The following is a 72,089-nucleotide window of genomic DNA, read 5'->3' as shown; positions in this document are numbered from 1 at the left end:
TTCAACAATTGGCTGAGCTTCTGGTGTTCATTCAAAGGGGATCCTGTCGCTGTCTGCCTGTGATGACATGATAGACAAGCCTTGTTGCTTCGCTACAGATGGTTTGCACCTGTTGCCCCTATGCTTCTGAATACTGGCCAAGGTTCTTGCTGTCCCCATATTACCATTTTTAGGCAAGGTTCAAAGGTTCATAGGTAGGTACTAGGCTATCTGCCCAAGGGCATTTATAAGCCTAGCCATAATGTGTTGGCTTTTGCCTCCCTTTTAAATTAGTTTCCTGGGCCTCTGTCTAGCAGGGCCACTGAAGTGATCCCAGGGGTAAATTTACAATTTCCCATCCACTCATCAAGATTCCTCTTGAAGAGAGTCAGCGAGTGGCTCTGCTTAACATCAACTGAGATTCTATTCCAGAGCGAGGGAAGTCTCTGGGACAGGAATCTATCCCTCCAGTACGTCCTGTTTATTGCTGTGCTGAAGTTTAATTCACTGGAGCATGTGGCTCTAAGAGATTTGGTTTTCTTGAGGTGGAGCATGTCCATTAATTCCAGGTTGGACATGGCCTTATACGTCAGGCATAGATCACCTCTGAGCAGCCCGTAAGCAACCGAGTAGAGCTGGAGTTTCTTTAGTCGAGCTGCATAGGGCATTTCTTTGAGGCCCATGATCCTCTTGGTGAGGTACTTCTGTGGTCTTACCAGCTGTTGCATGTGCCAATTAAGGTACATACCAAATGGGGCATTGTACTCTATTATGGGCCTAATGAGTGATGAGTAGAAGGGCACAACAACCTCTCTTGTTCTAGAGGGGAACCCTTTCATGATTAGGTGGGCTGCATAGAAGAAATTTCTAAACACTTTGGCAATGTGATTATCAAAGGAGAGTCTACTGTCCACCTGTGTCCAAAGGTCTCTTATCACACTTTCAGTGTTAAGTATACTACCACCTATGTTGTAGTTCATGGGTACAGAGTTTTTACCAAAGGGGATGACAATGCACTTTTTGGCATTGAGCTTGAGGCCATGGCTTTGACACCAGGCATCTGTCTCAGTGAGGCCCTTTTGCAGGATGTCCACATTGTTAGTAGTTTTGATTATGGCTCCCAGTTTGCAGTCATCTGGGAACTTCATTAGCCAAAGACCTTCTGTGTTAGCCTGTACTTCAGGGAAGTAGATACCAAACAGGACAGGACACAGGACTGAGCCCTGTGGTACTCCACTTGTCACTGGTCTGAAGTCAGACTTGGAGTCTGCTACTTTCAAAGTGTGGGTTCTGTCAGTGAGCCAGTTGTCAACCCATCTTGTGACATTGGGATTTATACCTAGTTTAGTGAGTTTATCTATAATTCCAGAGTGGGGGATGGTGTCGAAAGCCTTGGCAAGATCTAGATAGGCTGTGTGAACCACCTTACCCTTGTCTACGGCTATGGTGACTGCTTCAAAGAAGTCTATCAGGTTTAGGAGACATGATCTGCCTTTTACAAACCCAAAATGGTTGTGGTCCTGAGTTTGGAGATTACCAATGTCTTTTTGTTTATAAGTTCCATGATGATACATTCCATGGCCTTGCAGATCAGGCTTATCAGGCTAATGGGGACCTAGTCCCCGGGGTCCATGGTGTCTCCCCCTTGTGTAATGGGATAACTGTCACCGTGCACCATTCAGCAGGCACAAAGCCTGAGGTGAGGCTATGATTGAACATGGTACATAGGTGTGGTGCCAGTTCATTCTGTAGTTCATGTAGAATGCAGCCTGGGATGTTATCTGGTCCCATGGATGCTGTGTTCCTGGCTTTGCAGAGTGGTTATTACCTGTGCAGCCATGATGACAGCAACTTTGCATTCTTCCGGTATAGAGATGGGCTCTTTCATGGGTGAGGGGGGGGGGGTAAAGTTAGCACTGATCTTATCTGCCAGGATGTTGGCAATATCATTTGGGTCTGTATATTTAGTGCCATTGTGCTGTAACTCAGAGCAAATCTGAGTGTTGCTATTGAGATTCTTGACATAGCTATAGAATGCTTTGTGGTTGTCTTTAGAATCAGTGGTGATTTTGTTTTTGTAACTAGCTTTGGAGGATTTTATCAGGGATCACAGCTTCTTACTGAGGCTGACCAGGGAGCTCTTCCACTCATGAGATTTTACCCTCTTTTGCAACAGTTTCTTCCTTCTGTTGTGCAGTTTGTTTATGGCAGGGGACCACCAGATTGGCTTCCTTTTCTTGGAGGATAGCGTCTTGGTTCTGTTTGCGATAGCACGATGCATGCACTCATGTAAGTACTTATAAAGTGCAATTGTGAAGGATTCAGTAGTCGTAACTGTATTGTCCATCTGCATGGGTGTTCTGAAGTTCACCACTTCTGTCTTAAGAAGCATGAAGTTGGCTTTGGAGAAATATTTTAACATAGTTTCCTTAATAGGGGGTAGGGCCAGAATGTGGATATGTAGGGTAATTAGCTTATGGTCAGATGGGACCAATGAGGAGTTGACTTCAGGTGTGGAACACCGGTCACTCAGGACAAATCAAACCCCTTAACCAACACAAATAACCACAAAGTGAGCTAAATGATACTCATTTCCAAAAGTCTCAGCCTCCAGAGGCACTTCTCAGTATGGAGAATGTTGATATCTGAGCAGTAACAGAAACCTAGTTCAAGGCTCCAGAGAGCACACCAGCACTACCAGGATACTACTCATTCCATACCTTCCAGCATCAGAACCTGGATCATAGCACATATGGTGGGGATGTATCCATATTCATCAAGGATACCTACACCTTTCTCTACATCCTCTCTACAGAATATGTACCCATAGAATGTTGCACAGCAACATTCTTCCCACTCCACAGGGGTGGGGCCACAAAAGACCCTTGACATTCACGCTCTATGAGCCTGATGAGTCTGATCTGCAAGGCAGTGGAGCCAATCATAATGGAAGTCAACAATAAAGACATTGGGAACATTCACACAATTGAGCACACCCAGTTTGGCTTCGTCAAATGCAGATCACGCCTTCTAAACTGGGTGGATTTCTTTGAGACAGTTACCCAGGCTACAGATGATTGAAATGAGCTCCGCATAGCCTACCTATACCTCGCTAAGGCCTTTGACACCATTCCCCAGTCAGGTATCCTAGATGAACTCACCAACCTGGGCATGAATTCATACATCACAAGATGGATTGCAAACTGGCTCACAGATAGATCCCACAAATTAAGAGTTGCTGGCTACATGTCAGACTCTACACTGGTAACAACTGGTGTCCCCCAGGGTTCAGTCCTGGGGTCCCTCCTGTTTGGTATAGACTTCTCAAAAGTACATGCCAACACAGGACGGTTGTGGTTGACTAAGTTTGCTGGGAACTGTAAAGTGTTTGCCATAACAGATTCCCCGGATGACACAAATATTCTCCAGAAGGGACACTATGAGACAGATGTGTGGTGTCAGAATCATGGCCTCAAGCTCAATGTGAAAGAATGCATAGTAATCCCCTTTGGTGAAAACAAAGTACCCACAAACTACCACATAGGTGTTACCCCCTAAAATCTGAGAAGGTAATAAGGGATCTGGGGACACAAGTAGATAGTCATCTTTCCTTTGACAACCATGTTGCCAAAGTGATTAGGAAATCCTATGTGGCCCAACAAATCAACAAAGGGTTTGCATCAGGATCAAAAGAGGTAGTGGTGTCCCTCTATTCTTAAGTCATCAGACCCATCATTGAGTACAATGCACCATTTTGGATGTACTCGACTAAGCATATCCAGCAGCTGTAGAGACCATAGAGTTACCTCACCAAGAGGATTACTGGCCTCAAACAGTTGTGTTATGCAACACAACTGGTAAAACTAAATCTGTTACCTGTTGCGTACCGCCTACTCCGAGGCACACTCTGCCTAACATACAGAGCCATGTCCAACACATAACTGTTGAACATGCTCCATCTACGGATAACAAAATTGAGTCGCACTACACACTCCAGGGATATGAACCTCATCACAACAATGAATACAACATGCTGGTGGGATAGAGTACCAACCCAGACACTTGCCTTACTGTGGAACAGAGTCCCAATGTACATCAGAGAGAGCCCCTCGCTGACACTCTTCAGTAGGAACCTTGATGAGTGGATGGGAAACAGACAATTCACACCAGGCATCACATGAGCAGCCCCACTAGAAAGGGGCTTAGAGTACTAACTATTAGAACTAGGGCTTAGGAAACGACCTAATGAGGTGGTGAAAGCTGCACAACCTGCCTAGGCTAATATATGCCTTCGTGAAGATAGTCTACTACATACCTATGAACCTATGTGACAGGTACATGTCTACATATAGTAGATGTGTACTTCATTGTACAGTCATGTTGTACAGCAGGCATGTGGACCACATGCACTGTAATGCTTACAGATACTAGTGGCTGTTATGTACAGTGGGTGAGATGTGCACCTAATGTCTTTTGTGCCATTGGGATGTGTGCTGGGTGGGACAGTCCTGGATGGCTCCCTGTCATGGTCACCCTCTTACACACATCTCTGCCCATCCATCTTTGGCTTATTATACTGTGTTCCCCCTACATATATATAGGTACATAGGTGGGTAATAGGCTATCTGCCTCAAGGCATATATTAGTATGGCCAGAGTTTACAGCTATCACCACACATGGGGTTACTTCCCTAGGCCTCTGTGTAGTAGAGCTGATGAAGTGATCCATGGTGTGACAGTTCAGTTTCACATACACTCATCAAGGCTCCTCTGGGAGAGTGTCAGTGAGGGACTCAGCTTAATGTAGGTTGGGAGCCTGTTCCAAAGTAAGGGAAGTCTGTGAGTTAGTAATGTATCCCGCAAACATGTTCTATTTATTGTTGTGATGATGATATCCCTAGAGCATGTGGCACAGTGAGCTTGGGTTTACTTCAGATAGAGCATGTACATCAGTTCTGCATTGGACATGGATCTGTCTGTTGGGCAGAAATCACCTGAGTAGACAGTATGCAACAGAGTACAGATTGAATTAACTTCAGTCTTGTTGCATGGGGCAACTGTTTGAGGCTAGTAATCCTCTTGTTGAGGTACTTCAGTGGTCTTTCCAGCTGCTGAAGGTGCCTAGTCAGATTCATTGCAAGTGCGCCATGATACTCCTTGATGGGTCTGATGACTGATGAGTAGAGGGAACCTCCTTTGACCTACATGCAAAGACCTTGGCAATTTGTGGGAACACATAGCATGATTTTCTAACCACTTTGTGAATGTGTTTCTGGAAGTAGAAATGACTATCCACATGTGTCCATAGATCCCTTATTATTACCTCCATATTTAGGGTGTTGGCACATATGTGGTATTTGCATGACTGTAGCTCGAGGCCATAATTTTGACACCACATCTGTTTGACTGAGACCCTTTTTAAGGATGTCTCTGTTGTCCCAAACATCAGTTATGACAACCTTTTTGCAGTCATCCACAAACTTTGCTAACCATAGCCCTTGTGTGTTTGACTGTATTTCTGAAAAGTATACACCAGACAGGAGGGGTCTCAAGACTGAGCCATGGGGGACAGCAGTTGTTACCAGCTTACAGTCCAACAGGGAGACCAGAATTCTTACCTTGTGGGATCTATCTGTGCTCCAGTTGGTAATCCTTCAGATGACATATTTCTTTATGCACAGGTTGTTGATTTTGTGGATACGACATGTGTGTGGGATGTTGGAAAATGGCTTTTCAAGGTCTATGTAGGCCATGTGTAGCTCATTTCATTGATGTATATCCTGGGTAACTGTCTTGAAAACTGTCTAGCAGGTTTAGGAACCATGATCTGCCCCTGACCAAACCAAAATGGGTAGGGTTGGGTGTTTGTAGGCTCCCAATAGCTCTGTTTATGAGTTCCATAATGATGGACTCCATGGCCTTGCACATCAGGCTTATTATGCTTATAAGACAATAGTTCCCATGGTCTGTTGTGCAGCAACATTCGTGGATTGTGCCAAACAGTGCTGTAACCCATTCAACAGTTTCATATCCTGTACAGATGGTGAGTCTCAACAGACTGTTCAGGTACAGGGTCTATTTGTTTTGGAGTTCACATATGACACAGCCAGGGAAACCATGTCATCCCATAGATGCCGTGTTTTTAGGTTTAGATAAAGCTGTTTAACCATTGTATATGTGATTTCTGGGTTTTCACAATCTCCAGGTATGGTAATGGGCCCTTTTGTCAGTGAGAGGGGGGTAAATATGTATGAACCTGTCTGACAAGATGTTGGCAATGTCAGTCATGTACATGTATTCATTTACACTTTGCACTGACTCAGAACATATATGAGTTTACATTGATATTTATGACATAGCGAACGAATGCTTCATGGTTCTCTATGGACTCTTTGGCAATATTTTTGCCAGAACATGGCTTGGATAATGTTAGAAGTGCTCATTGTTTCTTGATGATACTGATCGGAGATTTATTGATCTTCTTTGTATTTTCACTTTCTTTGAACAACTTAAGTACTTGTAATACATAGTTTGATTATGACAGGGGTCCAATATATTATATGGGTCTGTTTTCATATCACTGTGTGCGCAAGGCAGGATTGGTGAATAGTGACAAGTGTCTGGAGTAAGAACTGCAACTGCCAGATATGTGTGGCCCAGTGCTGTACTGAGACATGGCCTAAGTGTGTGAGTATGCCCAGTATGACCTTTCAGTATGCTGTTGACTGACATTTGCTTCATCTGTTTGTGTGTGAGCATGCCCAGTATGACCTTTCAGTATGTTGCTGACTGAAATTTGCTAAATTTGTTTAAGTGTGTGAGCATGCCCACTATGGGCATAAATACTATATGTGTGTGAAAAATCAAGTTGGTTTTTACTTCAGGGCTCACCTTTGTGTTGTACATTGACAGGAAGCATGCTGTGCCTGCAGGGCTTCTATGAGTCAATTTGCATAGACTTATTAACATTTCTACATACAGGGGGGACAGCTATTATTTGTACATTTCTACCCGGGGGGCAAACCTGATTGTTACTGTGGGTGTACATAGGATGAGGGGTACACCTGACACTTATACATATTTGCTAGGCCTGCATTGCTATGTCAGGTACTCCATTTCAGTCTGTACTGTTGCCTATCATACTGACTTGAGGCATATCACTGTACTACAAACCTTAGCTTCCAGTTACACGCATATTAGTTTGTGACTTCATAGCCTACCCAACCCACATCACACTGCCTGGCCTGCTGTTATCTGTCTTAATAGGCCTGGGGGGAGGTTACTCATATGCCTCTTCAGAGGGCATGATACAGCATTTGTTTGTGTTTGTCTACAACTGTCCTGCTGGCTGTTACTGTTAGGTATGTGACCCCCCCAACTGGCATGTGTGAGTGACTTAAGTTGTGTCTGTGCCAGTGAAATGCTGTCATGGTTTAGTGGTTCAGTACTGTGACTATAGTGCACAGTATCCTGAGTTTGAGCCCTGCCACTTTTTTATTTTCCTGCTGGGCAGACCTGACTGGTTAAGGAACAGTAAAGCAGGTGTGAGCGTGTTTACCCGACTTCGCCTGACTTTGCCCAACATTGCCCAACATTGCCCGACGTTGCGCTGGTTAGCGCGGTGTGCAGCTATGCACAGTTGTATTTAAATATGCTCAGGACTGGTAAAATGTGCTTAGCAGTGCTTTATATTGCTTAAAATAGGGCACTCATGCCTCAGGTGGTGCTGCAGGGCTGCCTATGTCGGATGCACATATTACACTCCCTATACATGTTTGAAAACAGGTAGTGTCAAGTTAGGTATCCCTTTTACTGTATGTGCAAGTCAGAGAGAGGTGTAATTTCCAGGGTTCCTACTGAGTCAGAGTATGTGCTATGCTTTGCCTCTTTGCAAAGGCCAGGGCATACTGGGTATGCCTCCTTCTGCCTACTGGGGCAGGCTCAGGTTGTTCCTCCTCCAAGTCACGCTGTGCCTGTGCAGGCCTTGGCAATGGTGGGGAGGGGGCTGTTTGGCCCTGCCTCATGTTGTTCCTGCTGCAACTGTTTCTGCAGTATCATATTGTGTAGCATGGCACATACCATGAAAATTTGGGTACATGTAGTTGGTGAGTACTGCAAGGCTCCACCAGATGTGTCCAGGTACCGGAACCATGACTTGAGCATCCCAGACACATGCTCAATTATGTTTCTTGTTTGTTCGTGTGCCTCATTATGGAGTTCTTGTTCGGGGGTGTGTGCATTTCTGATGGGTGTCATCAGCCACGGCTCCAGTGCGTATCCAGCATCCCCCACAAGGTGACCATCAGGGATGTCCCCACTGGCAAATCTCTGGTACAGCTGCTTCAGATGCCAGATGTGGGAATCGTGATAACTTCCAGGGCAACCAGCACAAGCATTCATTATTATGTCCTGGGCATCACACTCAACCTGGCAGTTTATGGAGGGGAAGCCCTTGTGGTTGATGTAGACCCTACCCCGCTCACCGGGTGGTGCTTTGATGGGTATGTGCGTATAGTCTATTGCACCCACTACCTCAGGGTATTCTGCTATATGGTGGAAAAGACGCATATTGCTGGCCAATGCCTCATGGGAATTGGGGAAATATACGTGCTCACTGACATATGCTGACATGGCATCCGGGAAATGGTGCAGTACCCCGGATGCTGATGCTTGTGAAATCCCCATCATATCACCAGTTGGTCTCTGGAAGGTACCTGTAGCTAATATTCGTAGGCCAACACATACCTTGGTATCCACTGGGATGGGTTCCCCTCTGTTAGTTCTGTGTGTGAGGCGTGGCCGGCACAGCTCAACAATTTGCTGCAGGAGGTCTCTGTCTACCCTATAGCGCTCCACTATCTCCATCTCATGTAGCCCCTGGTAGGTTACCCTGGGTCTGTACACTCTTCTCCGTCTCCTCACTGTGGGTTGCTCAGCAGCATTCACAACATCACCACCCTCAGCACCTTGCACATGTTGGTTTATGATAGCAAGAGCAGCCCCTAACATTTTGCCTGACTTTAAAGTTTTTAAGCTTTCCCTCTTTGTATACTGCATTGTTGCAGAGTTCTTGGGAAAAAACAGGGGGAATGCTGTTTGCAGAGTTTAAAGTGCTAGGTTGGGCTGGGCTAGTCTGCTGCCTGTGTAATTGGCTGATTCTGATATATTTCAATTGGCAGCTCTGCTAGTTCTCCTTGGTTAACTTCCTACTACTTTTCCTTCCTTTTCCCTTTCTGTTTCCACCCAGGGCAGTGCCGCGCAAACATGCTCACACGCTGTGTGCACGTTTGCAGGAAATTTCAGATATTTTCACAGTGTGCACCTTTGGTTTCTGGTTTTCAAAAAGAACAACTGTAGACATGCCTCTTGCAATCCTGAGCAACTCAGAGCAAACACAAGACACTGTGCTCCAATTAGCTTACAGCCTTTCTGACACACCCCCTCATGATGTTACCTATATTCTACTCTACTACTCACCTACTCCTGCACTTACGCTCTTGGGACATGGCTCACATGCTGGGGAAAATTGGGATTCACTATCCTTATCCTCATTTGCATAGGATTGCGTACTAATGCATGGTTACATCTCTCACATTGAGCTCCCCCCCCCTTAGCAACCAGTACTCAGTGGCCATGTTGTCTTCAGCCTGCCATTCACCTGCATGGCAGGATAAGCTATTTTTGGCTATTTTTAAATTATTTTCTTGTTTTTAAAGCACCGCACGTTTGCTCGGTGCTGCGCTACGCTTAAACATCAGAGATCGGGGAAATAAAAAAGTTAATTTTAATAACTTTAAACATTTATAAATGCCAATGGCCTTATATTTGGCCATCGGCATGCTTCCTCAACTGTATGCATCCTTTATTTGTAGCTGTCATAGCTCCGTTTCTCTATTTGCAGAACGGTACTCCGTTATCAACGGAGTATATTTCTGCAGATAACACTAATCTTCCACGGACAGGTTAATGTTTCCTGGATTGCAAATTTACCTCATTTGCATAGCTTTCAGCAGCAAATTGGGTAATTTGCATACCATGACGCTCTCCATGCAAGAGTAGCTTTAGCAGCTCGCGTGCATGTCCCTGCCAGCTGTTCCTGGATCGCACGTCAGACATATTGCCTGTTTGACGTCTTACTCTACTCTACAACTCCATGCAAGCTTTCATAAATCTGGCCCTTAGTGTTTCTGTGGACAAAGGAGTCTGCTGCAGTTGTGGGAGGCTCTTGTGCTCACAGATTTGTGCCCACCATTTATGTTGTGTGTTAAGGTTTTTCTCTCTTGTGTAGCAGTAGCATGCTCTGTGATGCTTGGAATATCACAAGTAGTAGTTTTTTTTAATTTTTAATAAAATGTATGTAAATGAGTGTAGTCAATGGAAAGATTGGCACTCTATTTTTTTTTGGGGGGGGGGCTTACAGTTTCATTACTTAGCACATTAGCATGTTATACTTTTGACTTTTTAACTAGATCTTTGTGTGGTGTGTATCTGTTTTTTTGTGGGGGGGGGGGGACTGCATTGCTTTTCAACCTTTGTTCTAGAATGTGGAATCATTATGATAAAATGTGGAATCATTATAATCTGGGAAGCTCATAGCATGATTAATTGTTTCTGTAGACTTTACAAAATGATATTTTATGAACTACTATATCATGGATATTTATTACATTTTCTTAACAATGACTTTGTGACTAGACCCTTTTGGTGTGGAATGTGGAATTTAAGATTCAGATTAGGGAGCATACCTTATAATGAACTGCATTTGAGTGGTATAAATATGGATAATTAAAGCATTGACTAACATCAGTTGTTAAGTTCAAGTCACAAGTAAGTGCCTTTGAGTTTTTATTAGCCCTGTGAATGCCACTGACAGTGATGCAGCACAGTACAGGATCAGAAATGGCAGGGCAAAATGTTTGCAGTACTTTGTAACTATGAACTTTTTGTGATTCTTAATACCATTATTTCATCTTATAGCCTTCAATAAACCATAGGGTTTTCTTTCTTTGTGTCCCGGACTAAGATACCACTCTTCCAGTATGCATTCTTCCCCAAAATAAAAAGTTTCAAGCATAACTATTACCCTTTTAATGTCCTGTAGCTAGCACTAGAGAGCGGCAATTAACCTCCTCAAATTATTGAAGCATTTATTAGTATGTTAACTGGGGAGGTGGACTGGTTCCATGACCCTTTTCAGACATGACTCTGGCCCAAAAGCAGAATGGCCATTTCTGTACTGACTTACAATATTTAGCATAAGTTTCTGTTTTTGTGAGCAGTCCTGAGATACTGACAGATCTCAGCCTTCCATTTTGTTTGTCAGAAATGTAGTAACTATGCTGTAGTGGTGTAGCAAACTTGCTGAAATGTTAGAATACTATGAAAACACTGCAGCAGTTATTGTATGGTAACTTTATTACTGTTTTCCTGTTTAATATTTCTAAAGAAACGTTAGTGCTTCTTAATCCTGAAAATGTCTGTGTGTTGAAGGGTTAGTTGCCCACCTTTCCAAAGCATAACAACAATTAGTGTGAGTGGATGTTGAACAGATCGTGACAGTGATGAGCCCACCATATTTTATTAAGCAACTTGTGCCAGATATCTGAGGTCTTTAATTACTTCCATTTTCTGTTTGCACTTTCTTAGCTCTTTTCTGCCTTTACTTTTTCTGTAGTCCAGCTTTTTCTTTTCTTAATAGTGCTTTTGCAAGAGGGTCGTGAGACCAGCTATGTTATATGGGTTGGAGACAGTGGCATTGACAAAAAGGCAGGAGTCAGAGCTGGATGTAGCAGAGTTAAAGATGTTAAGATTTGCAATGGGTTTGACAATGGTGGTCAGGATTAGAGGGTCAGCCCAGGTTGGAAGGTTTGGAGACAAAGCCAGAGAGGCAAGATTACATTGGATTGGACATGTACTGAGGAGGGATGCAGAGTATATTGATAAAAAAATGCTAAGGATGAAGGTGCCAGGTAACAGGAAAAGATGAAGGCCTAAGATAAGGTTTATGGATTTGGTTAGAGAGGGCATGCAGGTGGCTGGTGTGACAGAGCAAGATGCAGGGGACAGGAAGAAATGGAAACAGATGATCCGCTGTGGTGACCCCTAATGGGAGCAGCTGAAAGAAGAAGAAGAAGAAGAAGAAGAAGCTTTTACATAATTTTGTAAAGTTTTGATGATGATGTATAGCTGGGGCTAATGGGCTCTCTTTTGTAGATGGATAAAATTATACAGGTATTTTGCAGTTTCCATCACTTCTGGACTGTTGTAATAAAGCCACAATTATCCCCCTTCCTGAACCATTTTGACTTGTGTTGTTGTATTCTATCTTGATCTTACTGCTATTGTCAGCTACTTTGGTGAGACTAGTTTTACCCTTGCAGTCATATAAAAAGCGTAACATTAAAAACTGTACTTTTTGTGGATCAGAGAATAGAATGTGAAAATGTTTTTTCTACCTGGAGGGAAATGTTTTTTTCTTAACAAAATACATTTGCTGCAGGTAATATGCGAAGTGGCATTGGATAATAAATTATTAGTCTGAGAAAACTGGGAGAATTGGTCTCAAAATGTGTTTTTGGCATAATGGTTAAGAGCTTCACATTATACCTGTAACATACAGAGTTTGATTCTGACTTGAGTTATTAGCTAGGCTTAAAATGGCCTTCACCTATCAACATTATGGCTTTACTGGAAAAGCTTACCCAGACTCTGCCATAACTTGATTTGTTTTTGCTTTTTTGTATTTTATATTACTTTATTGCTTTCTTCTATTTTGTTTATTGTGATTTGTTTTCTTAACACTTTGTTATACTTAACATTTTGCTTTTAATTGCATATTTAATCTAGGAAACAGATCAGAGCCCCCAGAGTTGCAAATCAGATACTCTTTGACATTTCATGTGCAACTGGATGTATATTGCTGTCTTTCCATGCATGATGTCAGAGCTTCTTAAGGTGATCTTTCCACAACCACCAAACTCAGTATCTGACTTTCACACTACCACCTCGGTAGTCAACTAACCAGATTGCACACACACCCTTTTGCAAATTCCTGGATCCGCCACTGCACAGGGCTTTTGATTTAACAGGAAGCCCTAACATTGGGAGACATACAGTTTGCCAAACAGTATGTTTCTACTTACTAAGGAGCATGGATTAGAATTTCAGAACAGGAGGAAGGCAATGGTGCAGCAAAAAATAACTGTTGCTCTGTCAATAAGTAAAGGTTAGAACAAGGAAACAGTAGTTGACTCATGTGGCCTGCTGTGACCTGTCAATCTCAGCAGCTAACACCTCAAATTACCTTTAGAACTCTCAGAGCTGGGGAGGTGAAGTGTAAAGGGGGAGGGTGGATGAGCTACAGAATTACATTTCAGGCACCACTAAAGACTGCAAATCAGCCATTTAAAAAAGAAGAAACAGTATAAAGCAGTTTGAAAGTCTGTTCTGTGGCATTATCACTGTTTGTGCTTTAAGTAGTCATTCAACAGCATGAAATAATACTTCAGTTATACTAACTGAAAGAAAACAGTGCATGCCTGTAAAATCAATGCAGTGACAGCAGCTTTGGAGCAAAGCCACCTGCTTGATGTAAACTTTTAAAGATGAACACTGCATTGTGGGATACATACAGGAAGAGGAGACAATCAAAATCACTTCAGATTGCTACACTCCATGTGCTCAGACACTGAAAATTACATACAAAATGTTTAAAAAGCTGTACATAGTTCCAGAATCATGGTAAACTGCAGAAAACTTCAAAACATGATGAAAAAAAAATTTTTTTTAGTCTGTGGGTGCAGCTATTCTTTAATACTAAAGTCTTGAGACTACACTATCAATCCATGTGCTAATACAACAACAGTAGAGACATTACTACAAACCACAACAGTTGTAGCCAAAGGGATGGTCACAGTAGCTAAGTCAATGGCTACTGCAAAAACAATGTCACCCTTAAAACAACTTACCAAGGAAGAGGACATAGAGCCATCTTTTAGTACCTCTGAGTAGTATGTCTACCTGCAAGGATGGATTGAGCTGCCCGGGCCAAGATCTTATCATCTTATTTAATTGAGGAACCACTGAGAGCCTCCTGAGACATGGAGAGAACTGATAATCAGGACTGTGTTAAAGGTAAAAGTGCTTTACTTGTCAAAATTGAAGTTACTCCAAGGGCACAAGTAGAAAAGTTTTATATCTAGTCATTTTCTCAAAACAATGCTATAAAATTACAATTATGTAAATGAAAGCATATTATTAATATATGGTTAGATCTAGAGGATCAACATAATAAGAATAAAATGATATAAATGATGGCAGCTGACAAATTCATAAAGTCTTTGCATACTGTGTTAATGCAAATGAGCATGTCAAATTGAACCTAAAGACACTGAATTTGTTGTTGTGCTAGTTGAAAGTGTTATGCCATGAACCATACCTTTAACATAGGGTATGCGCTATTACGTTTGGACAGGATAACAGAGCTCCCTGTAACAGATTGTCTCAAACTCACCAGGGACACAAAAATTCATGATCTTGCTATCACTAACAGGTTTCCCTGCCCATTCCGTACGCCTGGTTTGACCTTCACCGTGTAAGTCAAACAACCAACTTGCGACCTTTACTCTTAGAAATTCTTTCCACCCATCAATCTATACCACCCTCTTTAGAAACTTCAAAAAGGAGAACTTAATGCAAATGTATGACAAAATCTTTAAATTTCTCACAACATTGCCACCATTGATGCTGAGTATGCTGTCAGCTGCTCTAAGTATTTTTATACCCATACGGATAAGTGAACTGATCTAGAGGTCCCTAGTAGCGCCTTATACATTAGGGAAATTCAATAATAATAAACCACTCTGCTTGTCAATCATCAAAATAAACAAACTTTACACCAAAATGAAGAAAGTCCTTATAACACGTAGTAAGGCTAGAGCTTTTCATTTTGAGAATACTATAAATTTCCTTACTAAGAAACTAACCACCATTATTAGTATAAGCAAAGTATTCCATGAAATGAGAAGGATAACTTCTATGTTAGGCAACTTAGAAATGATTTGCAATATTGTTCTGAGCTTTTCTACAATGGCGTGTTCCACACTGACCCAGATGACATCGCAAATATACTGACACACAAGTTTTATCCCAGAAACTCCCATCCCAATTCCAATCATCTGAAAGTCACTCTCACCACTACCATTACAAAAGAACATGTCCTAAATGTATTAATTGAGAGCAAAAATGCTTCCCATTTGGACCTTATAGCATTCTGGATTGTCTAATAAGCAGTGTTAAACATGCAGTAGCAGAACCCCTCCTTACACTATTTAACCTAAGACCTGCTACAGGCTATGTTCTCTTATTCAAATATTTTAATTAATGTTTAAATTAAAGAACAATGCATAACAGGTAAAAGTAAAGAATGACAATTATTTACATGAAAAAACTTCATAACAAACTGAAACAACAATATAACTATTTACATAGATGTCTATTTATACAAAAATATCTTAATATATTAATCATTTAAATTATAATTCTGCTTCATGTCTTATTATTGTCAAATTTTTCAAGTATTTTTGTGACTTTTATCCAGGAATTATGGTATGAAGTGATCCTATTGTTTCTCATCTTGCTTGTAGATATTTCCAGTTGAGAAACATTGGGCAGGATTCACGATGGCTTGCACGGAGTCTAAGAGTTGTGTAAGACTCCATGCAGCCATCGCGATCCAGGAACAGCCCGAAATCCCGTGTAAGAGACAGCTAAAATGACTCTTACATGGGCAGGGCGGGGATATGCTAATCACCCCACTTGCAGCCGAAAGGCATGCAAATGAGGTAGAGTAGCGATCCACAAAGCTGAAACCAGCCCGTGTAAGAGTCGTGTTAGGTGCAGAAATATACTCAGTTGACAACTGAGTACGTTACTGCAAATAACACAACGGAGCCATGACAGCTCAAAATAAAGTGTGCAATTGTTACAGTCGCATGCCAATGGCCAAATATGTGGCCATTGGCAACAAAACCCGATGCAAACATGAAATAAAATACATTTTTTTTTTCGTGGATTGGTGAGGTTTAAACACAGCGCAGCCCCGCGCAAACGGGCTGCACTATATAAAACAGAAAAATAAAGGTTTGAAACCCACAAATGTGGGTTTTATGTAATACATGGATTTGCAATGCAGGGACTAGCAGACCAAAAACAACATGGCCACCGTCTAGTGGTTGCTAAGGGGGGAAGCTGAGAGTAAGACATGTAACTAAGCATTAGTAGGCAATCCTATGTAAATGAGTGGTAGGATAGTGAATCACACTGTCATATAGCAAATGAGCACATTCCGTGTAGTGTAAGAGTTAGATAAGGGGGAGTAACAGAGTAGGAGATAGGTGACATCACAGGGGGGAATGTCATGAAGAAATCAAGCTCATTGGACCAAAGTGGTATGTGAAAGATGTCAATCACACAGCAGAAAAAGAGGAGTGTCAACAGATAAGCATGGGAAAGTCAAGAAATGGAAGGTGTACACTGTGGCCAACACCAACGTTTCTTGCTGTACGTTCATGCGCGCGTGTGCGCACTGGGAGCCGCGAGTAAGACAGAGTGTGCACGTGTAAGGCAGAGTAAGCATGTAGGAGCTTGTGTAAAGATCTATTAACCTGTTTGCACTGGTGTGCGTGCATTTTATCCCGAATAAGCAGATTCTAGTCCATGTAAGCATGTGTGCACGCTTGGTAGCCACTGTGAGCGTGTTTTCACTGGTATGCGTGCTGCTCCCCCCTGAGGAAACAGAGAGGAAAAGGAAGCAGAAGAAATAGTAGGAAACTAGCAGGGAATACTTGTAGAGGTAGCAGGTGAAAACAATTAGAAGCAGGCAATTACACAGGCAGAATACAAACCCAGCCCAGTGCTTAAAACATTGCAAACAGCATTGCATTATGTTTCTCTCAAGAGACACTGCAAGACAGGAGTAAGCTAGTAGAAGTGAAAACTGAAAAAGATGCACTCAGACCAAACATGCTAGGGGCTGCCATAGCTGTCATAAGGAGACATAGGAGACTTGCGGAGGGTGGTGACAATGGAAATGCTGCCAGACAACCCACAGTGAGGAGACGGAGAAGAGTGTACAGGCCCAGGGTCACCTACCAGGGGTTACATGAGCTGGAGATAGTGGAGCGCTAAAGAGTGGACAGAGACCTCCTGCAGAAAATTGTTGAGCTGTGCAGGCCACGCCTCACACACAGAACCAACAGAGGGGAACCCATCCCAGTGGAAACCAAGGTATGTGTTGGCCTAAGAATACTAGCAACAGGTACCTTCCAGAGACCAACTAGTGATATGATGGGGATATCACAGGCATCAGCCTCCAGGGTACTGCACCAGTTCCTGGATGCCATGTCAGCACATGATGGTGAGCATGTATATTTCCCCAATGTCCGTGAGGTATTGGCCAGCAATATGCGTCTCTTCCAGCAAATAGCAGAATACCCTGAGGTAGTGGGTGCAATAGACTGCACGCACATACGCATCAAAGCACCAGCCGGTGAGCGGGGTAGGGCCTACATTAACCGCAAGGGCTTCCCCTCCATCAACTGCCAGGTCATGTGTGATGCCCAGGGCATAATAATGAATGTGTGTGCTGGCTGCCCTGGGAGCTACCATGATTCCCATATCTGGCATTTGACGTAGCTGTACCAGACATTGGGGACATCCCACATGGTCACCTAGTGGGGGATGCAGGTTATGCACTGGAGCCGTGGCTGATGACACCCATCAGAAACGCACACACCCCCGAACAGGAACGCCATAATGAGGCACACGCACAAACACGTAATGTAATAGAGCATGTGTTTGGGCTGCTCAAGTCACGGTTCCGGTGCCTGGACACATCTGGTGGAGCCTTGCAGTACTCACCAACTACATGTACCCAAATTGTCATGGTATGTGCTATGCTACATAATATGATTCTGTGAAAACAGCTGCAGCAGGACCAGCATAGGGCCGGGACAAACAGCCCCCCACCATTGCCAAGGCCATCACAGGCAAAGCGTGACTCGGAGGAAGAACAACCTGAGCCTGCCCCAGTAGGTAGAAGGAGGCATGCCCAGTATGCCCTGGCCTTGGCAAAGAGGCAATGCATAGCACATACACTGGCTCAGTAGGAACCCTGGGAATGATACCCCTCTCTGACTCACTCATATAGTAACAGGGATGCCTAACATGACACAACCTGCTCTCAAACATGTACAGGGAGTGTAGTATGTGCATCCGACAGAGGCAGCCCTGCAGCACCACCTGAGGCATGATTGCCATGTGTTAAGCAATGTAACACCATCTAGTATATGCAAACATGAAGACCCAACCTAACATCTCACCCTCACCAAGCATGATGCCACACTATGACGACAACAAGATCAAGTACAATAATTGGCTGAGGTATTGCTGTTAGCAAGGGGGAACACATGGCTGACAGCCTGGGCTGACATGCCGAGCAAGACATGATGCCCCACCTGCTAGGGATGGTACGCACCCAGCACACCTGGCTGTGTAGATACTGGCAAAGGCTGTTGTCACCCCCACTGTGCCTGGAGTAGGTAAGTCTGGAAACACAAACCCACCACCATAGGTAGCACAAGGGATAATAACCTGGACGTAATGCTACCCAGCGCCAGAAGTCTAACCTGCAAAGGTGCATGCAGACCAAACCCACCACAGCATGGAGAATGGTAATATGTGTTCTGTAACAGAAACCTGGGCAAGGCCCAGAAGAGCACCCTAATACTACCAGGTTATGCCTCATACCATGCTCTACAGCTCCAAAACATGGAACACATGACAATAAAAGTGTGGCTACCAGTAATTATCAAGGATAATACACCCCCAGGTTGGTACCACAGCAAGAAGCAGCATGGACTATCCATGGGCAAGTAACACTGTCTCAAACTGTGTACCTGTTTGAAGCCTGCTACAGACCATACACACAAACCCAGGTACCCCAGCCAGCCGTCCTGAAGACACTTCAGAGTATGAATGTCTCAGCCAGCCTAACTATAAACCCCTATGCAAGTAGATGGGCTGCAAACCAGCTCAAGGACAGAACTGACCTGGCAGACATGCTGCAGCCATGGCAGACTGCAAACCAGGTACAACTTGCATCCCACAAAGCATGGTCCTGGGACCTCTCTTGTATGCTATATATGTCACATAGGTACTGGCCAACATGGAAGGACTCTGTCTGAACAGGTTCGCAGAGGACTACAAACTGGCCACCATATCGGACCCCCCAGCTGACACAAGCAACCTACAAAAGGCACACATAGAAACACACAAGTGGTGCCACAGCCATGTCAACAAGCTAAATGCAGAATAGTGTATAGTCAACCCCAGTGGAAACACAGTACATGGCTAGAAATTACCACATAGGTGTTAACCCAGTAAGTACATCAGGAGCAATAAGAGACCTGGGGACACAAGGTGATAGATAGATAGATATAGAAGTCTAAATCTCAAGATGCAGGCACTCGATGCACTCGTCAGTATGGAGAACATCGACATCTGTGCAGTAACTGAAACCTGGTTCAAGGCTCCTGAGAGCACCCCAGTGCTATGAGGCTATACCTCGTATCATGCTTTTCGGCACCAAAACCCGGGCTGAACCACAAAGGGAGGGGGAGTGTCCATATTCATCAAGGACACCCACACCTCCAGGTTAGTAGCAACACATGAAGCATCGGAGACCATACAGGTGCAAGTAACCATAGGTAAAACTGCTATACAACTGGTAGCATGTTACAGACCACCCTCCCAATCTCAGGAAACCCACTCAGCCTTCCTGAAGACATTGGAGGATATGAATGTATCACAAAATACCATCATACTGGGAGACTTCAACTACCCTAACATAGATTGGGTACATTATTCTAGCCCTAACACCCTAGCCCAAAGGTTCCTGGAATTCATAAATTCAAATGCACTGGAACAACTAGTCACCTCTCCCACTAGGGGAGATAATATACTAGACCTGATCATCACAAACATGGGGACAAAATGCTCCACACCGGAGGTATACCCCTCACTAGTGAGATCTGACCACAAACTAATCACCCTGGATATACATATCCCACCTCCACCCCCAGCACAAAAGACCACAGTGAAGAACTTCTCAAAATCAGACTTCACTCTTCTTATGACTGAGATGGTATCCTTTAAGCCCACTGGGCCAGTGGATACCACATCCCACAATGCTGAATCCTTCACAAATGCTTTCTATGGACATCTCCAAGAATGCATGGATCAAGCAATCCCAAATAAATCCAAGTCCCTCTCCACCAAAGGCAAACGTCCTGTCTGGTGGACCTCAGCCATAAACAAATTGTATAACAAAAGAAGGAAGCTACTGCACGACAGAGCAAAATCCCATAAAGGGAAGACATCTCTGATCAACACTAGCAGAAAACTACGTTCTCCAATAAAAACATCCAAGGCCAACTTTGAGAGAAAAATCGCTAAGGACACTAAAGATAACCACAAAGCCTTCTTCAGCTATGTTAGAAACCTGGTCGGAAACCCTCAGATATGCTCAGAGTTAGTTCACAACAACAAAAAATACACTGAACCCACAGATATTGCCAACATTCTGGCTGACAGGTTCAGTGCAAATTTCTCCCCTCCCTCACCCCCAAAAGAAGAAATACTTATCCCAGCTGAATGTAATCTCCCTGTCATCTCAGATTTCCAGGTGAGAGCCACCCTCAGCAAAGCTAAAAACACAGCATCAATGGGACCTGACGGTATCCCGGGTTGCGTGCTACGTGAACTCCAAGAGGAGCTAAACCCGCATAAAAATGCTATTTAACCTTAGCCTTACTACAGGATATGTACCTGAACACTGCCGTACAGCAACAGTGGTCCCACTCCACAAAGGGGGTACCTCTACAGACTCTGGGAACTACCGCCCCATAAGCTTAACCAGCCTGGTCTGCAAAGCTATGGAAAGAATCATTATGGAACTCATAAACAGAGACATTGGGGACCTACAGACACTTGACCCCACCCAGTTCAGCTTTGTAAAGGGCAGATCCTGCCTTTTGAACCTGGTTGATTTTTTCGAAACAGTCACTAGAGCCATTGATGAGGGCAAAGCAGTCCATACAGCCTACCTGGACTTGGCTAAGGCCTTCGAAACAATACCCCACTCAGGCATCATAGATAAGCTCAACAGCTTAAATGTAAACCCTTATGTCACTAGATGGGTTGCAAACTGGCTAAAGGACAGAACCCATAAAGTTAAAATCGCTGGAGCAATATCAGACTCAAAGCCAGTCACAAGTGGTGTCCCACAGGGATCTGTCCTGGGACCCCTCTTGTTCGGCATTTATTTCTCAGATGTTAAAGCAAACATGGGAGGGTTGTGGCTGACAAAGTTTGCAGATGACTGCAAACTAGGCGCCATAGTCGATACATCAGCGGACACATACATCCTACAAAAAGGCCTCACAGAAACGGACAACTGGTGCCAGAGTCATGGCCTTAAACTAAATGCCAAAAAATGTATAGTCATCCCCTTTGGGAAAAACAAAGTACCCACAAATTATCACCTAGACAGCAACCCACTGAGTACAGAAAAAGTAATCAGAGACCTAGGGACACAAGTCGACAGTGACCTCTCATTTGACACCCACGTTGCCAAAGTGGTTAGAAAAACATTCTACCTTGCACACCTTATCATGAAGGATTCACATCCAGATCCAAGGATGTCATTGTACCCCTATACTCCTCCCTCATCAGGCCCATGATTGAGTACAATGCCCCATTTGGTATGTACCTCACCCGGCATTTGCAACAGCTGGAGAGACCACAAAAGTACCTCACCAAGAGGATCAAGGGTCTCCAACATATGTCTTATTCTGCCAGACTAAAGAAACTCCAGCTCTATTCAGTAGCATACCGCCTACTCAGAGGTGATGTACAAGGCCATGTCCAATCAGGAACTGATGGACATGCTCCACCTCAAAAAATCCAAATCCTTCAGAACCATGAGAGCTAAAGACTTAAACCTCGGCTCAAGTATAAATAGAACATGCTGGAGGGATAGATTCATAACCCAGAGGCTTCCCATGCTCTGGAACAAGATCCCAGTTCATGTTGGGCAGAGCCCCTCATTGACTCTCTTCAAGAGAAATCTTGATGAGTGGATGGGAGATCGTAAGTTTACCCCGGGGGTCACATCTGTGTCACTACTAGACAGGGGCACAGTAAACTAATTCTATTATATAAGGGGACCTTCACTGTGTCACTACTAGACAGAGGCACAGTATTCTAAATCTATTCTGTGCATTTTGTGCCATTTTATGGGGTGGCAAAAGCCACATCACTATGGCTAGGCTTACAAATGCCCCAGGGCAGATAGCCTAGTACTAAACTATGAAACTATGAAACTATGTCACATAGGTACAGGCCAACATGGAAGGACTCTGTCTGAACAGGTGTGCAGAGGACTACAAACTGGCCACCATATCGGACCCTCCAGCTGACACAAGCAACCTACAAAAGGCACACATAGAAACACACAAGTGGTGCCACAGCCATGTCAACAAGCTAAATGCAGAATAGTGTATAGTCAACCCCTGTGGAAACACAATACATGGCCAGAAATTACCACATAGGTGTTAACCCAGTAAGTACATCAGGAGCAATAAGAGACCTGGGGACACAAGGTGATAGATATCCTGCATGTGAAAACTATGTGTCTGTAGTGGTTACAGAAACATACCATATACCCACCTAATCATGAAGGTAAGCACAGCTTGGTTAGGGTAGGTCAATGTGCCTCTCCAGTCATCCATCAGCAGCCTCACAATTGTGTAGAATGGCCCTTCAGGGATGTACCATAGCAGACACCTGCAGCAACTGGAAAGACCACACAAATACCCCACCAGGAGGATCGCAGAGCTGTAACAGATGCCATGTGTCGCCTGAGTAAAGAAACTGCAGCTCCACACAGTGCCATACTGCCTGGCTGGAGGTGAACTGTGCCTGATGTATAGAGCCATGACCAACCTGGTATCAATGGACATTTGGCACCATGTAAACACTGAATACTGGTGACCTATGCAGCTGACAGGCCTGAACCCCAGCACAGACATAAACAGGACATGCTGTATCGATTTGTCCATAACCCAGAAGCCCGCTCCACTCACGACTAAACTCCCACTACAGGATATCCAGGGAGTCCCTCAGTGACTGTCATCCAGAGGAATCATGATGACTGGATGGGAGATGGTAGGTGTACCCTGGATATCACCTGTATGTCACGGGTAGACAGAGGCACAGCACACTAACCATGACATATGTCATGGCAAACCCCAGTAAATGTGTGTTGAAGGACAAACACTCTCTGACTAACATTACAAATGGACTAGGGCACATGGCCATTGTTTGTCACTGTCCACACAAGTTGTGGAATACATTAACAATGTCAGACAATCATGTACTATGCTGTCCATATCTGAACAAAATGCAACATGGTCATATCTGCACAACTGGCCGTCAACCAGTCTGGTGTGCTCACTATAAATATTACAAGCAGTGATAGGACTGAAACCGATTATACTGTCCACCACAGTGAAAGTACACTATACGACAATACAACTGTTTGGTCAGCAGGAAAGGATGATGACAACTGTATGCAAACTATACCATGGTGACCCTGTAGGCACAGCATAGTGCCTGTTAGGTTCAGACACAAAGCAATTGGGCAGTAAGAACACAACCTGATGTCCAACACTCAACTGTACATGTGATATATAGATGGCATCCACACACAAACAGAAATGTGGTGGTCCACAGATCCCAACATAAGGAAAGGTCACACTGGGCATGCTCGCACACTTAGATAAATGAGATGTGGCAGTCAAGAAGCCATACAAACTGCAAACTGGGCATGCTCACACACTTAGGCCATGTCACAGTTCAGTAGTTGCACACACATATCTGGCATTTCTATGTGTTAACACAGGAACCTCCCGCAATACAGACATCTGTCCAGTGCACACAGTGAAGTTACAACAGAGACATAAGTAAAGTACTGGATCCCACTCATATGCAAACATCTCCCACAGTACACACGTTGTTTATAGAGATAGGGAAGGCTATGACAATAAAGACCCACAAACAGTATATGAGCAACAGATACTTGCATCTGACAGGTAAACATATGCCCGTAGAGTGCAATACCTGACTGTTGTCCCTAGGGAATACAGAAGGCTGTCCACAGTGTATTTGGCATCTGCCTCCACAGTACAGTAGGCCACTGTGCCTGTGCAAAGTCAATGCATAGATATGCTCTCCCCAGTACTGATGGATAGCCACAGATGTACATACCTCTTCATCCATAATGATGTCAGCACACTATACATATGTCAGGAGCAGAAACTTTACCTAGTAATGTGAATAGCGTGCTCCACTACTGCGTCTCTAACAAGTATCATAACATAGTTAGGTAGGGTTTTGAATCCTGCAAGTGCTCAGTGTGAATGTGTGTGAGGGAGTAGTGTGTGCAATTCCATGTGTATGAGAAATGTCCCTTTTTTTCAACTATTACTACACAACACATGCTGCATATTCCACTGTCTAAACACTGATGATGTCGGCACCCTATAAGTACAGCAGGAGAAAGCACTCCCCCCAGTAATGCAAATAGCGTGCTCTGCTAATGCTTCTCTTACAAGTGTCATAACATAGTTAAGTAGGGGTGTGAATACTGCAAGTGTCCAGTGTGTGTGTGAATGTGTGTGGGAGAGTAGTGTATACAATTCCATGTGTATGAGAAATGTCCCTTTTGGCAACTATTACTACACAACACATGCTGCATATTCCACTGTCTAATCACTGATGATATCAACACCCTATAAGTACAGCAGGTGAAAACAGTCCCACCAGTAATGCAAGTAGCGCACTCTGCTAATGCATCTCTCACAAGTGTCATAACATAGTTAAGTAGGGGTTTGAATCCTGCAAGTGCTCAGTGTGTGTGTGGGGGAGTAGTGTGTGCAATTCTTTGTGTATGAAAAATGTCCCTTTTGGCAACTATTACTACACAACACATGCTGCATATTCCACTGTCGAAACACTGATGATGTCAGCACCCTATAAGTACAGCAGGTGAAAGCAATCCCCCCAGTAATGCAAATAGCATGCTCTGCTAATGCATCTCTCACAAGTGTCATAACATAGTTAGGTAGTGGTTTGCATCCTACAAATGCCATGTGTATTTTTGTCACACAGTTTGTCCATGTGTGTGGGGTGTTGTTCCCAATACTGCATAACATACATTATATCAGTAATGTCAATGCACACATGATGTATGTGTGTGCCACCTACACATATGTACCTGTGAACTGCAAGAGTTCCCCTGTCCGAAGCCTGCCCCATGTGAATACATGGAATATGCATCAGACAACTGTATGACTGTGGTTTTCTGTGCAGGGGCTGCATGTGGTATGTGACTATACAGTGTGGGTTGTAGATGGTGTCATCCCACCAGCAAGGGATACATGATTGGTCTGGAGCATATAGTCCACATGTTGGTGATGAACAGGTGCAGCATGTTGTCACCACTTGTGGGAGTGGTAACAAGTTGTTCCATAGCAATGCAGAGAATGAATGATAAGAACCCTTCAGATAGGGTCTTTCAGCTAGAATAATGCTCACAATGTATGTTTGGGTAGTTGCAGTACAACCTTATAATGGTGTGTGTAGAGACCATCATATTCCCAGTGTTGTTAGAAAGGCCAAGTGGGTTTCCTGGGTATGGGAGTGTGGTGTGTGCCAGGCTATGAACCTGAAGGCAGTCTAACCCACTGTGTGTTGCACATGGAGAGGCTCTGATGCTTTGTGCAGTGCCACCAACCTGGGGGTGTGTGTATCTGAGGTGCCTTTGGATACATCCCCCCTGTTCTGGTTTGGTGCATGTGTAGGGGATGACAAGCATGGTATCAGGAATGACCTGGCGCTGATGGTGTGCACCTGGGAGCCTTGTGCCAGGAGTCTGTTACTGCATGGATATTGCTGTACCCCATGCTAAGGACAGTTTCCACTGCATGCATCTTGAGGTTTACACTGCTGCTGTTGAGTAGCTTTGCTATTAGTGTCCTATCCCGTGTGATACCTGTGTAGGTGGTTATGGAATGTCAGCCTTGCATAGAAAGGCACTATGTGTGTAGCAACAGCCTCTGCCAATATACAATGGCCCATGGGTGACAGGGGCAAGCTGTCCCAAGCAAAGCAATGCGACTTGTCCAGCATGTAATCCCACACTGACAGGCATTGGATCCCCTTTGAATGTCACTGAAAGATACGTTAATTGCAGAAACTGATGATCCTGTCTACATATTGTGGCAGCATTCTTGGTAAGGGTGAGATGCTACTCAAGGCCAGGGTCATACCAGCCTGTGCCACATGCTCAGAGAGCCCCTCTATGTCCCCTAACATGTAGTCCAGGGAGGTGTGTCAAATGTCATACACACTGGCACAGACAATGACCGAGTCATACTTCTACATGCCTTGGAGTGACCGGTATGCTTGTGTTATGTGGTGGGTCATAGTGCCCGATGGGCAGCTCAGCGTGACCGTCACCTTGTTCAGCCTGGGAGCAGGACCTCAGTGTACGTGACGATAGAGGTACCTCATACAACTTTAGCAGGTGTGCTGTCAAGCCGTATGGCCTGTGACTGTTTGGCACACAGGCTTTGTGAGCTATGTGTTGCATGTGCTCTGCTCTGGCTTAACGTTTGCTTGTGTGTCTGCTTTGCAGGTGTCAGGTGCTCAGGCAGGATGCTATTCTGAGAGCCCAATAATGTACCTGTGTGTTTCTGTGTTTGGATTGTGGTCGTGGCAGGTCTATGGGAGACTGGTACTGTATTCACTGTAGTATCCCACTCCACCTGACAGGGAATGCCAGTGCTGTGTTAACAGAGCTTTGCCTCCAGTTTGGCTATGTGGTTGCATCTCTCACATGTGTTGTACGTGTATTGGAAGGGGAGAGGGTTGTCTGTGTACATGAGGCAGCTGTAACATTGCCACATGACTCACAGATTCACCAACTGGACCTGAGAGTAGATCGACAGGTGACCTTTGCACATGCTACCATAGCATTGTGAGTCCCATATTAAGTAACAACACATAGGGCCAATGGGGATCAAGGTACTCAAGGTGACTATGTGAGGGTGTAGTGCTCCTGATTTGTTAGTGCTGGCATATATGAATGCTGTCTTGAGCAAATGTGAGGTAAGTCATATGCAATGTGTTACAGGCAAGCTACATGCAAACAGGACAAACTGTGACGTTCTGTCAAGTGACACATGGACATCAGTACAGTAAGCAATACAGATGTCACTAGGGATCCACAGAGGCACTGTATATCTGCACTGCAGGTGGAATCAGTGTTTCAGGAACATAACAGGCAAACATGCATACAAACAAAGCTACAGTCAGCAGGCCTGTATGTAGACTATGCTACAACAAACAAGGTGTACGACTTCCAGTAGGTAACAGTGCATATATGCAGGCACTATAAGCCAGTAACCAGACATTCACAGGTCAGATGGGCTGAGTCCAGCCGCACTCCACACAAGTGTATAGACCACGTACCTTTGTAATGTTGAATAACTGGCCTGATACCCTAGTGCTCATACCTGTAATAATACACATGTCAAATAGACACTGAGCCCTCACTCTGCAGTTCCAGACTTAGTATGATGTATGCTACCTGTCCTGGCACCACAGTATCCTTGACATGTATGGACACTCTCCCTCCTGTCATAGTTAGTTCTGTGTTTTGGTGTTGTCATGCATGGTATGAGGTGTGACCTTGTAGTGCTAGTGTGCTCTTGTGAGCCTTGAACCTGTTGTGTAGTACTGCACAGATATCAACATCCTGAAACATCTGCATTGCAGAGTCGTGTGTGGACAGCATGCAACTCACAGTTGACATGGCCATCATTGAGTATCAATATGTACATTGTTGTATCCCCTGTGCTACCTATGTAGGTGGCCATCCCTTCACAGCCTCACCACCAGTATGCAAAGATGTTCAGACAGAACACTGTGGTAATTACTATGGGTGTACAAAACAATACAATGACATTCATACTGTAACTGCATCAGGCATGCTGGTATATACTCACAATGCTATCATTACACTGTACTGTTGTCAACATCATACTGTTACAATACGTCTATGTACTCACCCTGTGCATCAGCACCATGTTAACCTGTTCCTGCACTGATTTTACAGATTGCAGGAGGTGGCACAGTTTCATCATATGCACAGGGTGTGTAACTGGTATGCCTGAGTCTGGCACTGATACAACCAATTGACATGTCTGTGTGTGTGTGTGTGTGTGTGTGTGTGTGTGTGTGTGTGTGTGTGTGTGTGTGTGTGTGTTGGTGAGGGACAGCAGTACAAGATGGGGCAATGTTGATGCAGTGTGTGCGTGTGTTATCACTTTGCATGTGTGTATGAATGCACACAGTCCCACCTCATGGCTGCCATATACAGGTGTTTGTAGACAGCCACAGACTGTACCTGTCAGGTCATACAGATCACTGTCTGTGGCCATGGACATGGTACCTGTGCCTGGCAGGGGTGCTACGGACCGTATCAGGTACTAAGCCAGACTGGGTACTGTCATTAGAAGCAGGTGGTTGGTGACTGGAGACAGGTCCCTGTTGGGACTGTCCAGCGCCACGTGCATGTGGTCTCCTGGGGCGGTCTGATGACAGCACAGACACAGCATTGCTGGGGCTGCTGCTGGCACTATGTGAGCAGCTGTGGTCCTGTTTTCATTTGCGACAGCTGCCAGCTGCTGCTGTTGCTGGCATACGGCCATGTCGACGCCTCAACCATCCAACATTGCCCTGGCTCATGGACATGTAGTTGTGGAACAGATCTAATGTGTCCCCCCAACGTCTGTCAATGACCTCGGTGAAGTTGCATATGGCAGCCGCAACATCACGCATGCTGTCACTCATGGCTGTGCGACATGCTCTCAGCTCCCTCAGACCCTGTCTGGTGTACCGTTCCATATGTGACTGTGCCTGCATTACAGCCCGAAACATAGCTGAGGTTGAAAGACCTCTGTGGGCATGTCTGACAGGGGTGGTACACCCACGGATGCTCCCACGAGAACCCATGGATATCTGCCTGTGTGGTACCGTGTCAGGACCCTGGCCATGGCTGCTGTGTGGGGATGCATGTGCCACCAGTACCACATTACCCTGGTCAATGCCCACTGTATCCTGTCCATCACCTAGGGACATTGGTGACAAAGGATGTATTGGCAGGATGACTATGCGCATTGATGGGGTCGACAGCTGTGTAGTGTCAATTGGCTGACCAATGACGGACTCTGGCACACCTACCTGTGCCATTACACAGGTATCATCATTATCACTATCCACAGCAGCTGATTCAGGTTCCCTGCTGCATGACACCAGAGCAGCACCAGAACCTGTGGGAGTAAGACAGGAAACACAGTTTACAATGTGTACACAATGTCACCACTGATGCACACATGCACACATGCACACATGCACACATGGGCACATGCACACATGGGCACATGCACACATGCACACATGGGCACATGCACACATGCACACATGCACACACCTCAGTATATGAGATATCAACCCACAGACACAAACACACCTGCAATCATACACATAGCACTACTGCTTCAGCCTATTATTACTATTAGTATCAAGAGTATTGAAGGTAATGGTATTACACACTCACCAGCATGGATAGGCTGCCTTGCTGTTACACCAAAGGGACCTGCAGAAAAGAGACATTTATTGTCAGTAGGCATAACTGTGCCATTGATACTGTGGGCATGATACAGTTCAGTAGTGCAACAGGTAGCTTCCGCAGGTGTACCCAGATATTGAGGATATCACTCTTGCACAATAATTACCAAGATTACAGCTACAAAATGAGGACACACCTCACACGTGCATAACCTAACAGTGTACAGAATGGTCAACTATACACATGGCATGTTACCTGCACGCTCCATGTCCTGCTGCTGTGTGGCTCCAGCCTCCATCATTACAGATGTATGCTGCTGCTGTTGCTGTTGTGCTGGAGCCACAACACTTAGGAGTAGTCCCTCTAGTCTGGTGAGGGGGGGATGTCTAGCCACCCCACCACCTGTGGCAAGCTGCTGCCTGTGGATATCTGACGCACGCTGATGGACATTTCTAATTAAATCACTGCAGTGATGGCGTACCTGCTCATATGTCCGGTTATGTGTGCCTATGTCATTTACCCGACGGACCAGGTCTTGCCACAGTGCAGCCCTCTCCTGCTGGTTCTGGCTGGTGCGGGAAAAGAGTACAGCAAAATCCCACACCAGGCTCTGGTGTATCTCCTCCTCCTCTGCAGCGGAGTAGACATTGTTCCACTGGTGAACCATAGCCCTGAAAAGGAGAAGGAAAATATGTTAGCAATATCTGTCAGCAAACTATGGCACACATAATACACATAATACTCGACTGCAGTGATATAACTTAAGCACCATATACAGCATCTGTCTGTCTATTGGGGGATACACATGTAAATGACCAGATATCAGTGCTCATCCGACAACTGTGCAACAGTACCTGGCACACTCCATACAACAGACTAGTATACTGCAGCAGTCAACACACTGTTTCAGGTACAATATACAACCTCACACTGGGGGTTTGTATCAAGGTACTGTATGGGGAACATTATCAGCCCATGCACTGCACACAATGCACGTTACATCTTTCACTGGTAATGCACACTACTCTTACTTGCCATAACCCTACCTACACCACAGTGACATACAGGGTAACACAGCACAACATATGGCAATGTAGTATGTGTTGATTGCAATACCTCACACACCTGTCTCTGGCCTCACACCAAGGACACACACTACCATGACAGACAGACAGTCATGGTGAGCAATCACACCAGTACACAACATGCACCCAGTCACTAGCACACTCATTCCACCTCACATATTCCGTTTGCAATGTGTTCATGGGTGTGCATTGTGTCTTAGGTAGGTAGTGTGCTTTTGGCCCTGGGCCTACAGCAGCATACTGTTATGCTAACCTGCCCCTTGCGACACATGTGTTATGATCGTACCTGCTCCTTACAAACAGTTACACAGGGTGACTCATATGGCATATTACCTATCTGCATAACATTCAGCAGGGGTATGTCTGACATCTACTCATGGGGAGCCTTGCTTCTTAATTCTGTGTGCTCTACTACAGGGTATGTCGTATCTGTGGGTAGGGTCCTGTACCTCCACCATGTGCTCTATACTGCAGTGACAAGGATGACAGACATACGTAATTTGTGTTGTGGATGTTGGAGGTGTTACCATGATAGTTAGACAACTGTCATGGGTGTGACCGAACTATGTATATCCAGCAGTGGTAACCTCTATGTAGGTAGTCTGTGTGCACTCTGTGGTGTTTGAGTGCATTGACACAGTTACTTGCATATGTCTGTGTCCTTCTCCATATCTGTAGCTGTCATGGGAAGTACATCCCGTGTAGGACATTGTGGAGTGTGGAGGGGTACAGTGACCTATATGTCCATAGCTGACACACCATGTCCGCTGACACATTCCATGTACAGGTATTACAGGACTTGTGTGCCACTGTGTATATCAATGTGGAGCCTATTGTACACTCGTTGCCCCTGTTCCTCCCTGACACATGCAATGGTGGGCAGGCATGCACATATGTATATATATATATATATATATATATATATATATATATATATATGTTTGTATATATGTATATATAGATGTAGATATATACATATAGATGTGGGGACAGAGGGGGAGAGAGTGAGAGAGAGGCACAGGGAGAGTGAGAGTGTGAGGGGGCGGGACAGAGAGAGAGAGATAGTCATATACAGACATATCTGTTGTCAGTCAGATCTATTTGTATATGTATATGTCTCTACAGATATCTATATATGTATGTGTGTATTACATATATCTGTACATACATATTCTACCAATCTCGATGTCTGTGCAGTAAGTGAGAACCTGGTTCAAGGCTCCTGAGAGCACACCAGCGGTACCAGGCTATACCCTGTATCATGCTTTTTGGCCCCAGGACTCTGGACAAAACAAAAAGGGAGGGGGTGTGTCCATATTCATGAAGGACACCCACACCTCCAGGTTAGTGGCAACACATGAAGCATCACAGACCATCCAGGTGCAGATAACCATAGGCAAACCTGCTATATAACTGGTAGCATGTTACAGACCACCCTCCCAATCTCAGGAACCACAGTCAGCTTTCCTAAAGACATTGGAGGATATGAATGTCCCACCACACACCATCATATTGGGAGACTTCAACTACCCTAACATACACTGGCTGCATTATTCTACCCCAAACATCCTAGCCCAAAGGTTCCCGGAATTCACTAAGTCAAATGCAATGGAACAGCTAGACACCTCTCCCACAACAGGAGATAATATACTACACCAGATCATCACAAACATGGGGGTAATGTGCTACACACCGGAAGTATACCCCTCACTAATCACATCTGACCACAGACTAATCCCTCTGGATATACATGTCCCACCTCCCCCACAACACAAAAGACTACAGTGGGAAACCTCTCACAATGCAGACACCTTCACATATGCTTTCTACGGACATCTCCAAGAATGCATGGATCATGCAATCACAAATAAAACCATGACCCTCTCCACCAAGGGCAGGCATCCTGTCTGGTGGACCCCAGCATTGAACAAATTGTATAACAACAGAAGGTAGCTACTGCATGGCAGAGCATAATTCCATAGAGCTATGGCATCTCTGATCAGCAGTGGTAGAAAGATACGTTTTGTCGTACAAACATGCAAGGCCAACAATGAGGGGGACATCACTATGGACACTACAGATAACCACGGCCTTCTTCTGCTATGTTACACACCTGGGTGAGAGCCCTCAGATATGTTCACAGTTAGTTCACAGTGACAAATGCTACACTGAACACACAGATAATGCCAACATTCTGGCAGACAGGTTCAGTGCAGATTTCTCCCCTCCCTCACCCACACATGAGGAATTACTTATTCCAGCTGACTGTAACCTCCCTGTCATCTCAGATGTCCAGCTGGGAACCACCCTCAGCAAAGCTGTAAACACGGCATCAATGGGACCTGACGGTATTGCAGGTTGCATGCTACGTGAACTCCAAGAGGAGCTACACATGCACATTACATGCTATTCAACCATAGCCTTACTACAGCATATGTACCTGGACACTGGCATACAGCAACAGTAGTCCCACTCCACACAGGAAGCACCTCTACAGACCCTGGTAACTACCGCCCCATAAGCTTAACCAGCCTGGTCTGCAACGCTATGGAAAGGATCATTATGGAACTCATACACTGAGACATTGGGGACTTAGACACTTGATCTCACCCGGTTTGGCTTTGTAGAGGGCAGATCCTGTCTTATGAACCTGGTTGACCTTTACAAATCAGTCACTAGAGCCATTGACGAGGGCACAGCGGTCCATACAGCCTACCTGGACTTGCCTACGGCTTTCGACACAATACCGCACTCTGGCATCATAGACATGATCAACAGCTGAAATGTAAATCCATATGTCACAAGATGGGTTGCAAACTGGCTAACTGATAGGAAACCCTACAGTCAAACTCACTGGTGCCATGTCAGACTCAGAGCCAGTCACAAGTGGTGTCCCACAGGGCTCTGTCCTGGGAGCGCTCATGTTCGGCATATAATTCTCAGATGTGGAAGCAGACATGGGAGGGTAGTGGCTGACAATGTTCAAAGATGACTGCATACTTGGTGCCACAGTCGATACACCAGCTGACACATACATCCTATTGACAGGCCTCACGGACACCGACAACTGGTGCCCAAGTCATGGCCTTAAACTGCATGCCACGTAATGCATACTCATACCCTTTTGTATGGACAAGGTACCCTCATATTATCACATGGACAGTAACCCACTGAGTACAGACAAAGTAATCGGAGACCTGGTGACACTGATCGATGCTGACCTCTCATTTGACACCCACATTGCCAAAGTGGTTGGATAGACTTCCTACCTTGCCCACCTTATCATGAAGGGATTCACATCCAGATCAAAAGGGGTCATTGTACCCCTATACTCCTCCCTTATCAGGCCCATGACTGTGTACTATGCCCCATTTGGTATGTACCTCACCTGGCTCTTGAAACAGCTAGGGGGACCCCATAAGTACATCACCAGGAGGATCAAGGGTCTCCAACAACTTTCATATGCTGCCAGACTAACGTAACTCATGCTCTATTCCATAGCATACTGCCTACATAGGGGTGATCTGAGCCTGATGTAGTAGACCATGTACAATCAGGTATTGATGGACATGTTCCATCACATACAATCCAAATCCATCAGAGCCACAAAAGCTACGGATTTAAATCTCAGCACACATATGAGTAGGACATACTGTAGGGACAGATCCATCACTAAGAGGGTTCCCATACTGTGGAACAGGATCCCAGTTCATGTTAGGCAGAGACCCTCACTGACACTCTTCATGTGCATTCTTGACGAGTGGATGGGAGATCATAGGTTTACAGCAGGGGTCATCTCTGTGTCACTACTAGACAGAGGCACAGTAAACTAATGCTATTATTTAGGGGGGTCTTCACTGTGTCACTACTATACAGAGGCGCAAGTTTATAAATCTATTCTATACACGTTTGCAGATAGCCTAGTACTAAACTATGACACTGTGAAACTATATATGTCTATGTATTTCTACATCCCTCTCTATCTATGTATACACATATGCATATTTTATATATATATATATATATATATATATATATATATATATATATATATATACATACATATCTCAATATACATACGTATACACATGTTTTTATATATATATATATATATATATATATATATATATATATATACTCTTTTTTAGTTCCACATATGTATACACACAGTAACGTACTGCTGAACATCCATTACTGTACAACCTACTTGTACGTTGCACTACAACCTACATTGCTATGTGCACATAGCTACCGTCACATACATGTGTATGTGGAGCCTTCAGTGACAGTTGCAGTATGTCACCAGCCCTATGCACATCTTCATATACATAGATACAGACCAGTAACACATCTGGAGGGTTCACAGTATGTAGAGTATTATAGTAGTACTTTACATTACCTGTGTTTGTTGCAGCTGTTTGCGTAGGCTTGCAGTTACTTGGCCTGCTGTCAGCCTCTTTGTTTTGTTGTTACAGGTTTTTTTTCTTTCTTTCTTTCTTTCTTTCTTTCTTTCTTTCTTTCTTTCTTTCTTTCTTTCTTTCTTTCTTTCTTTCTTTCTTTCTTTCTTTTCTCTCTCTCTCTCTCTACCTCCAGCGGGTGCAATGAAAGTATTGCATGTGTGGACTGGGAGTACAGGATGCTTTTGTAGGTATCTGCACATGTCCATGTGATGGGCTCTGCACCAATTGTTAGCCAGCATTTACTAATTGCATGCAGACTGTTGTGTAGTGATTGCAGTTCTCACTGTGATTACAGGACTATGCTATAAAAAGGACTGTTAGGTAGGCATATCCCTTTCAGATTATCAGGGTGGGGACCATGCTGGTTTGCTGTGGGCACTGTTCTGTGAGTGTAAGGGTTGGTATGTCTCTCATATTTCAGGCTGTGTTGTAGACACTGCAATGCATGTTGTTCTGTAAGCTGAGTATTCCTTCCTCCAGTGTCCTCTTCTCTGTGTGTATGTAAACTGACACCTACGACTAGCAATACTGTGTATATGGGTGTGTGTGCTTTCCTGTGGGGATTGTGGTGTAACTGGTATATAGCAGTGGCTCTTGCAATCTGTTGCTATGGCTTCAATATTTGGCCTTTACATTCACTCGTTGTATGCCTGTTAGGTGTCTTTCTTGTAATGTGTTGCTATGGCTTTCCTATTTTCCATTTACATTCACAGCTTGTAATGCTTGCTAAATCTGTTTGGGCAGCAATTCCCTATGTGCTTGTTGTGGTAGGGTGATACTGCATGCAGTGTGGTCTGGCCATGGTGTGGGCCTTGACACTTACAAGGGTATTTGATCATGCTGCTGAGCAGGCCTCAGATACTCTCCAGAGCATCTTTTATCAGTGTCATGGAATGGTACATAGCAGTGGGTTACTCCAATGACATATTCTGATATTCTGCAGTTGTGACTGTGGGTTATTTCAAGCATATGTATTAGTACACCATTTGTGACGTGCAGGTGGTGCATACCTTCAGTCAGTCATAGTTACCATTGCATGTGTAGTTACACCTTTCTGCCTACTGTTAGTACATTTGACAGGGTGTCAGTGGGGCACAGTTGACATTTGTTTTCACATTAGGGACATCCCTGTAACTCAGTCACAGTTGCTATGTCTGATCTCTTAACTATTCAACGATGGCAGTGTTTATCCTGCTCTGAGTATGTGTGTGGCTTGACAAATGCTAGTGACATTATTACCTAGTAGCTACCAACTAGCATTACTGTTTCTCAGGACACAGTATTATTTTACAAATCCACTAGATTTGACAGTAAATATACATGACATGCTTTGTGTACTACACTTGCTATATTCCCTTTACATTAATTCCTACTATTTTATGATATATTTCTTTCAGCACAATGTTCTTGTATAGCAGTCATGGCTTAGTGGTAAGTCATGCAGACTAGTGTTTCCAAGGTCCTGGTCTCGAGACTGAGGGAGGTATTTTATTTTGCTGCTGAGAATACTACAGGCCTTGTCATTCAGAGTGACTAAGGCACTTTTAAGCAGTTGTAAGTGGGTTAGCGCTGGTTTGCGTGGAGCTCACGCATGCGCACTGCTGCTTAGCTCCGCGCACACACGCTTAGCTAAGCGCACAGAAGCGCACACCCGCTTACTACTGCTTAAAAGTGCTTACTCTCGCGCACACCCATGCTATTTTCTTTTAAAGAAAAGCAAATGGGGAGTTAGGAAAGTGGTGAAAAAGGGGGCACAAAGAGGGTAGGACAGTAGGAAAACAAGCTCGGGTTTTGCAGGAGGGATGTAGGAAAGGCCCATAGCTGTCCATTTCTTCATCAGCAACAGCTGTGCATATGTTTGCAATTTGGTGTGAAATTTGAAACCTTCCACCCCTGAGAGAGGTGTGAAGACAACAATAATATTTGTTGTACAGCCAATTGTAATTGCCAGTTTACATGTCCAGCAGACATGTGTGCAAAATGGGCAGCTATGTATGGGGCGTAATTTTTTTGTGGGTACAGAGTGCCCTTTTTTTTTTTTTTTCAGGTGAGAGTGGTATGTCAGGTACAGGAAATCGGTATAGCTGGGGAGGTAGGCAGGGGAGGTTAACAGACAAGACAAGACAAACAAGACGCATACAGAGGTGGTCTATGACACATGTGGGGGGGTTACACAATTGACGGGGATGGATGTTTGGGTATCTCGAGCCCATGAGGCCACAGATGGCAACAGTGGAACTGAGATCCCCACCCATGGGCAGTTGCCACTGTGCTTTCACTGCCCAGGATGGGGCTGTGCTGGGGGCTGTGTGGGCTGGGCAGCAGGCACACCCGTGAGTTGTGCCACCCGTGCCTCAAGCTGGCGTAGGGGCCTAAAGCACAGCGTGCCGGATCTCCCTACGCACCACAGTCCAGACACTATGGAGGGTGAGTGGATGTTCTCCTCCGGCCACGCTTGCAGAGGAGGGATGAGCCCCATCCCCTGCAGCGCTTCCACCCACAGGTGGCACAGGGCCACCGGAAGAGGGTCCGGCCTGGGCACTACTGCCAGGTGCACTCACCAGATGAGGTGGGAGAGGTGGGTCCGCTGGAACCCGCCTTCCCTGTCGTCCTATGTTTTGCATTATTTAGTGACAGTTTGGGTTAGTAATGTGCAATACCATTCACAATTAGTTGTAACAGCATGCATTAGTATTCCCATTAACCAAATACCCATAAATTCAAGATAGTGAACAGCAAGCATGACACATGCATAATTTGAACAACAATACACAATCCAACAACATGCAGGGTTGATTGATGGCAACAGGCCATCAGGTTTGGATGTATGAACAGGGCATATACATCAACGTACATGCAAATATGTATGAACCAACAGGACAAATGTCCAGGGGTGTTAATTGTGGATACACATACCCATTTCACATGGAATGGATTATTTGTGGTTAGAGGGTAGGGTGAAGAAATTTTTCATTAACAACTTCAAATACCTATACATATGCTGTACATTTCTACTAGCTGCAGATATATACACACTACAGGTCTGACTACAGTTTCCTATGTGACAACTTATTCAGGTTGGTGATAGGAATGTTACTGCTACATCAATATACATTTCATATTTATTCATACACATTCATATCTGGCTCTGTTCAGCTACATAATCCTGCTACATTTGCTTTATATGGCTATAGACAACTGTGAATGTTTGGTATTTCATATAACCATACTATCTGCATATTGCAAACTGAGAGCAACATATCCAGATTTTGGGACACACATTCCAGATTCAGTACTTTTTTCAACACATGTTGCTGTTTGGTTCTGCCTGTCACATTCATTTCATTCTGTACTGACTGCAGTATACTTTATTCAGGAGTTATTACTACTTTATTGGTAGATTCATACCTCTTTCTCACACTCTCTCACTTGTTTTATTTTTACAATTCAGGATGGTACTTAATTCTAGGCTTTATTGACATGTTTTACTTTTAGTTATAACAATCCTTTCCAACAGTCTCACTTGTGTCATGTTTCAGAATTTAAACAGGGATATATTTCACACATGTGTTTTACTCAGCTTCTGTAGCTGTACTTTTCAGCCTGCTGCAGGTTATGTACTATTATATTACAGGTGGGGCATCTTTATTTCAGACTTGTTTCATTTTTATTTTTGGATTACAGGCTGCATCACACTTTTGTAACCAAACAATACTTTCAAACTCTCTTACACTGTTACTTGCACATTTTATTAATAAGTGACTACACTGCACTATTTTGCAAGCTGTCATACTTATATTTTTTTACAGTTACAGGGAGAGAATTACTGACCTGCCTGGTGGCGCAACCGCACCAGCCTATCGGCATAGGCTCGATGGTTCGCAGAACGGACACCTGCAGCTGCAATATAAATGAAGTAATATTGTAATACACATCTCCATAATATCAGCTAGGTTACTTTCTTACATAAATAATTACATGTAACTTACTCAGTAGTGGGGCGTTGGGCATTTGCCGGGCCTCCTGGATCCAACGGTTCAGTTGGTCCTGCTTCTGTCTCTTCAGGTCCGCATGGTGGTGATGGACCTGTTCACCAGTCCTTGGTATTCCTGTGGCACTGGTGAGATCATGTGCCAAAGGGTCCCATGCCTCAGCCCTATATGCTCCCCACAGGACTTGGCCCTGCATGAGTTGGGCCTCATGATCATGGATGAGGAGCCAAACCATATATTTGGACTCCTCAATGCCCCACCTCTGTGCTCGGAAGCAACTACCCTCTCCTACACCTGCCATCCTGACTGCAAGTCGGTTCCACAATCGGTTATGCTGTGTATTCCCGCCTATGGGGCTTATATATGCCGTTTTTCCAGCACTTATCTGTGATTGGCCATTTTGGAATTGTATCAGCTTCACAAAACCTGCTTTGTCATGCTCCTCTTTCCATTCATTCCTATATATATGCTATTACTGCATTTCTAAGAGCAACTGTCATGGCTTAGTGGTTCAGTACTTTGACTATGGTGCATGGTCTCCTGAGTTTGAGCCTGGCCATTGCTTTTTATATTTTCTGACTGTCTACACAGGCTAGGAGGTGTGTCTGTGTAAAGGCAGTTTTGATACAGCTTGCTCAACGTTGCCAGCTGGTTAGCTTGTTGGCACGGTGCGCAGCTCTGCGCAAACAGGTCATGCTGGTTTACGCATCGTTTGGCTGTCAGCACGCATATTACGCTCAGCTCAGCTATGGGCACACAGTTTCAGCGTGTTAGAACTCTGCTCAACCCCGGGCACTCATTTTACACCTGTTAAACCACTGCTCACCTACGGGCACTCATTTTACACCTGTTAAACCACTGCTCACCTACGGGCAGATTGTTAGAGTGTAGCTCAGCTATGGGCACATCTGACATTTTTTTTATTTTTTATTATCTCACATTTCTTCAAAATACATGGCCCATTTCATTACATTTTACATAAAATATATTTTTTTATATGTACATATATGTCAGGGAATTGTTTCGTGCTTATTTCACTAAAAATAAAAATTGATGTTTTGGGGGCTCGAACCATGACTGCCTCCTCTTCAGCCAACATCTCTACTGCTATGCTATTGCTTCTTGGCTTAATTTGCATATTTAGTTCTTATATGCTTTTCCACTGACTGCTAACTGTGGCTACTCGTCGGGCACACCCGCGCAAACAAGCGCACTCAAGGGCAAACATCTTTACAACTTATAAAAAAAAATATGAGATGTTCATTTATACATTTTATGTTCATAGTCTGTGGGGGCATGTGTTGTGTTGTGTTTATTCACACTTACACAGATTCTGTCATGGGGGTTTACTTTCGGGACTTTTACTCTTCTGGGGGCATGACCGTTTGCAGGGCTCGCCCTATGGACATGCCCCCTACTGTCTTACACAGACCGTGTTAACCTTAGGTGTGATTCAGCATGCCCTCATGCATATGCATGGCATGCTGACGTCACACCGTTTAACTGCAGCCTCCGTGTAAGCCTTGTAACTCTTACATGGAGGCTTTGTGAATCCTGCCCATTGAGTACAATATTCTTAAACTCTTTAAACAGAGAAGTAGGTTTCACTCTTCCATTTCATAGTGATGACTTTTTGTGCAAATGCTAATAAAGTCCATAGAAGTGAATATTTTGATCTGAGTGCACATTTGGGTACTGGAACAATAAACAATATCAAAGATTTAGTTAACAGAAATTTATCATTAAAAACAGTTTGCAAAAAAAAATTCACAATATGGTTAAAGCAATTTACATTCGTAGAACATATGTAACCAGTCTGCTTTAATATTCAATTTACATTGCAGCATCCCATATTTTATTTAAATATTACTTCCATTTTGTGAGGAGTAATAAATATTCTATGAATGAATTTCCAAGAAAACAATCTCCATTGCAATCAAAATATTCTTTGCTTTGAAGAAATTAACATTAGTATTTTTTATCATTTTCACTAGGTGTTTGATTATTAATCAATCTGTAATAATCCCAAATGCTTTCTTTATAATATATTTTTGTGTTTTTTATCACCTTATGCATTTTTAATAAGTGACCTCTTCCTATTAATTTTTGGTTTTCCATAATAATCATAATATCTATAATTTTGGGTACAGTATCTTTAATAGATGCATGCATTAACTTTAAATTACTAATAATAAATCATCAGATGTTTGTATTTCTAGCCACATTTTACTATTTATGTCATATTTACTCATAATGCTATGCTCTCGAATCCTGGTACTTAAAGGCAAACAAAGGATCAGGCATATTCTGTGCTAAGGGTAATCTCCATGGTTGTTAAGGAAGAAAATTGTAGAGCATCCTGAAGAATCCATACAGTATTTGCAGTGCCAGTATGCCAATGGACAAGGACGTGTGACTGGAGGTGAGAAGTAAGGAATAAGTAGGAGGAACAGGTTATAGTCTTGAGGAAATTTGAATCTCCAGGGGCGACTGGAGGTGAGAAGTAAGGAACAAGTAGAAGGAACAAGTTATAGTCTTGAGGAAATTTGAATCTCCAGGGAACAGACTTGGAGATTACCAAGCTTTAGGACAGATAGAGAGTGGAAGATTAATAAGGTCTTGAACCAAGATAGGATCAGCCAACTGGTAATGGACTTTACTATAAAGGATATCGTTCTGGATATGGCCTAACAATGGTGGAGAGCGTTACAGATGTGAAAGTACCATTACCCAAGAGCGATGACACCTCTTTGTGGTTTGTGGGTGAAGAGAAGTGTGACAACATAAGGATAAAAGTTGTTCAGTGGGATGTTAGAAACGTGATTATGAAGAGTTGCAGAACCCTGTCAAAGATGAGCTAGGTGACTGGAGGTAAAATGTCCTAGTAAATATACTATGGGAATGGTTCAAGAAGGCAGGGAGCAAGGCTGTCAACAATGATTTTAAAGAAGAGGCAGAATGAATAGAATACTGGAAGAACAATGTGGCTGTATTACTAGATGAGGTTACTGATTAAAGTAAAATATAGGACATTCAAAAGAAGGGTCGGGGGTGAAAAGCAGAAAAAGAACAAATGAAAGGATGTTAGCAGAAGGCAGTCAGAGATGGGGAAAGAAGGAAGGGTGGGAGGTATAGGGGTAGAAAGACTAAGCCAAGGAAGGGGTGGAAAGCATGGAAGATTTGTAAAAAGAACAGGTACTGAGTGAGTACTGTGTTGCGAAAGGAAACGTGTCATAAGTGGGGAAAGTTTTTTTTACTAGAGTTCTGCATAGTTATGTCCTGGGACCAGTTCCCTTCAGCATGCTCTTTTCAGATATGTGTGAGAAAAAAGGACAGGAATATGCTGACAGTCATGACACAAAGGTACAGAATGGGACAAAGATTAAAACAAAGGATTTATTAAGGCTGAACAAACAATTTAAAAGAGGAGATTGGTGCTGTGTGTAAACAAAAGCAAAATACTTCATCAAATCCACAGCAACCTGCATGGGAATTATAAAACAAGAAGTGTAGTCTTGATGACACCAGAGCAGGAAAATGATCTGTGAGTGTCATTTACACCTGGGCTGGATAGTAGGAGCAGTATGAGAATGTGGTGGTACTAGGCTGAGGTGTAGCCTCAAAAGAATAGACTCTGAAATTAAATATGCATTCACAGCACTCAACAGGGTATAACCTGAGTACTGTCCACAGTTTTTGAGACCATACAAAGTAAAGAACATTAGTCTGTTAGAATGAGTCCAGATGAAGACAACCAGATGGGCTCATCTGAAGGAGGATGAGTGCATAAAGGAGCTGGATCTCTTCTCAACATAGATCTCTAGAGATGGGGAGACATGTTATGGGTTCACAATGTCATGTGTGGAAAATGACAAAGTTGATAAGAGGGAACTCAGGAAGCAGATCATAGATCCCAACCATTCTCTGTAGTAGACCAATGGAGTGGCAGCCACAATGAATGGTGGAGAATGACTGCACAGATGCATTTAAGATGGCGTAAGACACAGAGGGATGTGGTGACAGAGCTGTTGTTGAGGAAATTGGACCCAACCCAATTTGGATTTGTCAAGGGTAGGTCATGCCTACTCAACCTGGAGGACATCTTTGAGAATGTCACCAAAGCAATGGATGAGGGAAAAATGGTTCACAATGCATACCTTGAACAGGCAAAGGCATCTGACACAATACCCACTCAGTCATTGTTGACAAACTCAAGAGGTTAGGTACAAACCCTTATGTGACCCAATGTATAGCTAGCTGGCTCACAGATAGGAAACAGGAATTTAGAAATGGGGAGTCCACCTCTACAAAAAAGCCAGTCACAGCATTCATCAGACCTATCAAAGAGTTACAATGCCCCCTTTGCTATGTACCTAACCAGGCATATCCAACAACTGGAACATCCACAGAGGTTCCTCACTAAAAGAATACAAGGTTTAAGTAGCATGTCCTATGGAGATCCTCTCTGGGCCTTATCTCCATATTCTTTCTCATACAGGCTGCTGAGGAAGACCTATGCCTGGCATACAAGGCACAGTCAGGCACCACTTTGACGGACCACCTGCATATCTGCAAAACAAACATCACCAGAATTACCCACTCAAAAGACTTAAAAATTGTCTGTGATATAAACAGGACCTGCTGGAGAGACAGGTATGTATCCCAGAGACTACCCCGGGTCTATGTTAAATCAGCAGATGCTTAAAAAACTGAACAATGATTTATCAACCCTCTTTAAGTGAACGCTTAAAATCCCAAACACTCAGAACAGCGAATTTTTCCCAGGGAAAAAAAATGGCTGTTCCACAAAAAAAAAAAAAAAAAAAAAAACAAAAACTTCAAAACAGTAAATAAAGAAGGGGCTTCGCCTCCATGCCCCCCGATGTGGGAGGCTGTTCCCTCCCACCCACCCTACTTAAATATACAAACTCTGAGGTCACACCACGGTGGAGGAAATGGCAAAGTCCCGAAAATGCTTTTTTGAGCATTTGCTGATTTAATATAGACCCACTACCACTTCTCTACCACAGGTTCCCCATGCATATGAAGCAGAGTTCCTCCCTAACCCATTTCAAATGTAACTTGGACAATTAGATGGAGAACAGGAAATTCATCCCTGTTTTGGCCCCTCTGTCTCCAGTGAACACAGGCAGCCTGTAAGTGGTTAATTTCCCAGGCTCCTGCTTGTATACGTTTCACCTCCCAAGCCCCTGCTTACACTTATCAGGGGTACGAGAACTTGGCAGAGATTTGGGATGCATGGCTGGGCTTAAAAGGGCTTTTGTGGTTGTTACCTACTAAACACCTATGAGCCTATAAATGTGATGTAATACAACACCAATATGATATACAGAATTTCAGTATATCTGGCTATATTACCACGGTAACCTAAGAAGATATGACAGATGTGCATTTAATTCTGCGGACTCTGTAATTTGAATAATTTTCCTTAACTCTCTCTACCTTCTTTTATTTGTGCATTGTCTATATATTAAGTACATGAACTGGTTTAAAGACTCTTTTCTACTATGGCTGAAGCAAAATACATCCATGTCCTAAGATGTAATGGTCAGTTCAGTAAAGCATTTTGCACATCACAAAAGTCCACATGTAATTAACAAGTTAGTTTATAATAAATACCAATTATATTTTATGATATTACTTAATGAAGCAGGGAGAAAGCCACAATGTTTATTGCATCTGTCTAACTGTTGTAGTTATTCAGCATTAAGCCTTCCTGACCCATGCATAGTATCCCTCCAAGAATCTCAGATCTGAGTTGGCTTTGTTTCAGTTCCTATAATCCAGTTCACGACACTGTACACAAAACATTATTTTTGTTATATAGGTTAAAGTTTAAATCTTTGGTCATGCCTCCATCTCTCTGACAACTGAGACTAGCTTTTGAATAACAAGATAACTACAAGTTCATCTTCAGCTATGTTAGACAGCTATTTATTTATTTGACATTTGTTTACTGGGAAAGTCTGACTGGTTGAGTGCCCATTTTCAGCAGAGGCCTGGGGAGAAAAGCTTCAGAGACAATTAACATATTACACTAGCTTATTACAGAGCAACAATGAACGTTTTCACATACGAGAAAGAATATACAGTAATGGCTAGCACATCATTTTACATATATTAGATGAAACATACTTGTACATTAATTACAGACATTAGATATTACTAAGGAGACTCTATATATGAGACAGGTGGTCTTTACAATTATGTGATTCAGATCAGTATGACTCTGCCTGATAGTTAAATATTTTTTGTTTATTATAATGTACTTATTATACATATAGTACAGGGTTGAAAGAGGACAGGAATTACAGGAAAGGGAAAGTAGGAGATAGAAACATATGTGTTTTTAGTAAAGTATGGGGTATGGAATGGGAAGAAGCAAAAGGGAGAATGAAAAGTTAGGGGACTGTATAGGGATACTAGTAGTATAAGGTATAGGTAACAGAGACAAGAAATTATCAGTTATATAAAATATAATAGCAAGACTGAGGGTAATACTGTTTCAGTTACAAATTAAGGAGCTAATTGATTAACCTGGTGTAGAATATAAGCAGAGCCATTTATTTTTTGATATTTTTAAGAGTGTGTGTGAAGGATTTGAGGGGTGTGTCTGTCCTTGTAGATGTGGGCATAGTGTTCCATATTTTAGCTATGGAGTGAGAATACAGAGAATACCCTGCTGATTTAGTTGGTTTATGGACAGCAATTTGAACTTGGTTACTTGATCGCAGGGGCAATTTAGGGAAGTGTTTTTGTAGTATAGATTTAAGGCTGGCTAATGAATGATTTTATCTGGGGTGATTAGCTGAATATACAGTAGACTCCCTTTTATCCGGTCTCCCTGGGACCGGACCTTAGGCTGGATAAACGAATGGCTGGTTAATCAGAAAAAGCATACAAAATAATATTTATAGGTTATAAATCAACTAGAATAACAGCATTTGTGTTAGTATGCATTTTTCTAAATAATATGAAGTCTAAAACTCAAATATCTGTCATTATCTAGCCTAGAGTAGGTGGAAGTGTTTTTCTTCTGTGTTGTCTTTTGCTAGGACTACGGCAGAAATGTGATGGCTGGTTAAAGAGAGGCTGGATAAGAGAGAATCTACTGTATTTTAGGTAACTGGGCTGTTCTAGCCAGTGAAGTGGTTTCAGTGCAATGCAATGGTGGGTAAGGCAGTGAGAATTTGATGCAAATTAGGCTATTTTATTGTAACATTGTTCAAGTTTGTGAGTAAGTGAGATATGAAGATTAGTGAAGACGGGGGCTCCATAAAGAAGATGAGGCAGAAATAAGAACTAATTTACATTTCTATCACACTTCCCTTTAGTTCAATAAACATATTACATTGAAGCTCACCGCTATTCACCAAAATCAAACTGTTCTGAATATAATTAATGGGCAATCATTTTCAGAAAATATAACTAGACACCTGTCGGTGTGGACATTGGCTCTAGGCTCTATGTGATAATCTGACCCCATGTACAAAATGGAAAAAAAAAATGATTTCAAATTACTCTACTAAACATAACATCTAAACATGCAGTAAAACTAAAGATAATTTTGTGTAACTGTGAAACATACAGATCAAACAGCAATCCCTATGTGGGGCCTCTAAAGTCAGCCAGACTTGGAGAAGAAGTGATCATTTAAAATAAAAAAAAATAATAATAATAATAAAAAAAAAATACCAAGTCTTTCTTTTTTTACGAGACATTATAGTCTTTGAGTAGAGTTTTCACTATTAAACTCAACATCACTACAGTGATAAATAAGCAAACATGAGCTAAAAATATATCAAGAATACATGATCAAGCAAAGAGAAAATATGCAATCAGAATGTGATCACCTGAAGGGAAGTTATCCAGTCCACGTGACTCTCCTTTTAATAATAAAAGATGCCAGTCTGCATTAACATATCATTATCAGTTACCTCCTCCATTCTGGTCACAGTCCTCGTTCCTTATGTCTATACACTCTTTCTTTTCACTATAAAGAAGAACTGCAAAGTGTCTTCCAGGAGTGCCTGTAGCACTACATAATAGAGGAACAGCAGCATTGTCTATCTCTGGAATCTACTCAGTCTGATATACACACCAGCAATTTCTGTGCATTTGTTGCAGCCCTCTTACTTTGTGCATGCAGTCTGTGCCTGTTAGTGTAGAGTTTGTGAAATAATACCTACTAGTCCTTTTGTTTTCCTGGATTTTTAAGTCTTACTTTCCTACATGTATAACACATTGAATGAGATGAAATTTCCCAGATAAATATACCATGCACTAACAAGGTTTGTAGTAAGGGTGCAACGTCATAAACCATGTGACTGGTCTCCTTTTGTCCATCTGTGAGCATGTCCTTATTTGATGATACCTCTGCAGCTTTCATTCCATCAACAAGAGATTCAGTTTAGTTTTCAATGCCATCTGTGCAGTCAGGAACACACATTTAATAAAAATGAGCAAGTGTGATATAAATTTAAATAACTGTAGCCTCTTTTATCTCTCAGCTAACTACTACAGTCTAGTCACTCTTACTTAACCACTTACCACTAAGTTCAAATAACATACTATATATACATGTTCGCTCACCTTATCTTTATGTGGACCCTGCTTTGCGAAATGAATCAGATGCTTTGGTGATACTGAAATAAATAACATTCACAGGATTACTGTTATCTGACTCTTGAAATACAGTCATAAAAAAGATCAAAAAAGTCTCCGTTGTCTAGATGACTGCTGAAGTCAGACTCTTCAGCCTGTACCTCACTGGGCTGCTCTATGCTTTTCCTTTTTAGATGGACACCCATCCTTCTAATCCTTTGGATCAGTCCATCAATAACATACCTCTTCTACCAAAGCTTTAACCAATCTTCCGGCTCTCTTTCTAGGATTATAGTTGAGATCTGCCTGGTCTGCCAGCATTATCCTGAATGAGCCATTATTTCTTTTGTAATCCTCATCATTATATGTAACCATGTACAACTTTAGCCTATCCTGATCTATCTGATTTGTAAAACTCTTCCACTTCCTTACTGAAAAACTGATATCAAACAGGAATGTTGCCCTTTGTGAGCCTTTTTATTTTGCTGCCCTTCCTAACATATATTAGTCTCCAACTTCACATATGATGCACTCGTAAGTCATTCCATGTCCTATTTTTTTATACATCTAAAATTACTTATTTCATTCCTGAATGCTGTTATCAGTATTTTTTCTATTTCCCTCTTTCTTGTTTATTTTCACCTCAGTAGCAATTCAGATGGGTTCTCTTTACCCCTTTTTCTTGCTACCCCACATTAACTATTTTCCTACCTTACTAAATCACAGTACTGTCATAGCTCCTGTGTTCCTTTCTTTCATCCAGCTTTGTCTGTCCTTCATCAGTAAATCTACATACTATTGTAATCACTCTTGTATAATCCCAGATCTTGGTGTTTTTGCTTCTATCTCTTTTTCCATGACTATTGTGAACTATCCTGATGCATACTCGATATCAGACGGCAGAGTAAACACATGCACACCTTTTATGAATACAGATTCTTTTCAGCATCTATGCATTTTAGCAGGATTCCTTAATGCACTGTACACCTGACATTATTTAAAAGAGAACAATGCCAGTCAAGTCAGGGGTGGGTCTATGAATACATATCAAGTCGTCCAGCTCTTGTCTGAAGAAAGATAATGCATCACACTGCTTGAGTTGCCATGGGAGTCTGTTCCAGATATATGGATGGTGCTGCATAATAAACCTATCTTGCCACCATGTATTTTCATTTATTGATGAAGTAATAGATCAAGTTTCTCTTATTTGTGGGAATATTTGATTTGTGGAGGTATAGGATATACAGGACCATATTATTTCTTTAACTTCAGATTATAATCCGATTATCTTCATAAACCTCCTAACTCCTAAAAATTCCACAAGAGATCTCCACTTACATTATTCAGGAGTTCCATAAAGTCATGGGTCTATATTATATTCTCAAAAGCCGACAATGTCGAATCTGACATTATCGGCATGAGAATATCGCATGCTCAGAATCTCGAGCTTGTAAACGGAAATCTTCATAAGGGGAGATTTCCGTTTACTGCAATGTAGTGCGGTCCCCAAGTTGGTATATTTAAGTAGCGGAGGGTGTGGGTGGCGCAGCCCCCCACGTTGGGGGTTCAGGTGGGCTTGCCCCCCTGCTTAAACCCTTTAGGGTACTTTTTTCTTTTCTTTTTTTATTTTGTCTTTTTATACGGTCGACGTTTGAAGACACTGACCATATGGTGTCGACTATATGTTGTTCGATGTTTTCAACCGTCGATCTTATAATATAGACCCAAAGTCATATATGAACAAATAAATTATTCAAAATGGATCAAGTCTAATGATTTTGTTTGTAGCAAGACCTCAATCACTAGTTTTAAAAAAAGCAAAGGGGAAAGATGGCAGCACTAGTGTGTGTCACCATTCCCAAAATCAGCTCCTTTCAATGAAGAGCACCATTTTCGACACTGGGTTTGAAGTATAGTAAACATACCAGTTATATAGCTAACTCATAGGTGCACGTTTCTCATTGATTTCTCTAAAATCTTCCATTGTACCATTTAACGGCCTTCCAAGTGTTGACAAACATTACCTCTGCTAAGTGACGCCTGCTCATCTCAACGTCCTTCAGAAAATTCAGCATCCATAAGTGTTCTTGAGATTGTTCAGAAAATGAAGGTTATGAATGGTTGCAAGCTACCTCCTACACCCAAGAACTTGATTCCCCTCAGCTTACAATTTCCTATGGTGTGACTCTGTGACTCTTTACCAGACAACAGTCTAGGTCAACAGAGAAAGGCTCTTCTATGGTATCCTACTCCACATGCTTAGTGTCATTCTATAAACCTAATCCATTGCAGTAGGTCCTTGCATGTACAACCCTGTACAAATCCCACCTGGCTGGTTTCCACAAATAGTGGTACACATTTTTACAGTCTACTGACAAGAAGAACTGCAAAAATGGTTTGTGTCTGTACTGATTAAAGAAATCAGTTTGTAGTTTGCTAGTTCACCCTTGCTTTCCCTTTCTTTGTAAAGAATCACCTGTACTGCTTTTCTATTGGATGGAGGATGGGGGTTGGCCCCATGTAATATATTTTTAGGAAATGTACATAGGGAATTTTCTAGTTGCATACCACTACCACACTGCAAAAATCCACAGGATTAAGCACCGCCCCCTCTGGCTTTACATTTCTTCATTACACAGGCAGCTTGTTATTATTTCTTTCACCATCCCTTCCAGATATATCGCCTTCCACAACTCTCCATATCCCGGGTCTTCTCTTCATTCTTCTTTATAAAACTCCCTATAACAATTCTCAAATATCGTTTATTGTTTTTCAAACTCTCCTCATCTCACCATTTTCGACATTTAATGCCAATCTCCAACAAGTTTCCTTTTTTTTATTTTTTTTTGAGCCAGCAGCTTAATATCAGCCTTCAATGGGTACTAAAAGGAAGTACTGTCTTGTCAAGTTCCAGCCATAAATTCCTGCTATCCTGTGTCCTCAGTATCTCTTTTAAAATTATTTTGTTTTTCATTAGCCCTGGTCATTCAGCTGCATCCTTCAAAATTCTTCCCTGTAGTATTTGCTGTTTTCTCTATAACCCCCCTACTTTCTTTTCCTCGTATATTTTATTATTCCCAATCCTGTCCATTATCCCACCCCATCAGGTAGACTTCAGTGAATGCTCTAACCTTCTTTTCTCACTCAATCTCATCACTTATTTATTCTCTCCTATTAATTCTTTCAACACTTCCTGCAACAAGCCTGTACCTTCTATCATATACCAGTATGCAGGATTCCACGACCATCTAAGAGCATTTCCTGACATCCTTCTTGGGTATAAACTAACTTACCTTTTTCCAGAATCACAGTAATTTTCATCTTACTTTAGTCTAATCTCTCCCCTAAATAATAATAATAGTAATAATAAAATAACAACAGTTATAATAATAATATAGAAGGTTATGAATGTTTTTTTTATTGTAACCACATTATTACTTGTTTGACACATGGATGCCATGAAATTCACCTTGAAAACTAAGCTCAAGAAGTATATCTTGGCATCCATGTTGTGAACAAATAATAATGGGTTATGACTGGTGACATATTTATAGTGCATGCAGTTTTCTTATACTCCATGTACTACTAGTTACAGAAAAAAAGGCCAAAGTGTTTTTCCAGCTTTGAAAACCAGTAAAGGACTTTTACAGACAGCAAGTAAATATAATTTTGTGTCTTTCTCTCTCCTTAGATTTGGTTGAAGAAACAGCTTAACAACTTGCCTGCAAACCTCCTGTTGTGTGTACAAGTTCTACTTTTTCCTACCAGAACCTCAATCCTTACTTTAAGCTTTTCAAGTCCATGTGTGTGTCTTTTTACAGCTGTTCTAAAAGAATATCAGATTGTTTAGCCCTCAGTCACCTGTAGCATACTTCCAGAACATCCATACTCTGTTTAACCTGTCTGACTGTTATCTAGTTCACTTCCCATTGCCATTCTTCCACCCTGCTCTTCCTCCACTGCCATCTTCTGACTTATTTTCTTAATTCCTCCATTTTGTTTAGGTACACTTCTACTCTCACCTCGTTCTTTTCAGCCTCTATCCTTTCATGTTTTATTTCTGTATTTTAGCTACCCAACCCTCACCCTTACTATCCGATAGTATTTCTATGTACTTTGGCTCAATTACCCACATGCATTACTTCTGACACTGTTCTTGGCATATTTCATGAGTCCATACTCCCTACTAGTGGCCATAGGGTACTTACGGATTGTTTTTTGTTAGTCTACATCTTTTGGTGGCCACTTCCTCATGTTTCTGGTTCTGCCCTCACCCTGACAAACCTTCTGAACAAATAGCAAGTATCTTTAACTCCTGTTTTATTGACACTAATACCAATATTACTGCCTCTTTTTCTTTACCTCTATCATATAATAAGTTCTCCACTACTCTCTCTCCATCACAACTTGCTCTACCCCAGAGCTGTATACCTCCATCAGACTTCTTACCCCAACAGCTTTCACAGACACAATTTAATCTCTCTCCTATCCCTACATCCCACATTAGAAAACTCCTGCAGAAGCTTTAGCCCTGTAGTAACTCTGCTGACAGAATTCCAGCCAAATTCCTGAAAATCGCAGCAGACTCTGTGGCATACCCCATTAGGTTCATAGGTTCACAGGATGATACTAGGCTATCTGCCCTAGGGCATTTATAAGCCTAGCCAGAGTGTGTTTGGCTTTCGCCACCCTTTTAGATTAGTTGACTGTGCCTCTGTATAGTAGGTCACAAGAAGGTAGCCCTTTTAAGGTTAGTTTACTGTACCTCTGTCAAGCAGGGACACAGAAGAGATCCCAGGGGTAAACTTACGATCTCCCATCCACTCGTCAAGATTTCTCTTGAAGAGGGTCAGTGAGGGGCTCTGCCTATAGAAAGCATTCTGATTAATAGATCCATCCTAGAATCTCATGTTCCCACCTTCTGGAAAAAAGTTATAATCCTTCCTCTTCACAAAGGAGGCACCTCAACTGACATCCCAAATTTCCACCCCATTGCTATCCTTTCCCCCATCTCTAAAATTCTAGAAATATGTGTCCAAAAACAACTCCTAGACTTCCTCCTAAAGAATAACATTCTCTCCCCCACAAAGCATGGCTTCTGCCCCAGTCATAGTATATCCACCGCTCTTATATCTTTCTTAAATATAGTCAATAAAGCCCATGACTCTGGAAACATTGTATCAGCTTTGTTCTTGGACTTATCAAAGGCTTTCGATACAATTTCACACCCTATCCTCCTTACTCAACTCTCCAGCTTAGGTCTATCTTCCCAATCTCTTGCCTGGTTTAAAAGCTACCTCTCTAACAGACAGGGTGCTGTCAAATGTCAAAATTCCATTTCTTCCTATATTCATAACCGAACAGGGGTTCCCTAAGGCTCAATATTAGGCCCACTCGTTCAATATCTTCATCAATAATCTTCACCAAGTCATCCAGCAAGGTTCCCTAGTTCAGTATGCAGATGACTTCACTATAGTCTGCACTGTTCAAAAATCAAATAGTTTAAAGCAACAGGCACAAACTATATTCACTACTGTGGAGAGCTGGCTACATGAAAACCACCTTTCTTTAAATCCCAAAAAGACCAAACTTATGATATTTATTCCCAAGAAAGTTACTTTCATTGATAGAACTAACTTTGAAACACTCTCCTTTAACTCCACAAGAATTGAGTCAGTGACCTCTACTAAACTGTTAAGGGTAATAGTTGATGAAAACTTTAAATTCAATCTTCATATTCAAAATAACATCAGCAAGACCCATAAAAAACATGGGCTTCTTTATAGACACAATAAGTTCCTTTCCCTCCCCTCCAAAAAAAATGATAGCACAATCTTAACTTCTTCCCTCTCTAACTTGTGGTGCACCTTTATTAACAAACCTACAATCCACCCTGAAGTCTAAATTAGAAGCATGTTATAACAAGATCACTGAATTTGTAACCAGTAGTTGCAACACCACTCATCACTGCACTGCACTAAAACAACTTCAGTGGCTGGAATTCCCCCATCACCTTTTCTTACTTCAACTTACAATCACACATATACATAAGCCCCAAAACTGCCCTGCACTCAGTTCTAAACATCTGTATCTTCTTCAAATCCATAAACCCAAGCTACCTGCAGGTCAGCTTTTATATTCTTGGATCATAGCGAAACTCTGAAACAATCTTTCCCCTTCTAGCCACTTACATGAAAGCCCTTCCATTTTCAAAACTGCACTACATAATCATCTTCTTTCCAAATGGATGTGTCATTGCTCCTCGCTTCTTTCTAGCATTACCTAAATCAGTCACTATGTCCCTAAACGTGTCTACCCCCACCATTGTCTAATATGCCTTCAGTTTTATCAGTCTCATGCCAAAATTTCTTTTCAACGTTATATGTTCCTATTATTATAGCTATGACCATGATGATGGTCAGCCTCCATGTCAAAATGTTTGTAGCAGGTCAAGTTAATCTTAACTTAATTTAATGAATATCCTTTGAAGTTTGTAACCAAATGGGTGTGCAACTCAAATGACACCAGTAAAAAACTGGTATCCTAAGACCTTTCTTTGTGTGTATTTCCTGCACCAATTGATTTTTTAGTGCTTTGTAAGCCACTTATGGACAGACTATTGGGAAAAACCTATTGTGCTAGCTTCCCTATGTTTGGCAAGGAAATAAATGACTATTTAGACCTCACTTGTGTCTTGGTCAGTCTCCCTAGACTGGGTTTCGCTCACTTCCACTATTGGATACTTAGTCAGCGGGCATTTATATGTAAAAAGCAACACACTGTCTACTGAACTTGTTATTAAGGCTTTTATTCAGTCTATAGGTTTTACCAACTAACTTTTTGTGGAAAATCTAATGGTGCTAGTTTCTTTTTGATCGGAAATGAAAGAACGACTATAGACCTCACCTGTGTGTTGGTCAGTTTCCCGATATTGGGTTTTACTTTACCAATGGATACCCTGTCAGCAGACTTTTGACTGCAAAAATAAAAAAAAAACTGTTAAACTAATCTGTCATCTCAAGAACTGAACAAAATGCCAAGTAGACCGGAATCCAAATAAATCCAAAATTTATTAACACACAGTAACACATGGTAAGTGCTTTAGTTTTGGTAGATATCACCAAACTTCTTCAGACATAGTAATAAAGCAAGTGCAGTCAAATATATACTAAAAACACACCCTAACTACACAATCAATTAGAATCAATTAATTAAAAGCTAACAAATTAATGCATTAATAAACATTTGAAAGCACATATCCCCACAACTCAAGTAAAACATACAATACATAAATATTTTATATATACAAATACAATAAATATTCACATTTAATAAAATACCTAAGTCCATACTATACTAAAAAAAAAAAAAAAAAATATATATATATATATATATATATATATATATATATATATATATATAAATATATATATACTGATGCTGATGCTGAAATAAAAACTTCATCTATCAAAAAACTTGAATTTCAGTTTACTGGAAATAGATAACAAGATCATTTAACCCTGGTGGCAGGTACACATTTAAAAATATATGCCATCAGGTTTCTTTCTCCTCAAGGAACAACTTCCAAGGCCCTTTTCTATCTCCACATTTGACCTGTTGTAACACCACAAATTTAAAATAATGATCAGAAAAAACCTGAATATGCCTAAATAGAGCATTTTTGACTTCACCTTGACATATGTCATACCCATGCTCGTAAATACATTGTGCCAACTTACGTTGCGTCTTGCTTATATAAAAGGCGGGACATTTGTTACATATTACATATGTATATTTATATATATATACATATGTGTATAATACCTATTGTCTGACAATTGTCTCATAGCTTCAGAGTTGTATAGAGACTAATCTTGAACCACAATAGCTCCACCTTTGTCTGCTGACAATATTACCAATTCCTTATTATATGCCAATTCTCGAATCATGTCCATCTCCTTATTGGACACATTATTGTGTTTAGCCCGAATATCCCTAAAGTTAAAGTGTAGATCTTTGAGAATGGAGTTGTAAAACATAGACACATTGGGATGCATGGGTGGGATGAAGTTTGATTTGTGATACCTGAATCTGGAGTTGGGTTCTGAGTCAGCGGCTGTCTGAAAAAATAATTTCAAATTTAGTAATCTACAAAACTCAGAGACATCTTTAGCAAATGTGTCTTCAGTAACTAAAGAAACCAGGTATAAAGTTGAGACATTTATTCAGTATTTTTATGTGTGTAGGAGACAATTCAGTCGATGATATATTATTTATTTCTGTACAATCAGCCTCAACAGATCTACCATGCTATCCACTCCTGTGTCCCCCCCCTATTGATACTTGACCCTAAAGGGGTGGAAGAATTCCACCTTTTGGATACTGGTGAGTCGGAGGTGTGTTGTGTACTGGACTCCAATGTCATAGAGGATTCTTCCCCTGATTCATCACAACTGGATTTTTTGAGGATAGACCGAGGTTGTTTCCTTTTTGTTACCTTCTTATTGGAAAAATCAAATCTGACATGTTTATTGGTTGACAACGGATGCCCACAGTCATAGACAGAGAGATCTGGACATCATCTGATTAATATCATTTTTTTGGACACGTTCATTCAGTTTTGATATTTCTATCACACTGGACCACTTGGATATTATTTATATTTGTGTAATTTTGGCATTGGATTATTTGTTTACAGGACTCGTTTGCATACTGTGAGACAGTTAATTACCATTAACAACATTTATTATACTTTTAGAGTTTTGTAATACTATAGGTATGTCCTTCCTTTATGAGTAGGACTAATCTATGTATACGGGGCACATTTGTGAACCACGGAAAATATTATAGACCAGTTTATGGCCTCTGAATGATTCCAATGGGGAATACTTGATAATATATGGTGTTGAAATATTCATCGTGCTTCATAGTAAACATCATCCTGGTTATTACAGGTGCCATTTTGTTTAAACGAATTTGTGAAGCTAAATACTATTTGTTCCATGCTATTTCTATGTACAGTGGGCCCGTGATATACTGAAAGGTCATTTTGGGTATGTTAGGTTGCTTTTGAACTATTGGAACTTGGTAAACTATATATACAGGGATACGGGGGGGGGTTCCTTCGATTCCCTTAGTCATTTACGACGTATGGTTAAGGGACAGCTGTATGTTGTATTTAGTGTAGAGAAGAGACACAACTTGGAAATGCTTCAATAATTAAACTATAGATTGCACGGACAACCTAGATCCTAGTATAATATGTGTTTTAGCTACAGACATATACAAACATTTATGGGTCTTGTGGTGCATTGAAGATAGGAGTTGCCACTTTATTTCATATGGAAGGCTTTACAATTTATGAGACAAGCTTGATTATAATCAAGCTCAGGCTTGTGAAGACGTTCTACTTGTCTTATCAATATTTTTGATTTAGGAAATTCCTGCAGGGTCCAGTTGGGTATGCTATTTTACCATTGTCAGTAATTTCCTCAATTTTTATTATATATTGACTACTTGCACGGACATTTACAGAACTTCTCATTTTCTTAGGATAATTGGACACAGTAGTTTGAAATAATTATTATATGGGGACGGTCATTCCTGTCCTGTCATTTTATCCTGTTTTCTATATTATTTAGTTATTGTTTTGGTAGCCCTCATACATCACATAATTAAGGTATACAGTTTAAGCCTTACAGCACTATGTCAGTTATGTGACATGGGGATTTTGTTAAAATAAAAAATATTATATGGGGCTCTTTCAATATTTCCATAATAAATGGACGGATTGGATAGTATTTCTGATTATAATGTATGTTATTGATTGGCAACGTTGGATTACAATTGGACAATATTTATGGAACTCAGCACTGCATACTTAATACAGGGGCTGATATTGTTCTATCATACAGATTGTGGAAGGTTTTGATGCTCTTATGTTAACATAGCACTGCAAGCACTTATAAGGGGAAACAACCCAGCACAGTAGCTATTATTGTTCACGTTTTTCAGGACCTTTTTGATTATAAATGACAGCAGGGGCCTTTTTGTCCTCATGATTTATGCAAAGAAGTGGTGGTGAATATCTGAATAATTTGACTGAGGACTTGGCACTGTCTGGTTACAATTTAATTGAACATCATATATACTTTGATTATGGTTGCCATTCTTTATCATATATTAGTCAATTTACTTTTTACATAGCTTTTGATGAATATGTTTTGGGTATTGATTCAATCCAATATGGAACTTACGGATTTATTGAAAGGCCTCTCATCTGATAGATATGACCTAGTGGCTTTTGGCCTTGCCAGTCTGGGTGAACATAATAGCAATGAAGCCCCTTTGACAACAAATAGATGTGAGGTCGCTTTTCAGAAATTGAACAAAAGTATGAGGACTATAAGGGACATTGTGTGGCATGCCAAACTTTTTAAGGCTTATATAGCAAAGGATATATCATCTATAGGGCTTAGAGTCCGCACACAACCACTAGCTTCTGAGGCAGACCCTATCTTACTAGAACAATGGGCCACGGCACAGCATAAGACATCAATGGAATCTGTTAAGATTTTGGCCTCATATCATGATAGGATTGTTGACAAGCACATTTTAGAGATCACTGATATGTGTAACGATATTGTCAAATTTGAAGGGCAAGATGATTACCAAAACAACCTAAAGAAACTAGGGCAGGATCTCCTAACCCTAGAACTAACATTGAAAGATAAGAAAATGAGCAGGTTCCACCGAGATCTCACCTGACTATGAGGGTGGGCATCCGTTATCAACCAATAAACATGTCAGATTTGATTCTTCCAACAGGAAGGTAACAAAAAGGAAACGACCTCGGTCAATCCTCAAAAAATCCAGTTGTGATGAATCAGGGGAAGAATCCTCTATGACATTGGAGTCCAGTACACAACACATCTCCGACTCACCGATATCCAAAAGGAGGAATTCTTCCACCCCTTTAGGGTCAAGTATAAATGGGGGGGCACAGGGGTGGACAGCATGGTAGATCTGTTGAGGCTGACTGTACAGAAATAAATAATGTGTTGAATATATCATAGACTGAATTGTCTCCTACACACATAAAAACACTGAATAAAGGTCTCAACTTTATACCTGGTTTCTTTGCTCTTGAAGACACATTTGCTAAAGATGTCTCTGATTTTTGTAGATTACTAAATTTGAAATAATTTTTTCAGACGACCGCTTACTCAGACCCCAACTCCTGATTCAGGTATCACAAATCAAACTTCATCCCACCCATGCATCCCAATGTGTCTATGTTTTACAACTCCATTCTCAAAAATCTACACTTTAACTTTAGGGATATTCGGGCTAAACACAATAATGTGTCCAATAAGGAGATGGACATGATTTGAGAATTGGCAGATAATAACGAATTGATATTGTCAGCAGACAAAGGTGGAGCTATTGTGGTTCAAGATTGGTTTCTATATAACTCTGAAGCTATGAGACAACTGTCAGACAATAGGTATTATACACATATAGTAATAGACCTTACACCCGGTTTTAAGAGGCAAATAGATGAGTTTTTGCAATCAGCCAGGGTGGAGGGAATCAGAACAGATGATATTCTGTATCATCTCACAGTATCTGACCATTGCAGTCAATATATATATTTTTTTACCTAAAATCCACAAAAAATCTACAAACCCCACCTGGACGACCCATTGTCTCAGGCAGAGGCTCAATCACAGAACCATTCTCCCAGTTCCTAACATTACATCTAAAACCTTTGCTTAAATGTGTTAGAGCTAGAATTCAGGACACTGCGAAGTTTCTTCGGATTATATCAGACATGCAGTTAGAAACTGGGTGGCATTTGTGTACTTTGGATATTTCTGCATTATATATCAACATCCCCCATTGGGCAGGTTTAGATGCCTTAGAATATTGGTTAATCAAGTCCGAATTATATCCACCATGTTTCAGTACATTATTGCTCTGTTTGGCTTAGCATGTATTAACCAAAAATGTTATATACTATGGGAATAATTGTTATTTACAGACTAAAGACACTGCAATGGGGGCCTTGTTTGCTTTGATCTATGCCAATTTCTTCATGGCTTACATCGAGGAACAGATCATTTATGATAGGGCCCATAATATATACATGGATGAGATAGACATATGGAGGAGATATCTGAATGATTGCTTGTTGGTATTGAGGTCTGACATTATATACCTCAAGGAGTTTGTCACATATTTGAATGAGAACAAATGGGGCATTCAGTTTATGATTACATTTGATACTGACAAAATCACTTTTTTGGATATATTAGTAACCAGGAATGCAGACCATACATTGACAACTGAGGTCTATCAGAAATACCCAGAACACAACTCCTTGCTGGATGCCTCCAGCTTTCATCCCCCCCATATATGCAGAATCATCCCAAAGTCACAATTCTTATGCCTGAAGAGGATTTGTTCTGATGCTGAGACCTATTATACATATGAGTCTGATTTGGTTAATAGGTTCAGCGATCGAGGGTATAAGAAAGAGGACATCGCTCAAGGCAGACGTTGTGCTGCAAATCAAGATAGGGATACGCTACTCCAATATAGGGACAAAAAACAAAACAATAAACCCCAAATCAGATTGGTGACCACCTATGGGAGAAACACAGATGTCCTCATTAACAGTGTCCGCAGACATTGGAACATTCTATTGGCTGACACCAAGCTTAGCACCTTGTTAGAGGATACATGTCACTTTTCCTATAGAAGAGGGAAGAACATTGGTTCATTTTTGAATCACTATAAACAAGTGAACAGATCTGACAACAGCCCTAAACAAATAACTTTGGAAGGGGGGCCCTTGCAGGGATGTTTCCCATGTGGACACTGTACCCATTGTAATAACATGTCTAAGATGAAAGAATTTACTAACAAAAATATTGGACAGGTATTCTCTATAAAGTTTTTTTGCCAATTGCCGGTCTGAATGGGTGATTTACATGGCTTCTTGCAACTGTTCAGCCTTCTATGTTGGACAAACATCCAGGTGTGTCAAATTCAGTATATCAGAACACTTCAGTGATATCAGAACTGGTAAATTAACAAGTGCACTTTATAAACATACACAAAAACATCCCAAAGCCACATTTAGATTTACAATGATTGATAGGATACAGCGAAACAGTAATAATATATCAGGATGGCATCAGTTATTAAATAATATGGAGAAAAATTTGATTATTAAATTGGGTGCCCTGTTTCCCCCAGGTTTGAATGAATATCTTTAATGAAGATTGCAATTTATATCTATGGACTTCAGGTGGGGCTATACTATATATATTTGCCTGCATGCTTAATTTAATGCACTGAAGAAGGCTTGACAGCCGAAACCGGTTTGCTTTTTTCTTAGCTTTATGTCTTCCAAACTAATAAATTACTTTATGCTTGTCACTGTTTGCTGGCTCCACAAGTTTTTTTGGAATGCGATTGGTTTTTGTATCCATGCAGCTACCGTACGTGGAGGGGCCTGCTCTCCTTTTATATAGGAAGACACAACGTAAGTTGGCACAATGTATTTACGAGCATGGGTATGACATATGTCAAGGTGAAGTAAAAAATGCTCTATTTAGGCACATTCAGGTTTTTTCTGACCATTCTTTTAAATTTGTGGTGCTACAACAGGTCAAATGTGGAGATAGAAAGGGGCCTTGGAAGTTGTTCCTTGAGGAGAAGGAAACCTGATGGCAGGTATTTTTAAATACGTACCTGCCACCAGGGTTAAATGATCTTGTATCTATTTCCAGTAAACTGAAATTAAAGGTTTTTGATAGATGAAGTTTTTTTTATTTCAGCATCAGCATCAGTATATATATATATATATATATATATATATATATATATATATATATATATATAGAATAGTATGGACTTAGGCATTTTATTACATTTGAATATTTATTGTATTTGTGTATATATATATATATATATATATATATATATATATACATAATATTTATGTACTGTATGTTTTACTTGAGTTGTGGGGATATGTGCTTTTAAATGTTTATTAATGCATTAATTTGTTAGCCTTTAATTAATTGGTGCTAATTGATTGTGTAGGTAAGGTGTGTTTTTAGTCCATATTTGAATGCACTTGCTTTATTACTTTGTCTGAAGACGTTTGGTGATATCTACCAAACAAAAGCGCTTACCGTGTGTTACTGTGTGTTAATAAATTTTGGATTTATTTGGATTCCAGTCTATGTGGCATTTTGTTCAGTTCTTGGTTTGGTCATTCTGTTGGTGATTTTCCTAATCTGTCATCTCCACCAGCTTACTTTTTGTGGCTTGTGCTACCAATGGACAAACTACTGTGGATACCCTAATTGTGGTGTTAAAGGAAAGAATGGTAACTAGGAATTAACCCTGTGAGTTGAATGGATTTTTTTACATAAGGTGTGCATTTCTTTTTTGTTAGATACTGTTTTACTGTTTTATTCACACTAGTTTTGGTAATACAACTCAAATTCTAGACATTGGAAGCCTGCTCGTTGGGTTTACATTGAATGCATTTTGGAGCCATGCAGCTACCAGTCCGCTTTACTAGGAAGTAAACCCTTTGACCTTTCTTCGTTTGCTGTCATTGTTTTTTGATGTTTAGAAGATTCATACTGCTTGGTTTAAGCAGAAATGGCAAATTTGGATTAAATATTTCAACAATGAAGCACTTGTTATTATCCTGGACTACTTTTTTTCAAATTTACTGTGTTTGACATTGAGTTCTACCACCAGCGGTATGTTATTATACACATTGTTTTATTGACTTTAACATATGCAGTTGGAATTTAATGACTTACAGTCTCAGTAACTCAGTTCAGTTTGTACTGGGTGATTACATCTCATGAAGATTTCACACACTGTTTGGTGGCTGCATTAATGAACCAGTACAAAGGACAATTTACCATTATTGTTTACATTTACGTGATTTTTGATAGTTATTGATGTTTGACAAGTTACTAGGCAATACACCACATATTAGAACAGTTTGGTATTGCATTTATTTATTAAACTAGTGATTTAGTAATTTTGTTTCCTGGTGAGGTATTGGTAGTTTAACAAAGACTTTTTCCCACTGAGTGGTGATCGCCACACCAGTTTATTGTAAACACAATACTTTTTTTCCAAAACATTATTATTATTTGAGTGTTTTTTGACACTTGCATACATTTACTTGGTTTAGAATATTGATTTAATTTTCAAGAGTATACTTTAGTATTGTATAAGGTTGCACCTATTTACACTGAGGCTTTGTTTTTTTGTAGGATTGCATTTACATATTTTTTTTTAATTATGGAAGTTAATCAGGAGGGCAATTCACAATCAGATGACAAAGGACAACTAACACAATTGGTTGAATTACTAACTCAGAAGATGGATGAGGTTTCCACATCACTTCAGTTGTAGCTTTCTTCACAGAATATTGTGGAAAAATTATAATACAGTCAGATCTCAACCCAGTTCACTCTATGATGGTACTTACAGACCATTGGTACAGGGGATTAATACTTAATTGGGCATATGAACACATTTTCTCAAAATGTTTCTCCAAATGATATTAGCTTGGGGGCCCATGAATTTTCCAACTGGTTGACCTGTGATTTTGATTTTTCTACAAGGGCAGTCCAGTTAGAAGACACCCAAATTAGTTTGAAGTCCCAATTGAGGAAAAGAAGCTTAAGTAACTAAGGACCTTACAAATTGAGAATGCTTATTTAAGGGAATGCTTACACCACCGAAAGGTACCAAAAGGTCTTGAACTTTTTAAATTTCCATTCAGTGTTGTTTAAGGGTCTAAAGAATATCCCACCCTGCTTGAGATGTTCAACCATCATGGACTGGAATTGTTAGAATTTATTGTTAAATTCAACAGTGCGAAAATTGCTGACTTAATTAATGATACAACTACCCTAGAATGGTTTATTAAAAGTGGCCTTTTTTTTTTTTTGAGTACTAACTTAAATTTAATAGCATCTTTATTTTTTTTAGATGACCATGCATCCAGAGTAACCAAGAAAAAAAAAAAAAGGTTGGTTAGGGACAATGCTGAATATAGGGAAGGTAGCGCATACCTGTTGGCCTGGGGTAGTATGGACAACATGCATACCACAAAGAAACCCATACCACCACATCATGTTCCACAATACGACAGTTATCAATCGACTTCTGAAGAACCTAAGGTTGCCCCTTTAAAAACATAACAAAGGAGTCCCCCACATGATGAGGAGATCAGAACCAGTAAACAAGGGGCTTTGTATCAACACAGAAGGGCAGTTTCAATCAACAAAGTTATTATCACACAAGATAATCCCCAACCAGCTTGATAACAATGACATTAGAAATTTTAATGTTGGGGGAGGGGGCAAAATCTTGAGACACAATGGATTCCATATCTTTAATTATTCTGATATGGAAGTTAATACAACACATTTTAAGTTGTTTTTAAAAGGCTTTAAGTTTGTACCCTCTCAGAGTAGAAACATTGAGGACACTATCTTAGAACTTAAGTTGTTTGTAAGAAAATTTAACTAGTCCTGTTTATACAAAGACTGTGTGATGCCCTGTTTGCCAACTTCTTGTAAGAAAAAAAGTATTATTAGTCCAACTACACGCAATGTGCTACAGGTTTTTTCAAAAGGTTTGTGAAAGAGAAATTCATTCTTTATATAAGAATAGAGGAACGTTTTTTCACAATCTAACCATTGAAGAGTGGGATCTCCTTGACAACCTTACTAATGATAGATCAATTAGGATAATGAAGCCAGCCAAAGGTAGAGGAGTGGTGATCACCACATGTATAGACTACATAGGAAAAATTTTTTGTATGTTACAAGATGAGAGTCGTTACAGGATAGCCTCTAGGAGCGAGATTAACATTTTATGCAGAAATATTGACTTATTTTTGGAAGATGTACTACTTGGGTCTATATTAAATTATCGAAAGTTGAATTCACCAAATGGTATTTCCATCGAAAATTCTGAATATTGCGATTGCAGTACAGTGAAGACTGGAAAATTTGCCCTTTCCTCACTGGAGTGCAATCTCAGGGTTGGTAAATATAATTAAGGGGGTGTGGGGGGAAGAGTGAATTCGCTGAATGGTATTTTTGATGGAAATACCATTTGGTAAGAAAATTCTGAATATTGCGATTGCAGTACAGTGAAGACTGGAAAATTTGCCCTTTCCTCACTGGAGTGCAATCTCAGGGTTGGTAAATATAATTAAGGGGGTGTGGGGGGAAGAGTGAATTCGCTGAATGGTATTTTTGATGGAAATACCATTTGGTGAATTCAAATTTCAATAATTTAATATAGAGCCGTACTACTTCAGGGCACTATTACAAATGAAACCTACAAGTTCTTGTACACTAAGGTGGCACTGATTCCCTCACTTTTTGGTATTCCCAAGACACACAAAAATGTGGAAGATCCTCTTTACTGCCTTATTGTAGCAGTCCAGGGGGTTGAAACTTACCACTTGGCAGTATACTTAGACAGGAAGTTAAAAACACTGTGAACAAACATCAACATATCTTAAGGGACTCAAGGAATTTTTTGGGGAAGTTGAACCCCGGTCTTTTGAGGGAATGAATACAATTTTTGACCATTGATGTTATAGACATTTTTTCCTGCATTCCCCACAACACAGGATTGGAGCTTTTTGAGGAAGCTATCTTACAAGACCACCTTTTTGACCCCTCAGAGATAAGATTTTTAGTAGATTTAATGGATTTTGTGCTGAGTAACAACTATATTTTGTTTGAAGGTGAATATTACAAGCAGGTGAGAGGGATGGCAATGGGGGCAGCTTGTGCCCCCATTTTTCCAAATCTCATGCTCACTTGGAAGAATATGTTTTTACTTTACTCAAGGTTTAGTAATTTTTGGTTCTTTTGTTATAGATACCTTGATAATATGTTTTTTGTTTGGGATGGGGACAGTAAGGGTGTAGAACTCTTTATGAGATTTTTATCGGATACCATTAACTTTTCTGAGATTTACCCAGAGGGTTGGACACAGTAAAATTCACTTTCTAGATGTCCACCTGAAGATGCAAGAGGGTACCCTAGTGTCCAGTATTTACAGGAAAGATACTTTTTCAAACTTGTATTTTCATTTTACTAGTAACCACCTGATGCATTGTAAGAGAAACTTAGTCAAGAGGCAGTTTATATGGGCTGTCCGTATGACATTGAACAACAAACTTTAAACACACGAGTTTGAGGTTATCTCTGGTATGTTTTTGGACAGATAAACTTAAGATGAAGGTAATGGATAAAAGGGAGAGCACTTCCCTTGTGTTTTAGGGAAACCTCAATTAGTAGTTGACATGGGCAAGGGTTCTGAGTTTAATCAAGTGAATTTTTCCCTAGGTATGGCTATTAAACAGGATCGACTCAGTACCATGGTTAGGGAGAGTGTTACCCAGAATTTGGCCATCCTTAAACTAGATGAGGATTTACACCACTATATAGGTGATAAACCTATATTTGTTTATAAAGTGCACAGTAATTTGAAGGAGGTGTAAGAAAAGCGCAAACTTATACCGAAGCTAGGCACAAATAAGTCTGGCAGGTGTAAATACTGCCAATATATTTTGGAGAAGGATAGAGTTACTTTAAAGAACCTATGTCAAAATGTTGTTAGTCTAATGAAGGGAGAGTGCAACTCCACAAGTTTGGTCTACATTGCAGTGTGTAACCAATGCAGTGATTTTTATGTAGGGAAGATGGAGAGGAAACTGGCCAAAAGGATTTATGAACATCTTTATGACATGAAAAAGGCCAGTTTAAACAATGCCTTATATAAACACTCACTGTCTTGCACAGATTTTAAAAAAATATTTGGCATTTTAGAAATAGTTCCCAAGGACCCCAGAGGGGAATACAAAGAACTTCTTTGGCAACTGAGGCTACATGCCACAGTTAAGCCTGGTCTCAATGAATTTGTTTCCTTGCAGCCTGTTCTTAGACTAAAAGCTGCCAAATTGTAAAATATTACATTAGTATTGTTTTAAGGCTGATGTTTGGAACATGAATTTTGTATTTTTTATAATAGATTTGACTTGAAAGAATACAGCTTTATTGACTTTTTTGTGTTTTTTTAATGTATTTGTTTTCTTAGATGTTCCAATACTTTTTTAAAACCTGACTGTGGTTTATTTTTTTGTGAAACTTTGAAAAAATTATTTTTGGACTGGCTCTAAGTAATGCTGCAAATTTCATAGTGCTCTGCATATTTAATTGTGGAGTTAGATTTCTTAACCAGTAATACTTAATTAGCTTAATTTAATTGTATTAACTTAATCTGTATTGTTATCATATTGGAATCCTTTTTAAACAGGATTTGTGTAAAAGTTGTTAGTTCTGAGGAAGTCCAAGGACAGACTAAAGCACTTAACTATTTCTGTGATCTGTTTTTATAAAAATTCTTTCCACTGGTTGCACTGCCTGCTTTGCCGACTATGACAATTTTGGGATTAATAATATCCTTTGAAGTCTGGTAACACTTTGATGTAATATCTGCGAATCATTTTTGTGTATTCACTTTTTATCTCTAATGTTTTGTAATCTCTGTAAATTTTTTTTGTGTCTCTTGTAATTTCTGTAATTTTTTTTATGTACATTTATCACTTTTTGGAGCTTTTCTCCCCATGCCACCACTGAAAATGGGCTTCCTTGGCCCAGTGGACTTTCCCGGTAAACAAACGTCAATAAATAAATACAATTGCACAAAACCATCAAGAACAGTTTTTAATCAGTGCCCTGATTTAAATAAGTTATTTACAGACTAGTGTCTGTAAACTTTCAAGAACATATCAGGAAAGATATTCAGAGACTTTTGAAAGTGAAGGGACATCCTTTTCCTGATACTGAACCGTAACAGCACTTTGGAGGTACGTAACAAATGTTACACACCTCTGAAAGTACTGTTACAGTCAGGTCTTGAGCTACAGACGCATCTAAAAAGTTTATCTTTCTTAACGATTTTGGAGTGCAATCAGGGCACCAATAATAATAATAATAATAATAATAATTTTCCAACCTGCTTGCTCGGTTCTCATAATTTCAGGAAAAGGTATGCACAACCCCCTTCATTATGTTACCATCCAAACGTCCTCCAGTTCTTAACCACAAACATCTGGAACTAACCATTTTTGACATATTGCATTTATTTTCAAAACCATTAACCTCTTTTTCAGCCTGTTGTTCATAACCATGCTAAACTCTCCACCCTACCACTAACATATTCTCCCATGCATTGAAAAATCTCTAATTTTCCAGATAAATCCCCTTCACTTCCTCTTAGTTCTTGTCAGGTCCACAAAACAGCATTATTATGATACCCTGCTGGTTTATCATGAATCGAGCCATCAATCATTTTCCAGTGCTGGTACCTTGCATCTTGCCTCCCTATAATTTTATTCTCCTTCTCATCAGTAAAACTACCATTCTTTGTCTCTGCCTTGTAGCACTCAGCAGCCACCAGTAGAAAAGTCCTGTGCCCTAGTTTGTTGAACTTTCTCTTGGATTTGCTTTGTTTCTTGAATCATTGTGAGATTTAGCCTTAGCGTTCCTAACCATGCAAACAGTATATGCACTAAAGTAAGTTATTTAATGTGCATAGCCTTCATTCAGCAACACCACACAGGGAACACCCATAGTGAAGCTATTCCTTTTCAGTCATTTGGCGATTTCCTTAATTGTGCCAATACTTCCCCTTTCAGGTCTTGCAAAGATTTGAGCTCTGAGCTCAGCTTGATGCAATTGTATTTTCCATTTCCCTTTAATTCCAGCATATTTCTTTCCTTCCTTCCTTCTCCATTTTTCCATAACAACACACCAGAAAATCTCTTAAAATATTCTATTACCATCCCTTTTCTCCATCTCTTCCTTCCCAGTGTTAATGTTTTATTTGTTTCCTTTCCGCCTCTCCCTTCTGGAACCTACCATTGCATCAGTATTTTAATCTTCTCCTTTCTCATTTTCTTTCTTCTTCCACAGATATTGACAGACTAACTCCTACACTACATACATTCAAAAAAGATGAAACTCTTCTGTATTCTACAAAATGCCTACCCTATCCCCTTTTCTTTCTTTTCCCAGTTTTGTGATATACCCATACCCTAGCCAAGCATTTTAAGGTTTAGTTTATCCTGTCTGCTCTCACTTACTCTTACTTTCAACAGAATCCAATACCTCTTACTGTGAGCATCTTTCACTGTGCCCAGACCTGAGCAGCTTTTGCCTAAATACAATGACCCCACACCCTGTTATTACACAATATAGATATATTATTGCCATTTGTATACCTGACACTCGGACCTGCCATCCTCACTTTCACTCTTTCATGTCCCCAAACTCCAATTCTCCCTCTTTTTGCAGATGTCTTCTCTTTCTATACTGGCACTCTTCTTAATAGCTCTCCAATAATTTGGTCATAATGACATCAACCTCCCATCATCATCATCACCGTCATCATCATCATCATCATCATCATCATCATCGTCATCGTCATCATCGTCGTCATCATCATTGTCATCATCATCATCATCTGTCCATTCCACCTGAGAACAAACCATCCTGAGTTCCTTTACTCTCCTTTCTCATACTGTATGTATTAATCTTCCTAGCTAGGTCATTAGCTTGAGTACTAAATGTTCCTTTCCTCACCCAAATAAGGTGTTCACTTCACAGACACAATGTGCACAGTTTGATTCTGATCTCAGGTTACTGGCTAGGCTTAAAATGGCCCTTCAAGGCAGTTAGCTTAGTATTCAACTTTGAACCTATGAAATAACACATAGTGTTATATGAAACAACATGCAAGCACTCATTCACTAAGGTGATAATTCAGAGACATAGGTAATATGATTATTCTAGTTGACAAATACCATATGACATGCACATGAATGTCTACTTGCTAAGACCATCATGTATACAAGTGATGAAATTAAACATGGTGAACCTGTTCAGAAATATATCAAATTAGCATGATGGGGCTATGGCAATCGTCATCTCTGAATGCCTGGATTTACCTGTCTTTTCAAGTTTCTTTCATTCTGTGATGTCAGGAGCAGCATCAGCATTAGAAGAACCACAGATGTTAGTTGCTGCCTATGGAACTAGTTTATATGATGTAGGTTGCTACTGTCTGAAGCACATACTTGTCCACCAGTGGATAACAAAACATCACATCCATGACAAGGACATTGTCAATGATTGCTGAGTGGACAGTGATACCACATGAAAGTTAGTAGATGTATACTGTTCTCACATAAGGTGAAGGGGTTCAGCGGGTCACCTATCACAGTGAGAAAGGTTTGTGTAACACACGCAATCTTTGCTCTCAGGAAATTCAGCATTCAATTGGGGACACACTCGAAGAATCACAGGTATCAGGTTCATTAATTCTACATCATTCTCTTGACATGATGCTGCAGTATATGAAGGAACATATATGGCTTCCTCAAACAGTGAGGGTGGGGGGGATACACTACTATGCAAGCATTCTGCAACTTGGCATATTTTCCTGAGGTTATTGAGGCCACTAACTACATCAGCATTTGCTATCAAGGACCCATTTGTTCCATATGGTATTTGGTACATCTATAAAAAGTGTTTCCACTCCATGAACTACCAGGTAGTGTGCAATACTTAGGGCATAATATACAATGTGCATTTTTTTCATCTGTGTAGTTCGCATGAATTCTACAGCTAGCTTACATGTTTGAGTAAAGGGACTTTCTACACGATCATTTAGTTAGCAGTTGCACATATTGCCATGCAAAGTGTCACTGATATTCTTATCCTATGAACACAGGCAGCAGGCCACATGTAATGGTGCCCACCATGGTGAGGATCAGGTGATGCAGGATGAGTCCTGGAAATGTAGTTTCTATCCCCAGCCAAAGCTCCCAGATTGTGGTGAAGTTTGTATCTAACACCACACTGTTACAGATATGGAATATATCTGCGTGTGTGCTCAGACTTTTGAAGGCCGTCTTCTGCTGCCATGATGCGTCTGGGAATTCAGTGCAGCATGCTCTGGAGACCTACTGCAATTTATCTGTGGTCTATTCCAAGCTACATAATATTGTGTTATGACAGCACCTACATTACAGGGGCACCACAGCACTGCTAGACACATCTGAAGCAAGTATAAAGGAAAAGTGGATGAGCAGTTGCCAGAGGAATATTCAGGTGGAATTCTTGATTACCTTTGAATCAAGGTGTTCTGGCTCTTAACTGTTTGCTGACATGCTAGACATTGAGATAAAACTGGTACACTGTCCTCAGACATACACTGCTACTGTGCTTGCTGGACAGAGTTTCACATTTGTTATGCAAATACTTTCTAACAATCTCCTCCTATTTTTTCTTCTATTTTATATTAGCTTAGTGTGCTGCCATTTAGGTTTGCCATTGCATGGACAGAACGAGGGCTGATGAATTCTTATATATTTTAATTCCAGATAATTAGTGCAGAATTCTTTTGGAATCCATCTGCTAATGTTCCCAACTTTAGGAAGATAACTTAGCTCAAGTCTATGCAGTACCGGAGTCAGTGTCTTTAACTCCATTATGAGATATTGGACTGTACCCTTATAAGTGTATGCATGTTTTCCCAGAATTATGTGTTCTCCAAGTTAAACTAAGTAAAGAGGGTGAAGTATGCACTCTCTCCCACATGGAGGTACATGGCATTTCCCTATACAAAGAAATGAAGGTAATTAACTTTAAGATACTTAGCTTTCTTGTTTCATTTGACTTTCTTAATTTCATTTTGTGTTAATTTACTACATTTTTTTCTTTTGGTTATTTCAGTTCAAGGAAAAACTCTTTTATCTAACAAATTAAAACAGACTGAAGAGATGGTGGATGACATTTGAGAAAACATTAACATTTTGTTTTTAACAATATGTCATCCTTCTAATCTAATCTCAAATAAATCTAGCATTTCTTTCTTCTAACATTAGTATTTTATTTCTAGATTAATGTTAGCTTAACAATGTGAGCACTACTTTTGCCTTTACTGTTCAGTGTAAGTAAATTGCAAAGTCAAGTACAATCTTTTCTATT

The sequence above is a fragment of the Protopterus annectens genome, chromosome 7.part0 (genome assembly GCF_019279795.1).
Source record: "Protopterus annectens isolate FY-2018-M chromosome 7.part0, PAN1.0, whole genome shotgun sequence".
Classification (NCBI taxonomy): domain Eukaryota; kingdom Metazoa; phylum Chordata; order Ceratodontiformes; family Protopteridae; genus Protopterus; species Protopterus annectens.
The sequence above is the reverse complement of the archived record's forward strand: the minus strand, read 5'-3'. Positions refer to the sequence as shown.